Raw genomic sequence first — 60,948 nt, 5'->3', positions numbered from 1 at the left:
AATTGATCTTTGACAGAGCCGACAGAAACACACACTGGGGAAAGGACACCCTCTTCAATGAATGGTACTGGGAGGGTTGGATAGCCACATGCAGAAGAATGAACCCGGACCTTTATCTCTCAGCATATAGAAAAATCACCTCGAGATAGATTCAAGACTTAAATGTGAATGTCAAGATACGAAACTACAAAAATATTGGAAGGAAACCTAGACACAACTCTTCTGGACCTCACTCTAGGAATTTATGACGGGCTCAAAAGCCCAACGTGGAGAAGGATGAGCTGGAGGATGGTGCATTGGACCTGTGTCCAGCAGAACTCCTGACAGCACATGAGGGAGCCTTAGAAGCCAGGTTCCTCCTTGCTGTGCCCACGCGGGAAGTGGAGTTGCTAGGGTCAGAGGCCGGCCCAGACTTGCACGTGAAGCGTGCCTTGTTTGCAGTGGCACTGGATCCCCGACTTGCAATTGCAGACATCAGCTTAAATGGTCCCCCAGGGATGTGATGGAAAGTAAAGACAGAAGTGCCACCCAACAGAGTTGCTCCCCGTGCCAGGTCCCGTGGTCAACATGGAAGTGCTCTGCCTGGGGGGCCCCCTGGGTGTTCAGGCCCCCTCATGCCCTATTTCTTTTGGGCCTTTCTCTTAAAAGGTTTTCTTCTGATGGAATGCAGACGTGGATCCCACTCTCTACTCCGAATTTCCATGGGTGCAGCTGGAGGGCTGGAACTGGCTGCAGAAGTGCCAGGCCTTGGGCTTCTCATGCTTCCGTCCATGCTTGCAGCTGGGAAGGGGGCAGGAATCGGCCAGATGACCTGGGCTGAGTACCAGAAGTACCAGAAGTAGAAAAAGGTGGTAGGAGGGGGATCTGAGGAGGAGAACGGGAGGGGGCCTGGTAGTCTGTGCTCCGTCCCAAACACGGGAGCTGTAGAGGGGGCCTCTGCAGCAGAAGCTAGGGTGGCCACTGGGCCCAGGCAGTCTTGGGACTTGTGTCTCTCCTGCTGTGCATCCATACTGGGTGCTTTAGAGACAGCAGGCAGACCAGAAGCCCCTGTTGCAAGTAAGGACAAAGTGTGGGAAGGCCGTGAGGGTCTGCAGTCCGAGATGGCCTTGGCCTCAACCCGCAGTTCACTGTTGATGCGCTGGAATGCCACCTCCTTCTCCAGGTCCAGGTCTTCAGCAGTGACCCGGAACCCCAGCTCTAAGGGAGGTGGCAGCATCAAAAGCTCCCCTCGCCTGCGTGGCAGCAGGGGAAACTTGCGTCTACGGGGCCTAGAGGCCTGGGATCTGGGGGAGCCATTCCTGGGGACGAGTGTCTGCCCTGGTGCTATATCTGCCTTCTTTTCACACTGGGTGTGACCCGAAGAGACAGCCTGAGGTCCGTCCTCACTCACTGTCTTTGAGGATGGCCCCCTCCTCCACTTTAGCCCCAGGAGGCCTCCCGTAGAGCTGTAGGAGCTGAAGATGGCATTTCGTTAGGGGCACGAGCTCATCCAGGAGGTCTGGGATCTCTGGTTTTATGTGACTTATGACCTCTAGGCACCTGCTGCAGCTGTGGCTGAGGCCCAGAAATGTGAAGGGCCTCCATCCACTCCATTCAGTAGTGACCCCGACGTGGGGTTCAATGTGGAGGGGGGAGGGGCTGCTGCGGCAGCTGCAGCAGCAGAAGTGCCAGGCCTTGTTCTGATACCCGCATCCATGCTTGCAGCTGGGAAGGGGGCAGGAATCAGCGAGGTGACCCGGGCTGAGTCCCGGGAGTGGGAAGAGGTGGCAGGAAGGGGATCTGAGGAGGAGAACAGGGGGCCTGGTGGTCTCTCCTTCTTCCCAGACACAGGAGCTGTAGAGGGGACCTCTGCAGCAGAAGCTAGGGGGGGGCCACTGGGCCCAGGCAGTCTTGGGACCTGTGTCTCTCCTGCTGTGCATCCATACTGTGTGCTTTAGAGACAGCAGGCAGACCAGAAGCCCCTGTTGCAAGTGAGGACAAAGTGTGGGAAGGCCGTGAGGGTCTACAGTCCGAGATGGCCTTGGTCTCAACCTGCAGTGCACTGTTGATGCGCTGGAATGCCGCCTCCCTCTCCAGGTCCAGGTCTTCGGCAGTGACCCGGAACCCCAGCTCTAAGGGAGGTGGCAGCATCAGAGGATCCCCTCACCTGTGTGGCGACAGGGGAAGCTTGTGTTTACAGGGCCTAGAGGCCTGGGATCTGGGGGAGCCATTCCTGAGGGCCAGTGTCTGCCCTGGTGCTATATCTGCCGTCTTTTCACACTGGGTGTGACCAGAAGAGACAGCCTGAGGTCCGTCCTCACTCACTGTCTTTGAGGAACTGAGGGTCAGCTGGCAGTGTGATGAGGCTGGCCCCCTTCTCTGCTTTAGCCCTGGGAGGCCTCCCGTAGAGCTGTAGGAGCTCGAGATGGCATTTCGTTTCGGGCACGAGCTCATCCAGGAGGTCTGGGATCTCTGGTTATATCTGACTTCTGACCTCTGGGCATGGAGGTCTCTCTGCAGAGGCCCAGGCCTGGGCACAAAGGGAGAGAGGCCTCCATTGTCCCGCAGGGGCTGAAATGCAGACCGTGCATCCCCGGTGACCTCGGGGACCCTTCTCTGATCATCAGGATTCTCTTGGACTCTAGGGTCCTTGTCCTGCTCAGCCATCCCTGTCCCGCTCTCCTTGAGGGCCCTCAACACTATCTTCCCTGGCCACAAGTCTGGGGACAGCCGGGTCTTGTGGGCCCCAAAGGGGTGACTATCTGCTCCTGGGCCCCACAAAGAGTCCTTGTGCTCAGTGCAGTGGCTGAGCTGGAGGACACCCTGGAATTCGGCGCACACAGCACTGGCTTGCTGTGGTACCTGTGCAATCAAATTGAAGGCAGGATCACCAGGAAGGAACACAGGTCTTGCAGGATCACAGAAAACCTTCTTAGAGTTGTCTTGACACCACTGATGCCAAGTATCCGGGTGCTTGTAGGATGGCCTGCCACTCAGTCCAGGGGCAGGAGCAACGGGGAGATCCCACAAGCAAAGTGAACTGGGGGATGGGCTGAACAGACTCCAGGCAACTGAGCCCTACTAGCAGGTCCTCAGCCTGGGCCCCGACAGGAATGAGGGGCACAGAGTGCCCAGGTAACCGCTCCTGGGAGCAGGGGGGGACCGTCAGATGCTTGAACTGTGGAGAGCTGGACTCTGAGCATCCTCGTCGAGCTGCCAACTCGGCCAAAGGCTAAGCCAGCAGTTTCTTCTGTTGCCGGGCAACGTGCCTTATGCATGTGCGCATAATGGCGTCAGTGACGAGTGACCTTAACGGATTAATAAGCGCAGCAAGGTATCCGCACAAGGCACTTCCTGCCAATGGCGGGAGGCGGATGTGGGGGGGGCATGCAATAAGTACTGGAAGGGGAGACGTGGGCACAAAGGTCACGGGAAGAACAGGTGCCCACAGTGGCTGCAGATCTGCCCGTGGATCACTGAAGATTCCTGCTCTCCTGCAGAGGTGGAGATTGCAGTGAGCTGAGATCGCACCATTGCACTCCTGCCGGGGCAACAAGAGCAAAACTCCGCCTCAAAATAAAAAAAAAAGAAAAAGAAAAAAAAGGCCGGGCGTGGTGGCTTATGCCTATAATCCTAGCACTTTGGGAGGTCGGGGTGGACGGATCAGGAGATCAGGAGTTGGAGACCAGCCTGACCAACATAGTGTAATCCCGTCTCTAGTAAAAATACAAATTTAGTCAGACATGGCATCACCCAGGCCTCAGCTGTGTGCTGTGAGGATGGGCTAGAGAGAGACTGGGATGTTTATCCCACCACCCCCTGCTCCCTCTCTGCTGGGAAGTGTTTGGGCAGAGGCTGCTTTTCTCCACAGCAGCAGTTCATGCCAACTCCCTTCCACTAAACCTGTGAGCATGCTGTCAGGAGACGAATGGATACATAAACTTTAATTCAGGCACTAAGAGGTTAAACCCCCTTGCCCAAGAGCTAGAAAGCTGCAGATTTGGGATCCGACGCCCCCATGCTGCTGCTCCTGCACAATTGCATGTTTCCTGGGATGGAATTAATGGGAGAACAAATGAAACAAGTGGAAATCCCAGGGAACCAAAGAAATGTCTAGACCGAAAGCATGCATGCAGTGCACACCATCAATGCAAGTCATCCCAGGGCACATTCTACTCCATTCCCCAGACTGCTCCTTCCCCTGGGTTCCCTCCTCTGTCCATGACCACTGAGCTGGCTCTGCCTCCACCTTCTCTCTCCCAGTCCCCTGCCTCTGATTAAGAGTCAGGCCCCGCCAATTTTACCTCCATTTTACTGTGGCGCCCACCCTGGTCCCCGTTTCTCCATCTCTTTATCCTGAGAAGCATTATACCTTAGTGGTTACTATCTCAGCCTCGAGCACAGGATTCACAGCCTGGCCACTTAGCATCTGGGTGACCTTGGGCAAGTCACTTAACCTGCTGTGCCTCAATGGTTCTCACGTCTAAAATGGGGATAGTGCCCACTCCACATGGTTGTGAAGATGGACAGTGCCAGGCAGACAATAAGCATGTCATATACACCTGTTATATACATGTTAGCTATTGCTTTTGTGGTTCAACCGCCCCGTGGCCCGCATCAAGACGGTGCCTCCCATTGGGGCTCCCTATCTGCAGCTGGACACCCCTGGCTCAGCCTCTGTTCTTCTCTGGAGTGAGGTTCCTGGTACACTACTCTGAGAAAGGTACTCCTGGTCCCTCAATCTGTATTGGATAAAGCCCAAACTCCATTTACGACCTGGCATTCAAGGTCTTTCCCTGTCAGGCCTGTCCTTGCCTTTCTACATCCATCTCCTGCTGCAGCTTCATCTACCTATGCTCAAACCAGATATGATAAACAATTGTTGAAAACGTTCTTACCAAAGGAATCTTATGCAGAATCCTAATGTATAGAGCAGCTAGAAGTGTAATTGCTCTGGTCAGGGCACCCCGTCAGCCTGTCCTGCTGCACAGCACTCCCAGAGCCACCCTCCAGGGCTACAGGCCCAGTGCAGTTTGCAGAAGTATTGCTTCATCCCCATGTGTTGCTACCTCCCTTCCAACTTCCTAGCCTTTGCACAGGTAGCACCCTTTGCCGAGCACACATTCTCTCAACCCCTTCTCCTCAAACCCAACCACACCCTTCAGGTGCAACTCCAATGCCACCCTTCTGAAGCCTCCCCGATCCCTTGCAACTCATTCCTCTGTTTCTGCAGCCCCATGGCCTCTCATTCTTGGAGAATTAACCATGTCCTTGGTAATGTGGATATTTTTGTCCCTGCATTATGTCCCCCATAGTCAGGAGCCTCTGCAGGGCAGGATGCATATTTGAATCATTGCTGACTTTCCCATAGTATGTGACAGTGACCCTCAAGCATAATCCTGGCCCCACCTCTCACTTCTCTTTGCTTACATTGGTCCCTGGTCAGGACTTCTCCTGCCATGTTTTAGGCAGGATAATAGAAGTGGTCAAGAGACCTAGCTCTGTTTTGTGACCCCTGGGAAGTTGCTTGGCTTCTCTGGGCCTCTATTTTCCAGCTGTGAAATGAAAATAACAACAGAGAACCTTCCTTGAAGGATTATTTTGAGGATGAGTTGAAATAATGCATGCCTGGTTCATTGATAACCCAATACATGTTAGGCATGATTGGAGGAGGGAAGCCACTGTGATGGAGTGATGATTCTCAGGTGAGCATTTGAGAAGCCTTGGGGTGAGGCTCAGGTAGACACTACCAACTGCTCACACAAACAGTGTCCTGTCTTCCAGGGCACGCAGCGGGGCTACATTGCCCCAGCTCGCTTGCAACTGGATGTGGCCATGTGACTGAGTTAGAGAATCCACATCAGAGCTCAAGATGTAAAGAGCCAGATCCCTGGCTGACCATGGGGAAGAATGTCTGCTGATCAGGGATGCTCAATTAAACTTTACTCAAGTGAGAAAGAGATTTTTATTGTGTTAAGCCACCAAAATTTGGGGATTTATCTGCTACAGCAGCAAAAATTACCTAAGGAACTAGGGCCAGTTTTGTTCAATGTCCCGGAAGGCTCACTCCTTCTTAGGTTGCTGGGCACTGTCTATGGCTACTGCACTGCTGCCCCTTGGGGATCTGGGATGTCGATCATTTGGAGAGACTCACGTGAAGAAGCCAAATATTCCCAGCCAGTACCGGACGATCACAACCAGCACGTCCTCATAGGCAGCCAGGGAGGACCCATCGAAGATGGAGGCTGAGGCAGTCTTGAAGGCACCCCCTGGGAACCACACCAAAACCTGAGGAGGAGACAGGAATGTCCCATCAGCCCACCAGGCACCACCTCCCCTCCCCATGCCGTTTGGGGCACACGTTCTTCAGGTGAAATGAAATATAAATGTCCCACTTGCTAAGCAGGGTGTGAGGTTTCATCTTTTGAAGGCCCAGGGTGAAGCCTGTAGGCTCTGGCACCTGAGTGCCTGGCTTTGATTCCCAGCTCTGCCACTAACTAGCTGTGTGACCTTGGGCAGTTTACTTAACCTAAGGCTCATTTTTCTCATCTGTAAAATGTGAAGAGGGAAAGTATCTCACTTGCGAAGTTTTATGAGGTTTAAACAAAATTCTGCATCTAAAGCTCACAGAACAGTGAGCATTAGCATATTTCAAATTTCAAAGTGCTCAGAACTTGTTCACTAAATACCAGTGAACCTGTGACCCACGGGAAGATGGAAACCGTTGTAAGCCATGTATAAGAGCAAAAACAGCTCAAGGTGTTTCAGAGGAAAGCTCTCTACCTTCAGAGGGAGGGGAGGGGAGGGGAGAAAACGGGAATGGATGGGGTGAGGGGAGGGGAGGTGGAGAAAAAGAGGAGGAGGAGAAGAAAGAGGAGGAGGAAGGGAGAAGGGGAAGGATGAAAGATGAAGAAAGAAGGGTCAGGAGTGGTGGCTCATGCCTGTAATCCCAGCACTTTGGGAGTCTGAGGTGGGTGAATTGCCTGAGCTCAGGAGTTCGAGACCACCCTGGGCAATATGGTGAAACCCTGTCTCTACTAAAAAAAAAATTAGCCGGGCATGGTGGCAGGCACCTGTTATCCCAGCTACTCGGGAAGCTGAGGCATAAGAATCACTTGAGCCCGGGTGGCGAAGGTTGCAGTGAGCTGAGGTTGCACCACTGCACTCCAGCCTGGGTGACAGGCTGAGACTCTGCCTCAAAAAAAAAAAAAAAAAAAAAAGAAATGAGGGAAGAGTAAAAACTTTATTGGTTAGAAAAACTGGGACCAGGGAACATAAAACGTTATTCAAATGGCATTATCTCTCTTTATACATTTAATAAGAAATCCTTTCCATTCTCTTTCTTACGGTCATGTTAGAGATTACAGTCTTTGGGGCAGGTAAAGAGAGGAAAGCAACTGAGGAAAGGGGAGGAGGACAAAGCACTGGCTTTGGTGCCAGAATCTAGCACCTACTGCATGTACAACACAGAGGAAGTCATTTACGCCATTCCTGTGCCTCATCTTCTCCATCTGTGGAATGGGTCCAAATGCATGATTATGTTTTACAAATGTCTGTAATTAGCCAGTTCTTGTTTTTCTTTCAATGCAGCTACAAGGCCACCGGCTATGCAAGGCCACAAGTTATGCTGTGCTATAGATTATGCGACCTATCACATGATTAATTTATTGTAAGTTCTTTTATTTATTGTAAGTCCACTCATAAAAACCCCCAATCTGTCTTTGTTTAATGCTCAGCTTCTTGGATATGAATCCACTGAGCCGGTCCGTACCTAAAACAAACAATCCTCCTGTTTCTCTCATATTGGTCTCTCCGTTCCTCAGTTTACCGCAACAGTCCTGCTCAATGAGGTGAGGGAGCCACATGGTGGTGTCAGTTGGAAGGCAGGCCAGACAGGGCAAGGAACCAGGATCAGAGAAACCGGCTTATGTGAGGGGGAGTAGGTCCCCAGGTCCTGCTCCTACCTGGGCTCCTGGCAGCTCCCAGCCACTGTCCAGAGCTGCAGAGTCAGTAGCCTGAGGGTGGAGGGAGCAGGCCTGCTCTGCCTGGGATAGTCCTCTTCATCCCGCTGCAGCTGAAGGCTTCACACCAATAAACACGTGAGGCGGCAAAGATTACGGTAGTGCCAAGCAGCCACTCACACTTTAGTGAGAATTGGTGGATGAAGTAGCCCTGGGCTAGATCCTGGGAACATGGCAGGTCAAGTTGGATGGTGGAGGGGGTTCACCCAAGGCCTGGAGGGTCTGCGGCAATAGAAGAACCAGAGACTGGCTCATGGGGCAGACAATAACCCCACCCACTAGCCCAGATATCCAGGACACCTGCAGGCACAGGGCAGACTCCTGAGCCAACCCCACGGCCATCCACTATCCCAGTGAGGCAGGAAGAGAGAGAGTCTCTGCCCACCTGGCCCAGTACTAAGAGAGACCCCCGCCTTTACATGTGCGTGAAGGGTCCTCACCCCGTGTGTGTTGTGGGGGGGTTCTCACACTCCAAGTATGGGTAACAACCCCTAATACGTGGCACCAGGACACAGTGGGCCTTGGGGGCCAGTCTCGGCCCAGTCGATGTGGCCACCCCCAGCACCAAGGTGCCCTCACTGTGCAGGGCCTCAGCAATTTTGATGAGTTTTCATTTAACATTCTCTTTATCACAATTACTTTGAAAACTATTCAGTGCAGTTATTAATAATTAATTATTTTCTGCTCTTATATTAATTATCTGGGCATTGGGAATGTCACCAAGATTTAAAATTTTTAATTGTTAATAATATTTCCTGGACATGGGAGAGGTTTCCTGCATCTCCACACATGCCCTCCCTGCTCTGGGTGAGGCTGGCTAGCGCCCCCCTGTTGTGGGGAGCCCCCACTCTCGCTGGCACCACCTGCAGACTGCCCCCATCAGTTCATCCTGGGCCCTGAGCAGAGCTCTGGGCAGGCCTGGGTGACTGAACCCTCCCTCCAGATGCTCCCACCGGGCCCTGGGGTGCCGATGCTTGCGAGCCCTGTGGCCGATGCAGGTCCTCAATGGCCCCCAGGATGGGGCCGCCCTGGCACCGAGACCTGCCGAGATTGCAGTGGGAGGCTGTGAAGCATCTGCCACGTGAGAGGTGGCACCAGTGGCCTGCTGTGCTAGGTCAGCCCCAGCTGCAGATCCCAGGCTGCTGCACTCCCGCAGGGCCCCCGCCCAGCCGCGCAGCGGTCTCCAGTGTCCTCATCAGCTCTGTGACCAGCAGCCTCAGGGAGCCACAGCAGACAGGAGACCCTCCATTGGGTGCACACCCAGGGGCCCGGAGAGGACAGGATGGGCCACACGGATGGCTGGCTGGGGCTGTGGAGCCCAGGGGTGATGCCGCAGGCGCTGGGAGGTGGCATTATGTGACCACGGCAGCCTAAGACCACTACTGCGGGCGCAAGCTCGCAGCTCGCTTCCCACTATTCTCAGCGAGAGGACACAGGCTACCCTTTGAGGCCAGCCCACAGCTCTCTTACCAGGCAGCACTTTACCGCCCCTCACTATGTCCTGTCGCTCTGCCCCTGTGGCCTGCTGTGCAGCAGGCACCATGTCACCCGTTCATAGATGAGCAAGCCAAGGCTCGGGGCAGGAGACCAGTGCAGCAGGCTCACCACCTCATGGGAGCACGCTCTACACACGGCATGCCCTCAGGCCCCTTTGGCTGAGTGCCCAGCCCCATCCCCAAGCTGCCCCGCTGGCTATCCAAGCACTGGATGGAGTCTGGAGGGGAGAATGGTTAGGTGCCTCCTCTGGGTGGCCCCTCACTTTAGGGAGGCTCGGAGACTGTGCTCCAGCCTAGGTGGAGGTGGTTGTGGCTGCCCCTGCCCCTCCGCCCACCCCTGCCTGCTTCCTCTGCTCCAGCTCAGTCAAGGAGAAGCGAAGGGTGCTGCTGAGACAGAAGGCGGCCGGGGAGAATGCCCATGGCATGAAGTCCTGGAGACCCGCCCTAGCCTCCCCCTCCCCACTCCACAATGCGCACCCCATAAAGAGCCTTGTCAGGCATCCCCTCCAATGCAATCAGACCAGCGTGGAGCCTCCTGTACCTGAGGAACTAGTCCCAAGCAATGGCAGCCCTCAAACCCACTGTGGGCTTGTCAGCATGGTGCTATGACAGTGCTGATGACAGTAGTGAGGATGGGCTCAGTCACAGTGACCATAGTGATGGTGGTAGTGATGGTGATGGTGGTGGCGATAGAGGTAGTGATGGAGGTGGTGATGGTGGAGGTGATGGAGGCTGTGGTGGTGATGGTGGTAGTCGTGGTGGTGATGCTGGTGATCATGGTGATGGTGGTGGTGATCATGGTGGTGGTGATGGTGGTGGTGGTGATGCTGGTGATCATGGTGGTGGTGGTGGTGATCATGGTGATGGTGGTGATGGTGGTGGTGATGCTGGTGATCATGGTGATGGTGGTGGTGATCATGGTGGTGGTGGTGGTGATGGTGGTGGTGGTGATGCTGGTGATCATGGTGGTGGTGGTGGTGATCATGGTGGTGGTGATCATGGTGGTGGTGATGGTGGTGATCATGGTGATGGTGGTGGTGATCATGGTGGTGGTGATGGTGGTGGTGGTGATGCTGGTGATCATGGTGGTGGTGGTGGTGATCATGGTGGTGGTGGTGGTGATGGTGGTGGTGGTGATGCTGGTGATCATGGTGGTGGTGGTGGTGATCATGGTGATGGTGGTGGTGATGGTGGTGGTGGTGATGCTGGTGATCATGGTGGTGGTGGTGATCATGGTGGTGGTGATGGTGGTGATCATGGTGGTGGTGGTGGTGATGGTGGTGGTGGTGATGCTGGTGATCATGGTGGTGGTGGTGGTGATCATGGTGATGGTGGTGGTGGTGGTGGTGGTGATGCTGGTGATCATGGTGGTGATGGTGATCATGGTGGTGGTGATGCTGGTGATCATGGTGGTGGTGGTGTGATGGTGATGGTGGTGGTGATGCTGGTGATCATGGTGATGGTGGTGATGGTGGTGGTGATGCTGGTGATCATGGTGATGGTGATGGTGGTGGTGATCATGGTGATGGTGGTAGTGCTGGTGGTGATGTGGTGCTGGTGGAGCTGGCCATGATGGTGGTTATGGCCATGCTCATGGTGACAGTGGTGATGATGTAAATGGATTCTCCTCCTAGAGTTTCCTGGAGAAACAACTTATCTGCTTCCCCAGGGCTGCCTGGTCCCTCCCTGCCTGGGGGTGGTCCCCGGAGGCAGGAAAAGCAGAGCGTGGACTGAGCCTGACAGGCCAGTCAGTATCTTGAACTCACAGAGAACATTTAATCTTAGTTAAAAGTAAATAAATTCATTTACTGGGAGGGGAAGAAGGGCCCAGTATTTACCGCGAGCATGTGGAGTGATTACTCCAGGAGGTTCCCTCGGGATGCCAGGCTCCATCCCCATTCCTGTCAGGCTCACCGTGGCAGGTGGGAGGGAACGACATGGGCCCACCCTGCCCTCGGGCCCCCGGAGGGGCATCTCCCTCCTACCCCCCAGGGCAGGGGCTGCAGGGTTGGCAATGTCCCCTTCCCTCCCCCAGCCCCCAACTCTTGGCAGGGCCCTGGCCCACGGACCCCTGGATTCCTGAATGTGGGCACACCTCAGCCCCTGGCAGGACACCTCCAGGCCCTCACTGGCTCTGTTGCTCACCTGCTGTGTGACCTCAGGAACCCTGCCCCTCTTTTAGCCCCTGTCCTCACCTGGGAAATGGGTGATAAAGGCACGTGCCCCCGGCGGGGGATGGAGGTTGGTACTGGTAGTCAGTGTCCCCGTGACAACGACCTACTGGCTGTGCAGAAGGTGGGCCTAATCTTCCGAACTCAAGGAGTCCTCCATGAGCACGGCCCTCAGCCACCGAGATCCCCAAACTCCCATAGTCCCCGAATCTCCACGGCCCAGTGCTGAAACAAGAGCCCTGGGGCTCGAGGCCCCTCAGACAGGGCGTGGTGAGGGCCCATCGGAGGAAGGGCTTCCTCCTGCCCATCCTGGCTGGGCACTGTGCTGGGCTGCAGGAGCCTGAGTTGGGGTAAAAGGAATTTCAGGGGCGACAGAGTCAGATCCAAGGTCAACTGCCCATCTCAGCCCAGGACTCCAGCCTCTTGCAACAAGATGGGCCAGGCCCCTCGCCGGAGTCTGCTCAGCAAGGGGCCTGTGGGTCCCTGGGCAAACACTAGCTGGGTCCTACCCTCAGCCTGAGGCCTCCTTCCAGCCTCCTCCCTGGTGCAGCCCAGCTAGAGCGCGTTCATTCCCTGGGGCCTCCCGCCTCCCCCTTCCCTTGCCCTGCACTGGGTGAGGGCGCATCTCCTAGAAGCAGCCACTCAGGGTCTGCTGAGATTAGGGGGCTTGGAGGTGACCCCAGGGACACCCTGCCCCTGTGCCCCAGACAGGTGTCCCCCTCACTATGGGTGATGAATGTCGAGGAACTGCCATTATAATTAGCGTGGAATGTGCCGCCTCTCCCAGGGAAGAAAATCCCATCTTGGAAATACAGCTCGGATGCAAGTTCAGTTTCACCCACGGGGCCATAAAACCCTTTTCCCAATCACCTGGTGCTGTTGGGGACCGGCACCATTCATCCTGGAGATGTTATTTAGAGCCAAGACATCACTTGGGGAAAAAAATCAGGTCCGCACTCCACGAGGAACCCCTCTCTATGCCCTGCAGAGCCCTCAGGAGATGGACGAGACTGCTCGGGCACCAGGCAGGGAGGGGCAGGGATGCTGCTACCCTCACAGCCACCCTCACGTCCCAGGAGCCATGCCTCACTACATCAGCCCCTGCCAGACCCTCCCTACCAGAGATGGCCCCATCGGCAGATGGGAAGACTGAGGCCAGAGAGGACTGGAGGAGCTGGAGGGCTGGGACAGCTGGTGGGCTGGACTGCTCAGCTCCACTTGCCCTGCCTGCCCCCAGCAGACACTGCCCTCCTCTTCATCCCCAAAGCCCCCACCTGGCCCAGATCCTCTCCTGAGATCAGTATCATCCAACAGCCTTTTAGAAAAAATCGTTTCCTTGATTACTGAGGGTAACAATGAAAACACGTAATTGAATCTCCAAGAAATTACCATTTTTATAACTTGCGCCCAGTTCCTGAGATAAATTAAACGTCTCCCCAGTATGGTGAGCCGCTCACTGCGCATCAGCGAGGGGCTGATACTGCCCTTTATCATTGATGCGGGACTTATTAAGAAGAATGCCTCACACTGCCTCCCGGGAGGCTCCTGGCACCTCCAGCTCACGGCCCTGAGCGGGCAGAGTTGGCCAACTGGAGGCGCCGGGTGGGTGATCAGGTGGGCCCCCTCCTGACCACTCCTGGCCCTGTTGCTGGCTAGCTGGGTGGTGGTGTGGGTGATTGGTGGGAGGGCCAGTCAGAATCTCAGCCTAGACTCCCAAGAAAATCAGGCTTGTGCGCAGCCGGGCAGCGACAGCTTTCTGAGCAGTGCAACCCTGGAGCCAGAGTGGGGAAAAGGCAGGGAAGTCAGGCAGGAGGAAGGAAGCGGAGATGGTAGAGAGGGAGGATTTACCCACCTGCCCCCCACCTGCTGGCCAAAGCTGACCCCACCCGATTGAGCCAGTGCCCAGAGGACCCAAGACATCACAAGGTCAGGCAGCAGAGCAGCTCTGGGGGAGGCGAGGCCCCGCTGAGGCAAGGTACCGCCTGGCACAGGGTCTGGGAGCAGGTGGGGGCAGCAGGCTGGCCACACCCACCCAAGGAGCTGCTGGGTTGGTCAGCAGAGGGGTGGGGAGGTGGGGCCAGCTGCCAGGATGGGCTGTCCATCTGTGAGCGGCTGATAGTGGGTTTCCTGCTGGCAGTTGCTAGCGGCTGGGTTCTCGTGGCTCTCTGGCTGGCTGGGGGCTCTTTGGGTTGTGGGGAAGCAGAAGCCTCCAGCCTCTGGACTGAGTTTCCTGAAAATGTCTGCAGGCTGCACTCAGCAGAGCCAACTTCAAGCAAAGGACCCGAGTGACACTATTCACGTGCAAACCACTGCCCCTCCCAGCGTGGCCGGTTGCCTGAGGGCCCAGAGCCACCCCCTGGGGAACATCCGCCTGGTCAGAACCCTGGCAGTGGTGGCTGCACAGCGAGGAAGGGTGCTGTCAGGGGACAGAGGACCTGCTCCCTGGGAATGGGAGAACTGAGGCCCAAAGAGTGGCCTCCCACTTGATCTAGGAGAACTCAGGGTCAAGGGCAACAGGCTGAGGTCACCCAGGACCCTCAAAGGCTGGCTCTGAAGGTGAGACCTTCTTCTGAGGAGACAGGTGGCCTCAAGCAGCACCCCTTGGCAGCCGGCCCAGAGGGCTGGAGTGGGGTGGGCTGGGAGGAACACAGTTCGGGACGGGGTGGGTGCCTACACCCACAACTGTGCTCCTGCCTTCTCTCCCTCCCTGGCCTGGTTGCCAACTTCCCAGGGTCCCCTCCTGCCCCCAAGAGGCCCTGCCGCCCAAGGGCCTGCCTGGATGCTCCAGTGGGGCTTGAAACCCCCACAGTCAGGCAGCAGACCGTGACTTCTCAGCTGTGTGTCCTGGACAGAAGCAAAGGAGGCCCCAGAACCTCTCATCGAAACTCCAACCAACATGGGAATCCAGGGCAGCCAGGGGGCAGCCTGCCTGGGGACAGGGCTGGGCTCAGACCCCAAAGCCCAGGGTCTGCAGCCATCCCAGTCCCATTCCACAGAGCCTGAGGCATCAACCTCAACCTGCTCCCAGCCCCACTCCCACCCCACATCCCAGATCTCCCATCCCACCAGGATACACCCAGCCCACAGCCTGGCTCCAAGGAACAGGCTTGTTGGGCCTGAGGGCCCTCAAAAGGGCTCTGTCTCCAGGCCTGGGGGAGGGCAGAGGCCCCAGCCCAAGTCCAGAACAGAAAAGGGCAGAGTGGACACAGGGCCCCAGAAGGCCAGCACTGAGATCCCTCCCCTGCCCTGTCCCCAGTAAACCTCTGGTGTGTCCCCTTGAGGCCCCCATGAGAAGAATGAGGCAAGCAGGGTGGAAATGGTGTGGTCACTCCAGAGCAGTGGCCATATCCAGCCTCCTGGCCGCCCTCCGCCCCAGACCAAGGCCCAGGTGGCATCTCCCAGGGCAGAGCCAGGACCAGCCTCCCGCCCTCCCCTGCTGTGGGCCGAGACATCAGTTGGAGGTGGGGGCTCCACCTCCCCAGCCTCCATCATTCCCTCTCAGGTGACTCTTCATGTGGTTTGGTTTGCCTCTTGGAGTACCTGCAGGGGGCCCCTGCTGACCCTAAGCTGGACTCCTGCATGCTGGGAACCCGGCCATCCCTCTGGCTCCTGGTTCTTCCTCCAGATGGGCTGTCTCTTAGCTGAGAGCAGTGCCTACACCCGGGCCACTCTCTGTCCACGGCCTCACTGACCCAGGCCACAGCGGCTGCCACACCCTGGCCAGGGGCAATTGTGACCTTGGACAGGAGCTGGGACCCCTCCCCCAGCCCCAGCTGCCCACTGACAAGTGGGACAACCTGGGGCCAGGCTAGTGCTGCCCGAAGGCTACTACGCTTGGGAAGGCCCCAAGACAGGAGCCCTGCCCCTTGGGAGGGGTGGCAAACCGCCCTGGGACAGTGCTGGGGTGGCTGGGATGATTTGTCTCCATGTGAAATGTGGGATAGACACCCTAGACTCAGCAAGGGAACTTCTGGCTACCCGGCAAGCCCCTGCCCTAGACCCCATGGGAACTTCGGATCCAAGTGGGGAGGGGGCTCCCCCCAGCACTGCCCCTGCCCTCCCAGAGCTTCCCCTGCTGGATGCTCCAGCTGCAGCTCCCGAACCACTTGGCCTGCTCTGGGCACTGCGTCTGCAGGGGCGCAGTGCCATCTGGTGGTGAAACTGGGAACTGCACCACAGCTCCAGCGCGTACCTGCCGCACACAAGTCCCAGAGACCAAGGGGCGGCCATGGAGGGATTCCAGGGGGACTGCTGCTCCTCACCTGCTCCCCACCCACCCCCCCGTCTCTCTCTCAACTCAGGAGCCTGATATTGGGGCACAGAGACAGGCCCTGGAGCTCACAGCCCAGCACTGTGTTTCCTGCTCCAATAGGCAGCCTAGTCCCCAGCAGGTGCTGGGCGGGCACGGGGCAGCGAAGGGGACAGGTAAGGAGTCCTGGCTCTTGGCTCCAGCAAGGACCTGGGAGATGACCTTGGCACCAACCATCAGGCGCTCGCCACGCTGTCTCCCCAGGCTCCACTGTCAGACTAGAAGGGACAGGTGGGCAGGGAGTGCCAAGAAGGTGGACTGGCCAAGCCGGTGGGCTCCTCACAGGGAGGAGCCTGGGCCTGGGCAGGGGTAAGCATGTTCAGTTCAGCCCCGGCAACCCTGGAGCCAGGAGCCTGTCACCCCAGCATGGCCACCTCCTGGGGCCTTGGAGCCCTGGACACCCCGGCTGACAGTCATTTACTGGGGCCACATTGTCCATGAGAGGTGGCATTCTTATCTCTCTCTGATTCCTAAATAAAAAATGTGAAAAGCCGTGTCCAGAGACTCACCCAGGAGGGAGACAAATGGCCTGCCATTACCCACACCCTGGGAGCGGCTTAGCCATGCTAGGGATGGGACAGACAAAGGGTGAGCCCTTCCCTCTCTGAGCCTCACCTCTGACATGGGAAGGCCCCAGGGACAGGGAGGTCATGGGCTCAGCATCCCCAGCACTCTGCCCTTCCCCCACACCCTGTTCCCAGGACCCAGCCCTCATCTGTTCTCTGTCCCCTCGGGGGTGCCCCACAGGGTGGGAAGGCAGGGGAGGCTGCCTGGCACTCGGGGCATGTGTCCACTTGCCACCCTGGCCCTGGACAGGGTGGGGCACTCTGCAGGCCACCGCATCCCTCACACAGCCCCCCGCAGACCCGTCCTCTTGGCTGTGAGTCTAGGGGAACCTGGGAGGCCCAAGACCACCTTGGAGCCCCATGGGCCCTGACCGAAGGCCACCATGCACCTCTTCCCCTCCTGAGGCAAAGGAGCACTCACACCTCAGGCCACAGCCCAGGCCCTGGGAGGACATGAAGGGTAGTGCCCATGCCAGGGCCCACGGCCCTTTCTGCCAGGTTTTCTGGAACCCCCAACCCTCCACATAGGGCAGCTCTGAGGGCTGGAGAGGGAGCAGACCCTGACAGGCAGCCTGGGTGGGTGTGGACCAAGAGCCCATGTTAGGGGGCACACAGATAGGGTCCTCTGAGGGCTGTGGCTAGCCCAGTGACCCCGAGTTCCATCCACTCAGGGCCTGTTTCCTGGCTTTTGAGATATGCTTGGGAAGAGCCAAGCACAGGCAAGGTGGCTCACACCTGTAATCCTAACATTTTGAGAGGCTGAGGTGGGCAGATCACTTGAGCCAGGAGTTCAAGACCAGCCTGGGCAACATAGCAAGACCCAGTCTCTACAAAAATAAAATAATAAAGAATTAGCTGGGCATGGTGGCGCATACCTGTGGTCCCCAATACACATGAGGCTGAGGTGGGAGGATACCTCAAGCCCAGTTGGAGGCTTCAATGAGCTGTGATCGAACCACTGCACTCCAGCCTGGGCAACAGAGTGAGATCCTGTTTTAAAAAATAAAAATAGAAAATAAATAAAACGAGCTTAGGGCATGGAACATCAAGGTGGCAGTGCAGACAGCAGAACAGCCCCATCTGGCCCCTGCCCTGCGCTGCAGCCCGGCTCCAGCAGGAAGGACTCGGGTCTCCATGCTGGGCACCCCAGCCTCTCCTCCTCTTTGCCCTCCCAACCCATTCCTGGCCAGCAGAGGAGGGGCAAGGGCACAGGGCAGACCCTCTGAACCAGGCTCCTCGAGGCCATCTGGACACCATGGCAACATGGGCAGGAAGCGGCTTCCATTGCAAATGACGTCCAGGGAGGCGCCGGCCTGGCAATGGGGCCACGGCCCTCCTAGCACACTGCCCTGGCCACACTTTCTGCCCTCGAGCCTGGGAGTTCCAGCTTCCAGCCAGTGCCCCCACCGCAGCCATGCCCTGTCCTGCACGACATCCCGGAGCCTGGACCTGAGGCGAACCCCCATGCCCACCCCAATCCAGGACACCGCTTGGCAGGGCGCTTGGCCTTTGTTCGCGTATCTGACCCCGTGAGTGGGGGACCCCAGGGCTGGGGATCCAGGGCCCCATCTCTCCAAGAGTCCCCCACCTTCTCCGGCTCAGGGCGATTGGCAAGAATCACAGGGAGGGGTGAGAGGGGCTGGGGGAGGAGGGGCTTCAGGGCTGACTGAGACAGCAGCAGCTTTCCCGGGTACAGGCGGGGAAAGGGGTGGGGGCATCAAGGAGCTTGGGGTTTCCAGGCCAAGGAAGGTGGTGCCCAGGGTCAAGGGTGACGGGAGGACATTGGGCCATTCAGGGGGTCCCGGGCGCCCCCTCGGGGCCACTGAGGAACCTCATCTGGGCCTGGGTACCTACGGTGGGACCTAAGGACCCCGCCCTGCTGTTCACCCAGGAAGCCAGTGTTGTCTTCCTTACTACAGGAGCCACCTGTCTCTGTGAAGACCTCTCCCTCCTCAGCATCCTGGCCCCTGTGGGGCACCCAGCAGGCTGGGGACACACAAAGCAGGTGCAGCCCCCACCCCACTCACTCAGGTATGCAGAGAGCAGGGGGCAGGCCCCCGCCCCACTCAGGGACACAGAGAGCAGGAGGCAGCCCCCGCCCCACTCACTCAGGGACACAGAGAGCAGGGTGCAGCCCCCCACCCCACTCACTCAGGGACGCAGAGAGCAGGGGGCAGGCCCTGCCCCACTCAGGGACACAGAGAGCAGGAGGCAGCCCCCCACCCCACTCACTCAGGGACGCAGAGAGCAGGGGGCAGGCCCCGCCCCACTCATTCAGGGATGCAGAGAGCAGGGGGCAGCGCCCTCCCCTGCTGCTCAAGGCCTCCTCCACTCTACCCCAGGGCCACCTCGCCTCAGGGTTCCTCCAAGAGGCCTTCCTTAGCCCCCATCTCAAGTTGCCCCATGGGGTCTCTGAGCTCAGCACATCCTGAGACCCATGACATTCCGACAAGGAATGAACAGGGCAGAGGCTAGGGGAGGTTCCTGAAGGCTGCTGCCGCCCTCTGGCAGCTACACAGACAGCCTCCAGTAGCCAGGGCCAGGTATCCAGCCGCCTCTGCTGGGGAGGCCCCACGTGGCACTGAGAACAGGAGAGAGGTCATCTGCAGACCAGATCTTTAGAGACACTTCTTGAAGTGGAGAGCAGAGGCTAACATAGCAGGACACCCTGGCAGGAAGAAGGCAAGTGGCTGGCAAGCAGTGGCCTCGTCACTGGTATGAGGAGATGTGTGCTGCAAACAAGCATGGCAGGACAGCAGTGGGAGCTGGTACTGTCCCCACTCCAGACCACAGCCCTGCAGCCCGAGACGAGTGGGAGCCAGTACTGCCCTCACTCCAGACCGCAGCCCTGCAGCCCAAGACGAGTGGGAGCCGGTACTGCCCCCACTCCAGACCGCAGCCCTGCAGCTGAAGCCAAATGGGAGCCGGGACTGTCCCCACTCCAGACTGCAGCCCTGCAGCCCGAGACGAGTGGGAGCCGGGACTGTCCCCACTCCAGACTGCAGCCCTGCAGCCCGAGATGCCGCCTGGAGGCAGGAGGCCTACCTTCCAAGACCTGGGTGTCCGGCTTTCTCAAGTTAACAAGGAGAGAGGAGTGCCGGGCAGCTCTGCCTGCCTCCCCTATAAACAGGGATCAAAAAGAAAGAAAAGGCTTGGCGCGGTGGCTCACGCCTGTAATCCCAGCACTTTGGGAGGCAGAGGCGGGCAGATCACGACGTCAGGAGATCGAGACCATACTGGCTAATACGGTGAAACCCCATCTCTACTAAAAATACAAAAAAATTAGCCGGGCATGGTGGCGGGCGCCTGTAGTCCCAGCTACTCGGGAGGCTGAGGCAGGAGAATGGCGTGAATCCGGGAGGCGGAGCTTGCAGTGAGCCAAGATCGCGCCACTGCACTCCAGCCTGGGCGACAGAGCGAGACACCATCTCAAAAAAAAAAAAAAAAAAAAAGGAAAGAAAAGCCAGAGATTTGAGCACTGAGTCTCATGGGAAGTTCCAAGACTAAATAAACAAAAAAGAACTATGAGAGAAAATGCAGAAAGCAAAAGATTCGCCTTCCTCCAAACCCACTTTATCCCTAAGAGCAGAACAGAATTCTCTGGAACAAGAAGAGGGGAGCTCGGGGAATGATAGAGATGTCTTGGAAATGAAAAACAGGACTGCTAAAATCCAAAACCAATTTTTTATTTTTATTTATTTATTTATTTTAAAACAGAGTCTGGCTCTGTCGTCAGGCTGGAGTACAGTGGTGTGATTTCGGCTCACTGCAACCTCCACCACCCGGGTTCAAGCCAGTCTCCTGCCTCAGCCTCCTGAGTAGCTGGGATTACAGGTGCACACCACCACATTCAGCTAATTTTCGTATTTTTAGTAGAGACGGGGTTTCACCATGTTGGCCAGGATGGTCTGGAACTCCTGACCTGAAGTGATCTGCCCACCTCAGCCTCCCAAAGTGCTGGGATTACAAGCGTGAGCCACCACGCCTGGCTGCTGTTTTTAATCTTTGTAGCTATCTTATTTAGGAATAAAATGGGAGGCAGATTTGCCTGACATAGTTCCCAGCTTGACTTTTCCCTTGGCTTAGTGATTTTTGGGTCCTTAGATTTATTTTCCTTTCATATACCCAAAAGAATTGAAAGCAGGTTCTCAAAGAGATATCTGTACATCCATCTTCATAACAGCATTACTCACAATAGCTAAAATATGGAAACAAGCCAAGTGTTCATCCACACATGAAAGGATACACAAAATGTGGTCTATGTATACAATGGACTATTATTCAGCCTTAGAAAGGCAGGAAATTCTAACACATGCTACCACACGGACGAACCTTAAGGACATTATGCTGAGTGAAAGCCGCAGTATGATTCCACTCACATGAGATACGTTGAGGAGTCTCAGTCATTGACAGAAAGTAGAATGGTGGTTGCCAGGGCCTGGGGTGAGATGGGAATGGGCAATACTGTTCAGCAGGCACAGAGTTTCTGTTTCACAAGATGAAACGGATTCCAGAGCTAGACAGCGGTGATGGCTGCATAACATTAGGCTTGTACTTAATATCACTGACCTGTACACTCAAAAATGGTTACGACGGTAAATTTTATGAGTAATTTACCACAATAGAAAAAATTGGGGGAAAAGCTGAAGGAGAAATACTTTCTCACATATATAACAGTTAGAGAAGTTGTCTCCAGTATAGTTACCTCGCAAGAAATGTTAAAAGAATTTCTTCAGCGAAAAGGAGAATGATATAGGTCAGAAACTCAGATCTACAGAAAGAAAAGAAGAGCAACAGAGAAAGAAGAAACAAACTAAAAACTTTTCTGTTTAGTCTTAATATAGCTAACAGATAATTTATTCAAAATAGTAGTAGCAACAATGTATTTGATGACTGTAGCTTACATTTAAGTGTCATGAATGACACAAGGAATGGGAGACAGGAGTTAGGAAGATTTTATTGTTGTAAGATACCTGCATTACCTGTGAGGTAGTATAGCGTTATTTGAAGGTGGACTTGGATTAGTTGCAAATATATATTGTAAACTCTAGGGCAACCACTAAAAAAAGTAAAAAAAGAAATATAATTAACATGCTAAGAAAGGAGAGAGGCCGGGTGCAGTGGCTCACACCTGTAATCCCAGCACATTGAGAGGCTGAGGCAGGAGGATCAGTTGAGGTCAGGAGTTTGAGACCAGCCTGGCCATCATCATGAAACCCCGTCTCTCCTAAAAAATACAAAAATGAGCCAGGCATGATGGCACATGCCCATAGTCTCAGCTACTCGGGAGGCTGAGACACAAAAACCCAGTAGGTGGAAGTTGCAGTGAGCCAAGATTGCGTCACTGCATTCTCCTGCCTGGTGACTTGTGGTCCCAGCTACTCAGGAGGCTGAGGTAGAAGGAGCGCTTGAGTCTGAGAGGTTGAGGCTGCAATGAGCTATGATCAAGTTACAGCACTACAGCCTGGGTGACAGAGCAAGATTCTGCCTAAAAAAAAAAAAAAAAAAAAAAAAAAAATCCTTAACATCCCTTGGCCAACCGTATTCAAGAGCCCAGTGTGTCTGGGCCCCTTCAGAGTTAAATTTCCATGAAGTCAACATATAGCGCCTTTCACCGTGGTCACTGGAGGTTCCCTCTTCATTTCTCCTACACTCTTCGCTCTCCCACCAGATTGCCCCAGAACTCCTCTCTCTTGCCACTGATGAACTGTTGTGGGAAAAACCTAATGGCCACTTTCCACTGTCCATCTTCCTGGACATCCTGGCAGCAGTCTGGGTGAGGGGCTCACCTGAGATTCTGAGGACCCTCTCCTCTCTGGATCCTGATATCAGAACCTGCTCCTCCCTGTCTGGATGCTCCTCCCCAGCAGCGTTTGCCAGCAGAATCCTCTGCCTGGGTTTACAATCTCCAGTGCATCACAGTTCAGGTATGACCTTATTATTCTATCTCTACACTTAAAAACATAACCTCTGGGTGATGTAATCCATTTCCAAGGCATTAATTATTAGCTCCATGCTTATAAGTCCAAGGTTTTATCTTCATTCCGAATTACATAGACATAGAATTGCTCTGTTGATTTTCTGGCTTGATTGTTTCACAGACATTACATATTAAAAACAATCCAACCCCCAAATCTTGGTCTTCTTCTTCTTCTATTTGGCTGTGACCCAGACTGTCAATAAATTTCACTAGTGTTTTTTTAAAATTCCTTTAGAGACAGGGTCTCCCTCTGTCACCCAGGCTGGAGTACAGTGGCATGATCATAGCTCACTGCAGCTTCAACCTCCTGGGCTCAAGCAGTCCTCCCACCTTGGCCTCCCAAAGTGCTGGGATTACAGGCATGAGCCACTGCCCGGCCTGTGCCTGTCTATGTTAATTTGCGTATTAGCCTAGGACTCTGGGAGAGTTTCCTCATCCTGTATGTCCCTATGTCCTAAACAACCTGTGGCCCAGTCCTGTTCATTCCTCCTCTAATATGGCTCTCCAAACACTCCTCTTTATTTCCACACCCACCCCCAGCCCTTAACCTCTTGGCCCTTGAAAGGCCTCTGAGGAGTTGTTTTTAGGTTTTGGCTTTGAGGAACGAGCCTGCTGAGGTCACTCATGTCCAGAATTTTGTGTGAACATAAGTGTTGTTGGGTGAGGTCCTCCAGGCATCCTTGAGTTGGACGACTCCCTAGAAGGACTCAAAGAACTTCACGAAGCCCAACTCCCTGAAGGACACCACCTGGCCCAGGGCCCCACCATGGACCAGGCCGTCAGCATAAACTGCCCACAGCCCCAGCTATGAAAAGACACTCTTATCAGGCAAGTATTTCAGTGGTTTCTGGGCTTCCTCCCCCGAGCCAGGCAAGGCCAGACATTCTCTTGGAATGAGCAGGTTCTGAGCATCCCAGACCAACTGCATTAATTCTCTGCCACACCATACATGTTCATTTCTCTGAGGCAAATGCCCAGGGACTGAGTTGCCAGGTTGTTCCGTAGTGGCATGTTTTGCTGTTGGTGGTGGTGTCTGCTGTATTGGGAGGCGGAATGGCCACACTCTTTTCCAGAGTGGCTGTACCACATTACATTTACCCAGCGATGTGTGAGTCGCCCAGTTTCTCCCCATCCTCACCAGCTCTTGGTGCTGTTTCTACGTTGTGTTTAAGGCATGCTGATGGGTGTCATGCTGCCGCACCATGATCTTCATGTGTATTAGTCTGCTTGGGCTGCCGTAACAAAATACCACAGGCTGGGCGACTTCAGCACCTTAAACTCTTTTCTCACCATTCTACAGGTTGGAAGTCCCACATCAAGGTGCGGCAGCATCAGTTCCTGGCAAGGGCCCTTCCTGGCTTATAGATGGCCCCTGTCACTCTGTCCTCATGTGGACTTTCCTTGGTGTGTGTAGGTGGAGAGAATGGGAGCCAACTCCCTGGGGTCTCCTCTAACAAGGACACAAATCCTGTCTCATCAGGACCCCAACTTATGACCTCATTCAACCTTAATTATTTCTTAGTCCAAATTCAGCCACTCAGGGGGTTAGGGCTTCTACGCATGAATCTGGGGGATATATACATTCAGTTCATAACAATGCCTTGCCAGGAAACGGCAAACATCTTTTCAGCTGCTTACCTAACATCTGTATATACTCTTGGTGAAATGCCTATTAGTGTCTTTTGTCTATTTTCAAAAAATACTGTTGCATTTTGATAGTTCTTGGCACATTCTGGATACTGGCACTTGGTTGGACCTGAAATTTGCAAATCCAAGCAGACCTCTTCATCTTATTATGCTTTGCTTTATTGTACTTTGCTGTATTGTACGATTTGTTTTTTACAAATTGAAAGTCGTGGCAATCCTGCATCAAGGAAACCTATAGGAGCCATCATCCCACCAGCATGTGCTCACTTTGGGTCTCTGTGTCAAAATTTTGGTAATTCTCACAACATTTCAAACTTTTTCATTATTATGATATGTATTATGATGATCTGTGATCTTTGACATCACTATTGTCATTGTCATTGTTCCGGGGCACCATGAACTGCACTCATATAAGACTGTGAACTAATCGATAAATATTGTGTGTGCTCTGAATGCTCCACCAACCAGCTGTTCCCTCAGGTCTCTCTCTCCCCTTGGGCCTCCCTATTCTCTGACACACAATATTGAAGCCAGGCCAGTCAATAACCCTACAGTGGCCTCTAAGTGTTCAAGTGAAAGGAAGAGTTGTGCATCCCTCACTTCAAATCCAAAACTAGAAATAATTAAGCTTAGCCAGGAAGGTATGTTGAAAGCTGAGATAGGCCAAAATCTAGGCCTTTTGCACTAAACAGCTGGCCAAGTCGTGAATGCAAAGGAAAAGTTCTTGAAGGAAATTAAAAGTCCTACTCCAGTGAACACACAAATGGCAACAAAGTGAAACAGCTTATTTCTGATATGGAAAAAGTTTTGTTTTAGTGGTCTGGTTAGAAGATCAAACCAGCCACAACATTCCCTTAAGACAAAGTCTAATCCAGAACAAAGCATTAACTGTCTTCAATTGTATGAAGGCTGAGAGGTGAGGAAGCTACAGAACTGTTTGAAGCTAGCAGAGGAGGTTGGCTCATGAGATGAAGGAAGGAAGCCAGCTCCATAACATAAAAATGCAAGATGAAGCAGCAAGTGCTGATGTAGAAGCTGCAGTAAATTACCCAAAAGATCTAGGTGAGTTCACTGATGAAGGTGGTGACACTGAACAACAGATTTTCAATGTAGAAAAAACAGCCTTCTATTGGAAGAAGATGCAATCTAGGACTTTCCTAGCTAGAGAAGGAAAGTCAATGCCTGGATTCAAAGCTTCAAAGGACAGGCTGATTCTCTTGCTAGGGGTCAATGCAGCTGGTGACTTTAAATGGAAGCCAATTCTTATCCACCATTCCCAAAATTCTAGGGCCCTTAAGAATTGTGCCAGATCCACTCTGCCTGTGCTCTATAAATAATCAACAAAGCCTGGATGACAGCACATCTGTTTACAGCATGGTTTACTGTAAGCCCACTCTGAGACCCACTGCTCAGAAAACAGGATACCTTTCAAAAGATTACTGCTCACTGACAATGCACCTGGTCACCCAAGAGCTCTGCTGGAGATGTACAAGAGACAAGTGTTATTTTCATGCCTGCTAACACAATATCCATTCTGCAGCCTGTGGAACAAAGACTTTCAAGCCTTGTTATTTAAAAAATACATTTCACAATGCTGTAGCTGCAATACACAGTGATTCCTCTGATGGATCTGGGCAAAGTAAACTGAAAACCTTCTCAAAATCATTCACCATTCTAGATGCCATTAAGAACATCTGTGATCAAATAGGATGAGGTCAAACTAGCCACATTAACAGGAATTTGGAAGAAGTGGATTCCAACCCTCATGGATGACTTGGAGGGGTTCAGGACTTAGTGGAGAAAGTCACTGCAGATGTGGGGGAAATAGCGCGAGAACTAGAATTAGAAGTGGAGCCTGGAGATGGGATTGAATTGCTGTGATTTCATGATGAAACTTGAACAGATGAGGAGTTGCTTCTTAGGGATGAGCAAAGAAAGTGGTTTCCTGAGATAGAATCTACTCCTGCGGAAGATGCTGCGAACATTGTTGAAATGACAACAAAGGATACAGAATAGTGCATAAACTTAGTTAATAAAGCCGCACCAGGATCTGAGAGTACTGACTTCAATTTTCAAAGGAGTCCTACTGTGGGTAAAATGCTATCAAACAGCATTACAAAGCTACAGATCAGTCTTTTGTGAAAGAGTCAATCGATGTAGTAAACTTCATTATTGTCTTATTTTGAGAAATTGCCACAGCAACCCCCCCCCCCCCAACAACCCTTCAGCAACCGCCATCCTCATCAGTCAGCAGCCAATCAGCTTCACGGCACGACTCCACCAGCAAAAAGATCAAAAAGATTATGTAGGGGTCTGTAAAGGCTCAGATAATCCTTAGCATTTTTTAGCAAAGTTTTTTCTGTATCACAAGTCATTAAGCAAACCAATATTCTTGTTTTTTTTTTTTTTTCTTTTTTTGAGACAGGGTCTTGTGCTGTCACTCAAGCTGCAGTGCAGCGGCACAAACATGGTTCACTGCAGCGTCGACGTCTCAGGTTCAAGCGATCCTCCCATCTTATCTTCCCTAGTAGCTGGGACTATGGACATGTACCACCACACCTGGCTAGTTTTATTTTTTTGTGTGGAGACAGGGTTTTGCCACATTGCCAAGGCGGGTCTCGAACTCCTGAGCTCAAGACATCCGCCTGCCCTGACCTCCCTAAGTGCTGGGATTACAGGCGTAAGCCACAACACCCCGCCCAAGAGAGTATTTTTAAACTAAGGAATGTGCATGGTTTTTACACATAATGCTATTGCACACTTAATAGATTACACCGTAGTGTAAACATAACGTGTATGTGCACTGGGAAACAAAAACGTTGTGTAACTGAGTTTACTTCCATATTTGCTTTGATTGTGGGAGTCTGGAACTGAACGCACAATATCTCCCAGGAATGCCTGTCTTTTCTCCTGGTCTGTACTTTTTCATTTCATCCTCTTAAGCTAGTATTTCACGGAGCCTAGGTTTTAAATGTTGATGAATTCTGATGTATCCATATTTGCATGGGTCATGCTTTTGGTGTCAAGTCTCAAATCTCTACCTAGTTCTAGGGCTCCATTTTTTCTCTTAGAATTTCTCCCCTAAAGTTTTATAGTTTTATGTTTAACATGCGAGTGACCCATTTTCAGTTACTGTTTGTATGAGCGAGGTGAAGTGCATTTCATTGAACAGTTCGTCATCAACATTTACCTTATTTTTAAAACCCCACAAATTCATGGTATTTCATTGTTTGGATGCACTGGGACTTATTGAACTAGGACCCTCTGAATGCCTATGGTTTCTTCTTCCTTTTTTGTTATTATAGTAAGTAATGCAACATCCATTTTGTTGTTTTGTGTGTGTGTGTGTGTTTGTGGAGATGGGGTCTCAGTATGTTGCCTAGGCTGGTCTAAAACTCCTGGCCTCAAGCGATCCTTCTGCCTCCTCCTAAAGCACCAGGGTTACAGGCGGGAGCCACCACACTTGCCTGAGAACAATATTCTCATCACAGATACATTTGCACAAATGCGCCCCACACCCGTTTGTTGTCATTCCACTCGGTCATGCAGTATGCAAAGATCAATTCTGTTGGAACTTTGTGTGGTCAGGCTATTTCCTTGACGGCTTCTGGGCTTTGTTCTATGGTTTAGACAGACCTGCATTCTTCGGAGTGGAGGAATTAAATGGAATTAAAAGTGTCACATCCGTGTTTCTGCAACGCCTTTCGTGGTCTGTTTTCCGGATCTACCACCGCTCGGAGCCCTGGAGCCGCTGGCGCAGCCCAAGCAGGTCCTGGCGGGGCATCCCAGTCTCCGCGCCTCTGGGAAAGGTCTCCACCCCTCTGGAGCTTGGGCCCTGCTCGTACAGACCGGGAGTCACGAGGGGAGTCAGTCCCCTTCCTGGCAGCCGTCCCTGGTGGGGAACGGAGGTCACAGGGACTGCATGTAAAAATGTCCCAAGTACCCCTTCTCCTGCTGGGTTGCACCGTGCCTGGCGGTGGCCGCTGGGAACTCCAAGGCTGACGCCCACTATGGGTGCTGGATGCCCTCCGTCGCCCCGGGCCGAGAACACCACCCGAGGTGGATCTCTTGTTCTCGTAGCTGGGACCACAGGCGAAGCCACCGCGCCGGCCTCTGCACCCATTTCTTGTGCAGTCCTCTGACCCCGTGAGGTGGTCAGGGAGGATGGCCTGGGCCTCCTGGTCCCGGTTAGCACAGCAGGGCACTGCCAGGCTGGCTCACTGTCCATGGCAGGAGGGTGCAAGATGCAAGGCAGCAGAGGGGTGGCCCATAGGTGGGAGGGGGAAGGCCCGTGGGCAGGGACTGGTCTGTGTAGCCGGGCTGGCTGCACTCCACCCGCTCCAGCCACAGCCTGGAGCACCTGGGCCCAGGTTCCTCCCCCATGCAGGCAGCCTCGCCAAGGTCTCTGGATGTGCCCTCCCTGCTGAACGCACAAGGTCTCCTCTGCTCTCCCAAGCGAAGCGGGGTCAGGCCAGGATAGGAGGTGGACGGAAGAGCGCTTGGAAATACTGGGCCCTGTAGGCTTCTTACTGCTCTTGACAGCCAGACCTTCTCTCTCCTCTTGCAGTAGGACTCGGCTCAGCGCTCTCCAAATGCAGCCAGCCCCTCCGCCCCAGCCCAGCACTGTCCCTCCCACTCCCCCGGACTGTGTACAAACACACTGGCACACGGCAGCTTCAGCCTCTTCAGCCAGCTGACCCACGGCAGACCTGTCCACAGCACTGACCCACACCTCACTGCTCCCTGACGCTGTCCCAGACCACACCCTCCCCCTACCCAGTCATTCACTCCGTGAGCACAGATGGGCTGCTTTGCCCCAGGTCCTGCTCAAAATGCTTAGGGACCCATCAGAGAACAAAACAAATAGGTTTCTGACTTCATGAAGCTTCCATTTTTGTGGAAGGAGACGGACAATAGAAGCTGTATTTATTAAACACTTAACATAGCACTGACTCCATGGCAGGTGTTACGCTACGCATTTTATAAATTCATTTGATCCTCATGAAAATTCTCAGTTAGGTATAGTTCATATAAATAAGGAAACCAAGGCTAAAGGGGTTAAATAATCCACCCAAAGCCACACGAGTAGCAAGCGGTGAAGCCACAACTCAACCCCAGGCAGCCTGGCTCCAGAGCCCAGGCCCTGCCACCCCTCAGTAAGCACGAGTGAGCAACACAGCATACTAGAGTGCCCTGGAAAAATGGAGAGTAAAGCAGAGTAAAGGGAATCTGGAGCACGGAGGGAAGGAGACATACTGACATTTTAAACTGGGAGGCATGAGGATTCCCGGAGGAGGTGACATCTGAGCAAAGGCACGCAAGGGTTGAGGGAGTTCGCATGCAATATTGCAGGAAAGAGTGTTTCAGGGAGGGGGAGTCTGTCCCACAGTCCTGAGGCAGGGCGTGCCTGGAGCATGGGAGGAAGGTCCAGACAGGGAGGGAACAGCACTTGCTTCTTGTGCAGCAGAATGCCCGTGCGTGCTGCGTGCCTGATTCCCTGCCTCCCTGGTGCCCGTGCTGCTCTTTTAGTATTCATCTTGACTTCCAAAGTGAACAGTGAACTCAGAGAACAGAGCCCGTGACCTCTACTCCCTCTGCTTGTCCCTGGTACTTTCAAGCTGATGTTTGCTGGATCTGTCTGCCTTGCCTTGTGGATTCCACAAAACTACAAGGTCCAGGAGGATGAGCAGGTCCTGCCAGGGAAGCTTCTGACACCTCTGTCACTGGTCCTCCTACACTAGTGGTGAGCAGTAGCCTCTGCCTGGGGCGGGGAAGCAGCAGTTAAGTAAAGGGCACTTGTATTCTGTATTTTCAAAGCCTGCCTGCCTAATTCTATATTCAAATTTTATTCCCAGTAGGCCCCTTTAAACTGGTAGGCAGCCAATTCCACCCTGCTTGACAAATGGCAAAACCACCCACCTCAGCCTCCCAAAGTGCTGGGATTACAGGTGTGAGCCACCGTGCCCAGCCTCAAGAATGACTCTCAAGAGGTGAGTAAAGACCGGGCCGGGTGTGGTGGCTCATGCCTGTAATCCCAGCACTTTGAGAGGCCAAGGTAGGCAGATCACCTGAGGTCAGGAGTTCAAGACCAGCCTGGCCAAGATGGTGAAATTCTCTCTCTACTAAAAATACAAAAATTAGCCAGGCATGGTGGCACATGCCTGTAGTCCCAGCTATTGGGGAGGCTAAGGCAAGAGAATTGCTTGAATCCAGGAGGCAGAGGTTGCAGTGAGCCAAGATGGTGCCACTGCACTCCAACCTGGGCAACAGAGCGAGACTCTGTCTCAAAAAAAAAAAAAGAAAAAGAAAAAGAAAAAAGAAAAAAGAAAAAAAAGGTAAGTAATGACCGAACAGTACAGGGTCCCGATCCCATCTAAGTAGGCTTAAGGCAAAGACTGAGCATTTACTTAAGTCACAGAGAATTTAGCTAAACGCAGTGAGTCACCCACTTCACACAGAGAAAAATGCATCCCTCTACTCCTGTCTCATCACACGCAGAAGGCCCAGATTTCTTTCCCATAGTTCCCCTTGAACTATGCAGGCTACTCATAAGGAATTAAGGAATATGCATCAGACACTTCCCTATTTCTAGTTTCAGTCTTCAAAGTAGCCAAAAGAAAATGCCTTTTTCTCCTACATCAGAAATGGTAGGACACCTCTTTCCTCCCATTTATTTCCAAAGTAGATTACACCAATTTAATTCCATTTTATTTTCCAGAATAAGCATACAAAAAAATCCAACCTGGAAGAATCATTTTCAACTGGGCGTGGTGGCTCACATCTGTAATTCCAATGCTTTGGGAGGCTGAGGCAGGAGAATCATTGAGACTAGGAGTTCGAGTCCAGCCTGGGCAACACAGCGAGACCCCATCTCTACTAAAAATAAAAAAAAATTGGCCAGGCATAGGGGTGCATGCCTGTAGTCCCAGCTACTCAGGAGACTGAGGAAGGAGGATTGCTGGAGCCCAGGAGTTCCAGGCTGCAGTGAACTATGCTCATGCCACTGCACTCCCGCCTGGGTAACAGAGCAAGACCCTGTCTCAAAAAAAAAAAAAAAGAAAAAGAAAAAGAAAAAAAAGAAAAACAAGAAGAATCATTTTCCACAGACTGACAGACCATGGAGGAGAGGAAAGCTGAAAGAGAAGATGTTTGAAACTGTAACTGAGCAGCTGTTCTGTTCAGGAGATGGCCTTCCTCCTGGAGGCAGCAGGGACTGGCAGGAGCTATGTGAAGGAAAGCACAGTCCCCGCCCTCTGCAGCTCAGATGCTCAAGACAAGTGATCCATGAGCCCTAGGCCTGCTCTCCATTTAGGCCACTGCTGGGCCTGCTGCCCCCTGGGCAGCCTAGCATGGGTGCTGGGGAACCACCGCAGGCGTGTGTGTGGGTGCAGAGACGGGCAGGTACCCACTCACCTGTGATGGAACAGCTGCCACGTCACTATTTACCTACGGCAGGTACTCTGTGAGCAAGAGCAATTGGACGGGTGCTAGCTTCAAAGACAGAAACAGCACTGTCACTGGGAACTTTCCTGATCCCTGTACTGTGGTGGGGACAAGAACATCCTTATTCTTGATAAACCCACACTGAATTATTTAGGGTAAAGGCGCACAATGTCTTCAACTTTCAAATTGGTCTGGAAAAAAAATGCATCTACACACTGGGAGAATGATAAAGCAAATGGGGTCAAACGATCAAATCTAATAAATCCAGGTAATAGATGGGGAGTGCCTAGTACTCCTCCTGCAACTTCTCTGTAAACAGCAAATTACATCAAAATAGAGTTGCCCTAAAGGTGACTACCTGTGGCTCCACAAACAGGCGGGCATGCTGCCCCAGTCACAGCGGGGGGCACCTGTTGCCTAGCACACTCAAGGCCAGGGCAGCAGAGAAACTGGCACAGCACTGCCCCCAGGGAGACATGGGGACAGCTAACAATGCTGATGGAAGTCTGCGAGCATCCGACATCTCTGGATTTTTCTCCAGAACCAAGTCATACTGCTGACGCTTGGAAAACAAGGCCAGCTTTACCAACAGCTACCCTACCCAGCATTATCTGGGGTGCTGCCCTTTCCTTATCCCTTCTATCTAATCAGTGACCTCTTCCCAAAAATGTATCTGGCATCAGGTCCCTTCATGTCCACATCCACTGCCAACATCCTGTTCCAGTTCCTTGTCGTGTCACACCTGAATCATCCCCACCTGCCAGGGGTGGGCACACCACCACCCACGTGCCAAATCCAGCCTGCAGGCAAAGAATGGTGTTTACGTTTCTGTTTTTTGTCTTGTTTTGTTTTTTGAGACAGAGTCTCACTCTTGTCACCCAGGCTGGAGTGCAGTGGCACGATCTCGGCTCACGTTGTGCAACCTCTGCCCTCCGAGTTCAAGCGATTCTCCTGCCTCAGCCTCCCAAGTAGCTGGGATTACATGTGCCTGACTAATTTTTTGTATTTTTAGTAGAGACGGGGGTTTCACCATCTTGGCTAGGCTGGTCTTGAACTCCTGACCTCGTGATCCACCCGCCTCAGCCTCCCAAAGTGCTGGGATTACAGGCATGAGCCACTGCGCCCAGCCTGGTATTTACATTTCTAAAGGGCTAGGGAAAAAAATTAAAAGGAGGCTATTTTGTGACATGTAAAAATGACATAAAATTTAAATTTCAGAGGCCACAAATAAAAGCATTACTAGAATCCAGCCACAGCCATCCACTTCTGTGTTCTCTGTGGCTGCCTTCACACAACAGCAGAGGGGGGCAGCCGCGGAGCCCAACCAGCTCATGGAACCTAAAACATTTACCTTCTGGCCTTCTACAGAAAAAAGTTGGCTGACTCCTCCCCGGCTGATCTTGCTTGACTCAGTTCTCCCGCCTCCACAAGATTAACTGACCTAAAACTCGACTTCCGCCGTCGCTCTGTGTTCAAACCCCCGACAGGTTCCCCGATGCCCATAAAGCCCACACTGTACCCTGACATCCATTCGACCATGAGAAGAAATAAGAAAAGCCCTCAAGGCCATGCCTTTGCTCATGCTTTTCTCTGCCTTTCTGGAAGCCCTTCCTGCCTTCCACCGCTAAGCCTGCCCCTACCTTACTTTGTCCTTGCAGTCAGGGCAAGGCTCTGGGAATGCTCCCAGCTCCCTGTGCTCTGCTCCCACAGCTCCCTATACTTACCCTCATCATAGCTCTTACCACACAGCGCTGAAATCATCTATTTGTGCATCTGTCTCGCCAGGTGAAGCAAGATCCCAGAGGGCAAGGAACACATCTTACTCATCTCCCATCACCCATACAGAACCCAGTACAACAGCTCATCAACGCTGAATGCAACCCCAGCCTGGCCAGGCTGGCCTCCTCGCTGCCCCTGAATGCATGCTGCTCACTCTCAACCCTGGGCCCGTGCTCACCCCAGCACCCCCACATCTCAAGACAATCCGACCACGGCCTGGGCACAGTTCAAACTGCATTTCCTCCGTAGGCCCACGGAAGTCAATATGGTCGCAGGTTCAAACCCTCAGCTCCTCTCACCCATGTGCCAAGTGCCCTTGCACAAGATGCTTCTGTCTCTGGGTCCTCATCTGCAAAGAGGGAATGACTCAGTATCCCCTAACTTGCAGGGCTGACAATGCATATAAAGCTTCTGAACCGACACTTGGCATATAATAGATTTTTAAGAAGTAATAGCACACTTGTTTTCCCGAATCACACTGTCTATGCCATCTGGGTATTTTGTCCCTTTTCTTCTCCATAACTGTTGTGTATATTACTCCTGGCTCTCCTGAAGCAGGCAGGTTTGTCATAAGCAGAGACAAGGTTGTTGTACACTTCCATGAAGCCGCCCCTGCCCTAAAACCCAGGACAACACAACACATGGAAGAAGGGACCAACGGATACAACCTTAATAAATAAGTTATTTCAGGAAGTTTAAAGAATTGCTAATAAAAAAAAAATGCAAAGCCCCAGGGGATCAGGAGTGAGCTAGAGAGCAGGCTTTTGCAGATGCTTTCATATTGATGAGAAAGGCAGTTAGAGAGCGGGAGCAAGTGGGATGAGGAGGGGACCAGCAAGAGAGGAAAGAACTCCCCCTTGGAGGTGGTTCTGTTCATTCTCACCCATCCAAACACTGCAAAGAAACCTGTGCTGACTCACTGGACAGTCTGGACCCAGCATGCTCCCCTGAAGACTGTCTCTGGATGAGAGGAAACCCCAAGCCTCAGAATTCCATTCCAAGTTTCATGAGCACCAGTCAGTGACAGTACCAGCTGATATGTGAGGTGCTCACTGGGTGCTTACCACGTGCTGGGAGGATTCTAAATGCTTCTGACCACACGAGGTGAGTAGGACTGTTACGCCCTTCATTGCACAGATAAGGAAACTGAATCTCGGGAGGATAAGGAACACACTCCAGGTCACACACTCTAGTAACCGGTATAGTACAGCACAGTCTGGTTCCAGAGTCCAAGCTCTTAGCCACAACGCAGTTTGAGTGTCTTACTCTGATTTAGCTCCACCATTTACCAGGTGAGAGATCTCAGGCAAGTCATCTAATCTCACTGCACCTCATCTTTCAAGTGGGCCTCATATGGGTAACTTTGTAAGACGGTCATGAGCATTGAAAGCGATCATGCCATGACACATATTATGAAGTGGACTCCTGAGAAATCAGTTCCCTCCCACTTTTCCCATATCCCAATATAAGTGAGGTTTTTAGCCAAACCCCTTGACCTCTTTTACTACTAGGAATGATCTATATGCCCTGCTGGATTTTCCTGCCTACTGCCTGTGCCTAAGCATTTGGACCTCATAAAAGCTTACAAAAATGGCCTGGAGACAAGCAGGAAAGGAAAGCAACTGCACACAGAGCTGAGGGGGGCAGCGCAGCAGAGATGGTCCAGACGGCTCCTGGCGTGCAGACGAATACTGCAGGAGCAGAGGCCGGGCCAGCCAGGCCCTGCCAGGACACGCCACAACTGACAGCCCGTGATGGCACCTAGATCCATGTGCCCCACCAACAGGCCCAGAAGACAGGCCTGGGAGGCTGTAGGCAGAGCCAGGAGCACCTGTGCCTCTGAGCCCGCATGTCTTTAAGTGCTGTAGGGGGACAAAGAGGGACAGGCAGGTGAAAGTGACAGGCAGTCATTCCCACCAATGGTGGGATATCAGACTGCCTAAAATATTGTCTATAGCAAGGTAAATTTTTAAATTCCTACAGAAGGAATTCTGTTGCAAAATTCCTTTACTGTGAAGAATTTAATTTCAAGTCAAGAAGTACAGATACACACTAGTTTATTTTGAAGGTAAATCCACATTTCCATACATCAAGTTTGCTTGAAGGGTAAGAGATACCTTTAAGCCATGAACCCTTCCCCTGGGCTGGTGGTCATGTACAGAGGGAACCTGTCATTAGCAGCATGTAAAAGTGTCCTTCGGGGCGGGGTGCAGTGGCTCACACCTGTAATCCCAGCACTTTGGGAGGCCGAGGTGGGCGGATCACGAGGTCACGAGTTCGAGGCCAGCCTGGCCAACACAGTGAAACCCCGTCTCTACTAAAAATACAAAAAATTAGCCGGGCATGGCGGTGCGTGCCTGTAGTCCCAGGTACTTGGGAGGCTGAGGCAGAAGAACTGCTTGAACCTGGCAGGTGGAAGCTGCAGTGAGCCGAGATCTAGCCACTGCACTCCAGCCTGGGCGACAGAGCGAGATTCCGTCTCAAAAAAAAAGTGTTCTTCGAGTTAGCAAGTCAGCTCAGTTAATATAGCAGGGAGCAGAAGCCAGGTGTTTAACTCATTTCTAGAAGATGTAAGTAATTTCTATTTGAATGGACCTGATCAAACGGATCCAAAGGTCTTAGAAAATAAAAGGTTAAAACCCAAGCAAAAACTGTATCTCACTCATCATATCCGGTAGTAAGAAGTCCTATTAGGCCTTTTCCCACAACACATCAGCTTCCAAATGCAGCACATGACAAAGAAATACTTCAGGAAGGTGGAGGAATGGGGGGCTTGTTACCGTGCTGGCTGATGACATTATTACAAGGCTCCAACCAGCTCCGAGGCTGTGGTAGACACAGCACCGTGGTCCTAGGGTTAGAAAGGAGCCCCAGAAGCAGCATGGACAATCTAATGCCCAAAGCACGGATGAGGTGCCTCCATGCCCAGGACTGCTGCCACCCACCGTTGCTAGAGCACCTAGGAAAGGGCATGGCCCACAAAATGCTCCTCTAGGAAGGGCTGCCCAGTTCATTTGGGGCAGCTGTATCTCTCGATGAGTAGCTGGGCAAGGACAAGCACATTGAGAGCACCAGATCCAAAGTGGTGACGGGCCCAAGGGCAGCCTGCAGGCAAGGGAAATGGTCCCAGCCTTTCCCGCAGCCAAAGTGCAGGGCTGGTCCTCAGGAAGGAGTTGCAAAATGATCCTGTTTGCAAAACACAAACATTCCACAAACAGCAGGCACAGGGGGTAGGTAAATTCTAGAAATTCTCAGTCTTAGGTGCAAGAAATAAACAAAACCAAATCAAGAAGAATATTTTACTAGTTAGCATAAATTTGCTTAGCACTCTATGTCCAGGGCTTCCTGGCCAGTTAAATCCAGGTTACTGCACTTGCATGGCTGACAATGCATCTAACCTCTTAGAAATATCAACCTCTTGCAGACACAGGCTGTCTTACCACATGGCACTTACATACAACAGGTGCTCAATAAATGTGCTGAAAAAAGTCAGTGTGTAAAGGATTCCTAAAGTAGGAATCCCCCCTGCTCCCTGGCTCCCTGAGGGTGGTTGAGGCCCAGGGGCTTGTGTCCCCACCCTCCGCTAGGGCCTAGCACGGTGCTCACTACACCCGGAGGGCGGATTCAAGCTGCCACCTGTGAATTTTTTCCCCGCCTCATACTCTCTTTTTCTGCCCCATTCTTCTTCTTTTGCTCCCTGAACATGTATCTCATGGGATTTGGAGTCATCAGCTATGCAAATTATTGGGTTTATGGCCCTTTACCTCACTGGAACAACTTCCCTGCTGTAAAATGGGGTGAAAGGACCCTACCCGAAGACTAGAAATGATGTGTGCGCAGTCTGGCCACAGCAACGGGAAGTGATCGCTGTTATGACTTGCTTATATAATTGTCCACAGGCCCCACTGTCTAAAGGAACTTAGAATACCAAAAGCAGAAAGTTTATTTGTTTTTCTTACCCCTGGCAAGGGTGGTTTTGAGAAAGCCTATCTGTTTTGGAAAGAAACTGACCCAAGCCCATGTCACTAGTTAAAATATTTCCTTTTTCCTTTTTCTCAGGGAAATGAATGACTCTGACTAGTCATGGCCAAACTGGGAAAAAGGTTCTGTTCCATAAGTTCATGTGCCAATTATACACAGCGATTAGGATTCCCAGATGGCTCATTCTCTTTTTTTTTAAATTTTACTTTAAGTTCCAGGATACATGTGCAGAACGTGCAGGTTTGTTACATAGGTATATGTGTGCCATGGTGGTTTGCTGCACCTGTCAACCTGTCATCTAGGTTTGAAGCCCCACATGCATTAGGTATTTGTCCTAATGCTGTCCCTCCCCTTGCCTTCCTCCAACCCTGGCCCAGCTCATTCTTAAAAGAATCATCATAAAGGAGTTCAGCTGGGGCAATAATGGATCTGCTTGGGTTCCACAACTTGGGAATCAGAAGGAAGGGAAGGGCTTCCTCACCTTTTCCAGGAGCAGGGCTGCCCTCAGCACTCTCTGGATTCCCAAGGCACAGCCCCCAGGTTCCTGAACACACAGTGTCTTAAGTGCCCCTCTGGGAAGCCCCCCTGTGCCCATGCTCTCTTCCCAGTGCTTTAGAATTACCTCCTGACTCTGCCCCCTGAGAAACAGGCCAGGAATATTTCAAGGAATACACCAATTAACCTCAATGCACCTCTCCTGGCATTTCAGAGAGATAACTCAAGAGTGAAGAGAGGGAAACATGGAGAAGGGGTCTGAAGACAGGAAGGTGTGACCCCCCAGGACGGAGGTAACCCTGTGGAATCTGCCCAAGTCAGTTGCCCTCAATTGGTCTGCAAGAGCACAAGTCCAAAACCCAATGCCTTCATCTAAATCCTGACGCCACCACTTTTTTTAGTCCTCTGTGCCCCATTTCCTAGTGTGAAAAGCAGGAATCGTAACAGCACCCAGTCTGTCTGCTGTGGTGAGGACTGAGTGCGTTAAGACATGTGGGCACTCAGGACAAAACGTGGCATGGCCAACGGTCTCTAAGCGTCTCTGCTGCTGCCATCACTGCTGTGCTCATCAGCGCCAGGTGCTGCTCTCCCACCTGTCCCTGTCCCATCACAGTCCGACAATTCTCAGCCACAAGGAGCTTTGGCAGTGGAGGCAGCGAGGAATATGGCTAGAACCTTTGTAAGCTGACTTTCTGTGGGCTGGGGACAGTCCATGCTAAAGGGTAGCTGCCATACCCCCGGGAGCTGCAGGTGCCAGGAGTGAGCACTCTGCATCTTCCCCCCAACCAAGCTGCTCCTCCTCTCTTCCCAAGCTTCCAACACTGGCACTGGCCTCCCAGGACCCATGCCACCTCCAGACTTCAATTGGCAACAGAAAAGAGACAGGGGGCTGGGTGCAGTGGGGTGCCTGTAATCCCAGCACTTTGGGAGGCTAAGGCTGGAGGATCGCTTGAGCCCAGCAGTTCAAGACCAGACTGGGCAACACAGAGAGAGTTTGTCTCTACACAAAATTTAAAAATTAGTCGGGTGTGGTGGTGTGGGCCTGTAGTCCCAGCTACTCAGGAGGCTGAGGTTGGGGAGATGGCCTGGGCCCGGAAGGTCAAGGCTGCAGTGAGCCGAGATCACGCCACTCTAGCCGGGGGGCCACAGAGCAAGACACTGTCTCCAAAATAAATAAATAAATAAGAAGCATGGGCAGGAGAGAGGAGAAGGCTGGGACTAAGCTTTCATTTCACCTTTAAATAGGAAAAGTCAATAAAAGCTACTAGTTAACCACGGGGCTGTGCTGTCCCTCCCTCTCCTGCCAGAGTTCACCAGACCGAATCCCCTGCCAGAGTTCACCAGACCGAATCCCCTGCCAGAGTTCACCAGACCGAATCCCCTGCCAGAGTTCACCAGACCGAATCCCCTGCCAGAGTTCACCAGACCGAATCCCCTGCCAGAGTTCACCAGACCGAATCCCCTGCCAGAGTTCACCAGACCGAATCCCCTGCCAGAGTTCACCAGACCGAATCCCCTGCCAGAGTTCACCAGACCGAATCCCCTGCCAGAGTTCACCAGACCGAATCCCCTGCCAGAGTTCACCAGACCGAGTCTCCTGCCAGAGTTCACCAGACCGAGTCTCCTGCCAGAGTTCACCAGACCGAGTCTCCTGCCAGAGTTCACCAGACCGAGTCTCCTGCCAGAGTTCACCAGACCGAGTCTCCTGCCAGAGTTCACCAGACCGAGTCTCCTGCCAGAGTTCACCAGACCGAGTCTCCTGCCAGAGTTCACCAGACCGAGTCTCCTGCCAGAGTTCACCAGACCGAGTCTCCTGCCAGAGTTCACCAGACCGAGTCTCCTGCCAGAGTTCACCAGACCGAGTCTCCTGCCAGAGTTCACCAGACCGAGTCTCCTGCCAGAGTTCACCAGACCGAGTCTCCTGCCAGAGTTCACCAGACCGAGTCTCCTGCCAGAGTTAACCAGACTGAATCCTTCAGCAGATATACAATTCAACAGACACCTGCAGATGTGCCTAATGCAGGAAGACTCCTCACTAGATTCCCTCACACATAACACACGTGCACTCTGAGCTGGGCGCTACAGAGACAGGGCCTAACAGAACACGAAAAAGATACTGTTGTCCTTGCCAAGGTACTCACTACTTAGCAGAAGCTCTTGCCCTTCCGCTTCCACCTTTCATCAAGTTATAAGCCAACAGTCTCACTTCTTCTCTCTTCTTTAATCTGATTTCTGTCTTCCCTTTCTGTTTTCTTTTAAGAGACAGAATCTCACTCTGTCACCCAGGCTGGAATGCAGCGGCATGATTATAGCTCACTGCAGCCTTGAGCTCCTGGCCTCAAGGGATCCCCCCACCTCAGCCTTCTGAGCAGCTGGGACCATAGGTGTACACCACCACGCCCGGCTAATTTTTAAAATTTTTGTAGAGACAGGGTCTCACTATGTTGCCCAGGCTGGTCTCACCTGGCCTCAAGCAATACTCCTGCCTTAGCCTCTCAAAGTGCTGGGATTACAGACATGAGCCACGACACCCAGCCTTTTCTTTTACTTTTTTTTTTTTTTGAGACAGTAGGGTCTTGCTCTGTCACCAAGGCTGGAATGCAGTGGTGTGATCTCCGCTCACTGCAGCCTTGGCCTCCCAGGCTCAAATGATCCACCTGCCTCATCCTCCTGAGTAGCTGGGACTACGGGTGTGCAACACCCACACCCGGCTAATTTTTGTATTTTTCTGTAGAGACAGGATTTCACCATGTTGGCCAGGCTGGTCTGGAACTCCTGACCTCAGGTGATCTGCCCACCTCGGCCTCTCAAAGTGCTGGGATTACAGGCGTGAGCCACCACACCTGGCCTCTTTTTTAAAACTGTGGCAACCATCTCTCCTCTGTTGAACTCACCAATGAGAAAAAGTCAGTGGGGCCAGGCATGGTGGCTCACGCCTGTAATCTCAGCAGTTTGAGAGACTGAGGCGGGCAAACTGTTTGAGCCCAGGAGCTCAAGACCAGCCTGGGCAATGTGGCAAAACCCCATCTCTACAAATAATGTGAAAAATTAGCCAGGCTTGGTGGTGCACGCCTGTAGTCTCAGCTGCTCAGGCGGTCAAGGTTGCAGTGAACTATGATCACGCCACTGCACTCCAGCCTAGGTGGCAGAGTGAGATGCTGTCTCGATTTAAAAAAAAAAAAGTAATCAACTGCAACTTGGGGTGACAGTTTCCTGGTCATTCCTCCCAGTTTCTTGGTGTCTTTATAGCTAGAGATGGCTAAAGGCCACCCGCAAGAAAACAAGTCATGTACAATTGAGGCCCAGGGGGGCAGGATGCTGTTCTCTCCACCGGAGCAACCCAACCACTTGGATATCTGACACCACCCATCACCCCCCAACTCCAGGGGATCAGAGCTCAATTCTGAAGAGTGGAACCAAAGACGACAGAGTGCGTGGCTGGAGAGAGGGGGAAGTCCACAGAGTTTAGGTAAATTTCTCAACCACATTTCCACCATGCCCGCAATGTACTGCATTAAAGTATGCTGGAAGCTAAAGACCAAAAAGGAATCAGATTTTCAACTCTGCCACCTAAAGGAGAAACTGAGAGCCTTATTTACCACACAGATTTTAGCCCAAGTGCCATGCCTCCAGTTTCACAATTTCACCAGCAGCTTAAGCAAAACGGCCTGGACACTAAAGATGGCTTCTGGGTCAGAGTATCACTAATTTCCTCTGTCCACAAACCACTTTGATTCTCTTTGATTCTCTCTGTCCCTAATCTCCCCATCTAGTCTTTTTTTTTTTTTTTTTTTTTTTTGTTTGAGACAGAGTCTTGCTCTGTCACCCAGGCTGGAGTACAGTGTGCGATCTTGGCTCACTGCAACCTCGGCCTCCTGAGCTCAGGCAATCCTCCCATCTCAGCCTCCAGAGTAGCTGGGACCACAGGTGCACACCACCATGCCCGGCTAATTTTTGTACTTTTTGTAGAGATGGGGTTTAGCTATGTTGCCCAGGCTGCTCTCAAACTACTGGGCTCAAGTAATCTGCCCACCTCAACCTCCCCAAGTGTTGGGATTACAGGCGTGAGCCACTGCGCCCAGTCCATCTGGTCTTATTAAATACTTCATTCTCTGCAAATGCAGATGTTTTCTCAGCTCTGATTATTTTTTCTGCAGTAATGACCCTCCACCTGGCTAGACGAATACCTCTAGCAGAGGAAAAGGCCAGGGTGTGCAAACTGTACTGCAACAGAACATAAAGCCCGTCCAGCCCCACCTCCCATTAGACCTGGGGTGTGGCAGCAGCAGTCGTCGGGGCTCTCAGGCCTGCCCATTAGTCATCCCTAAGACCCGTTAGCACATTGGTTAGCAGGAGCACACACTCTGGAATCAGAAAGCCCAGGATTGAGCCCAGCCCTGCTTTCAGTCAAGGCTTTGTCACTCACTATCACTCCCTCGACCTAGGACCTCACAAAACCTTGTCATCTGTACAACTGGGGATAAGAAGTTCTACCTTGAATGTTGTTGTGAGGAATAAATGAGGTAATGTCTATGCAGCACCTCGCACAGATTCCTGCAGATAAACACTCAATAAATGTTAACTATCATCCACTATCTAGTCATCAGAAAAGCACAATGATATTGTATCTTTAAGTCCTTCCACTTCCAAAAAAAAGAAAGAAAGAAAAAGATGTGTGGATTTTTTTCCCCTAAAGGTATCAGTGAAGTGAAATTTAAGAAGGAAAACCTGGGCCGGGCGCAGTGGCTCATGCCTATAATCTCAGCACTTTGGAAGGCCAAGGTGGGGAGATCACATGAGGTCAGGAGTTCAAGACCAGCCTGACCAACATGGTGAAACCCTGTCTCTACCAAAAATACAAAAACAGCCAGGCGTGGTGGCGGGCGCCTATAGTTCCAGCTACTTGGGAGGCTGAGGCAGGAGAATCACTTGAACCCAGGAGGCAGAGGTTGCAGTGAGCCAAGATTGCGCCACTGCACTCCAGCCAAGATTGTGCCACTGCACAACAGAGCGAGACTCCATCTCAAAAAAAAAAAAAAAAAAAAGAAAAACCCAATTTAAATCTCAGTTCAGGGATGAACTCACTTGCAACTTAAAGTAAATCATGTCACCTCCATTTCTTTGCCTATAAAGTGGGAATAATAGACCCTACTAAACTTTGACGACCTCAGAGACGAGTAAGAATCAATGAGATAACAGGTCATGAAAAAGCTTTCACTTCCTCAAATAAAAAGCAACAAGTAGTAAATCCAGAGCATAATTATTATTAAAATGCCGGGCCCCATAATACTATGGAACATAAATAAGCCAATGATGGCTTATTGAACATTAGGTTTGATGGCCCTTTCGTCTATTCACATGGAACCTGCTACAAGCCGGAGGAGGCAAATGGCTGCTCCTAGCAGATCCCAGTTCAGAGGCACGGCCCAGCAAAGCTAGCACTCTGCCAACGGTCAGGCTTCAACCATCCTGGGCCACTTCTCAGAGGCCAGTGCCGGGAGAAATCAGGTAATTCAGCTGGTTCCACCTGGACATGTGAAACCAATGACAACCAAAATCCTCACCTGCAGGACTACTCGACAGACGCAGGAAAGGGTCCACTTTGACCCTCTGCTCTTCTGTACTGAATGGTGTACCACTCTTCCAGGGCATGTGCCATCCTTCCTTTAAACTGCAACACATGATCCAGGAGGAAGAGCTCAATTTTTCCTTATTTTTATTTCTAGGTCCAAGACGTGAGTTTCATTTTTAATCTACCACGGAAATGTCTGGATAGCCGGAAGTTTGAGTGGGAGGAGGAATGGGGGGGGACCTCATCTCCCTAATTTAAACACGGAGCATGCAACCAAAACTGCATCCAATTTCATCATCCCCAGGTCTCTCAAACCCAAGGAAGAGAGGAAAGATTTACTTTTATGTTTATTGAACATCTGCTATGTGCCAAGGACTGTGCTAAGTTCTTCACACACATTATTTCCAAAGCCCATTTCCTCTTCCACGCCTAGTAACACCATGGAATAACCACCACAACAGGAGCATCTCACGGTAGGGGGTAGGGGGGAAGAATCACAATATGTAGTCAAGTTTAAGACATTTCAAATGTTAGCATTGTAAACACAAATAAACAGCCTTGACTGAGGAACCACGTCTAAGTTCTGAAACATCCTTTACAGGAGGAACACACAAACCATGTCTTTCCTATAATTAAGAAATTAACTCACGCTATTTAATACACTATAAAAAAGAAAACTTTTAAAATCTGGAACACAAGAAAAACTCACTATAGGACTCGAACAATCTGGGGCTGGATTGCTGACCCGAGAAGTACATCTGGCAATCAAATATGGAATGAACGGCATCCTCTGAGAGGCCCCAGCGATGTGCTCACGGGAGAAGGTAACCACAGCGAACTGGCCTGTGTGCGGCCAGGTAACCATTAGGCGGGGCTTTCCCGCAGGCGGCAGCGACTGTAGGAAGATGTCTTTCTCAGCTTAAAACCTAGTTCATCCTCATCCCTGGGGTACAACGACTGTCTATGGAGCAAAGTGTCAGATGGGACCAAATACACATTGGTGGCCTGATATTCAAATGTTACCCTCTCCATGCACATCCCACTAAAACGAAGCTTAGGGAAAAAACAGAAAACAAAAAAAAAAAACAAAAGCTGTCCACCTGTCCACAGTTGACCTTCATTCCTCTGCATCAACCCATTTCACATAAATCACAATTAACATCTGCACTAAACACCATTAAAAGAACACAAACGTGGTTTGAACTCTTGGACATACTTTCTCTGCATTCAGAGTCAGGAAAATCAGCCAAGCTACGGGGCTGGTCCCTGCCCCTTAACGGGATGCGGCACAGAGGCCTTGCCTGAGGGGCCTGCCAGACCCCTTCTTCCCCGCACACCACTGAGCAAGTGGGGTGGCGGCTCACCAGTGCCCCATGCCAGGCGGAGGCTCCCGGTAGCGGCTGGCTTTCTGCTAAGCCAGGCAAGCCCGGCTCCGTGTAGGGCTCCTCAAGGTGGTTTCTAACCTGGGAATTTCCAATGTGCCCCGGAGACCTCCAAGAGCGCGGTCCCCTCGGAAGGCAGCTAGGGAAGGGGACCAGAGGCGAAGGCGGCTGCCATCGCCCGGCCGCGCCCACCGCCCCCACAAATGTAAAGGTGCGCCAGGGTCCTCTCGGCCACCTACTTGCCAGGGTCGCAGGAGCCCACCCTTGGCGCACGCCAGCGCCAGGCTGGGACAGCGGGACGGGGTGGCCCCGAGGGCCGGGCCGCGGAGGCAGGATCCGGCGGAGCCTCGGCCGCGAGCCTGTGGACCCGGGTAAAAACAGAGACCTCCCCCGCCCCAAAAAGCACCCCCGCCCAGCGCCGGGCTAAGCCTCCTCCCTCCGCCTCCCGCCTGAAGCGGGCAGCCTCCCCGCGCTTCCCCGCGCCCGCCGTCCCGGAACTCCGGACCCGCCGGCGCACCTGGCCGCGCATCCTCCCGCCGGAGGTGACCACAGGGGGACGCGAGGCGGGGGCTTACTCGCGACCCGCCCGCCGGGCGCAGGGCTATAAGCGCCGCTGGAAGGAGGCGACCGCGCCGCGGCGGTTCCGGGTCTCGGGGCTCCCTGGGCGAGAACCTCGGCGCGCGTCCGCTCGCGGGGCCACCCGCTCCAGAGTCGCCCGCCGGGGCCAGCCCGGGGCCCGAGACCCAGAGCTCGGGCGCGAACAGGATGCGGCTCCTCGGGGGCGGTTGGCGCGGGTCGGAGTCCCGAAGCCCCGTCCTTACCTCTGCTTCATGCTGCGGTGTCCCTCAGCGCCGGCGTCCCCTTGACCCGCCAGTGCCGCCTGTCCCGCAACTCCGGCGTCCGTCGAGGTAAGCAGCACGCAGAGCAGCGGCGCAGCCGGAGGAGGGACGGGCACAAGGAAGGGCGGGCGTTGCGGCCCTCGGGCCGGACCACAGGACCCCAGCCTCGGGGGCGAGAGAGCTCAGTGCACCTCGGGAACTGGCACGGCGGCTCCCGTCCTCAGGGACCCCATTGCTACCTGCACGCTCAGCCTTGCCAGAATCTCATGGGATATGTGCAAAAGGCAAAGAAATAAGCCGTCGCCACGCCCTTCGTCCTCTCCGTCTCCCCGCAGGGTCCATATGGTACATTCCCCAAAGCCCAACGGGAGACAGGAAAGAGGTGATTGGATGGAAATCTTGGAAGGAGCGAGAAGCCGCATGAAGTGGCCAATGGAGAAACGCGGTGGGCATGTCAAACCCTGCCAGCAGAGAGAAGGGAGGATGTATTTAAAGGGGACTTGTTGGCCCGGCGTGGTGGCTCAAGCCTGTAATCCCAACACTTTGAGGAGCGGAGGCGGGCGGATCACTTGAGGTCAAGAGTTCAAGAGCAGCCTGGCCAACATGGTGAAACTCTGTCTCTACTGAAAAGACAAAAATTAGCCGGGCATGGTTGCGTGGGCCTGTAGTCCCAGCTACTCAGGAGGCTGAGGCAGGAGAATCACTTGAACCCGGGAGGCGGAGGTTACAGTGAGCAGAGATGGTGCCACTGCACTCCAGCCTGGACTACAGAGCGAGACTCCGTCTCAAGAAATAAAAAATAATAATAAAGCAGACTTGTTTGCTGCTCTTAGCTGCCGCAAAATAAAACTAGGATTTTCATTCTGACACTATCCAGATGGGAAGCAAAGAGATTAGGGGGAATTTCAAATTTTTGGAGGAGGGAGCTAAAAGAAAATATAGAGCGGAGGCCGGACGCGGTGGCTCACGCTTGTAATCCCAGAACTTTGGGAGGCCGAGGCGGGCGGATCACAAGGTCAGGAGTTCGAGACCAGCCTGACCAACATGGTGAAACCCAGTCTCTACTAAAAATACAAAAATTAGCCAGGCATGGTGGCGCGCGCCTGTAATCTCAGCTACTCAGGAGGCTAAGGCAGGAGAATCGCTTGAATCCGGGAGGCGGAGGTTGCAGTGAGCCAAGATCACACCATTGCACTTCAGCCTGTATAACAGAGTGAGACTCCCTCTCAAAAAAAAGAAAGACAAAGAAAATATAGAGTGAATTGAACCAAATATATCTGTATGACCTTGAGCAGGTAAGTCCAACCCTCGGCCTCAGTTTCGTCATCTGGTCCAATGAGGATACTGGACTGCACTTGGTGTCTAACAGCCTTCACACACTTGGTGTGTGATCCTATCATCCCTTGCACGGGAATAGCAATACCTGCAACTATTCTTCAATTTTGGGCATGATCCTCCATCTTAAAGAACTTTAGTTGAAAGTAGATAGACTTTCTGACACCTACTTTCAGCAATAGTATCAACCCCACCTTTGGTAAAGGCGAATCCAGTCTTCTTTCTGGGTCCCTCATCTCTTAGGGAAGGATATTCTTCTTATGTGTGGAGCCCCTCACCTCCAAGTAGCTAATAATTTCTACTTCTCCAAGAGGCACCACTTTCTCTTCCTTCTCCCTTCCGCCTCATAATCAGACAAAGCTTCGATTAATAATTCATTCACCCCATGAGCTGTCCACAATTCCTGCCTTCAGCAACAAACCTCACTGCTCACCCCTCCCTATAGCTGCTAAAGTGCTCGTCCCTAACTCAGGCTGTGACAACCATTCAACCACACGTGGCCAATTGTGCTTTCATCCACACTACAAGCCAAATTTCAGACTTTCTAACCATTCCTTGGGGCCTGCTCTGTTTCAGAGTTTTACACCAGCCTGCTAGGCTTACATTTTGGCTACCAAGCTTCAGCTCCACCTTCTTTATTTCAAAATTTTTCAACCTCCCAACAGGTGATCACCCCACCCCCACACAACCAGCTTCCAAATCATGTAGGGTGTCTGGGATACCTGTTCTAATAGCTCCAGACCACTTATCTTCCAACTATAATCCAAAGAGCTCCAGAAAGTGCATCCCCCCATGAAGCCTTCCAGATCGATTGCCAGAAGCTGCTAGCTTACAGAGCTCCCATTTCTACTCTGTGCCCTGCCACAACCCAACTGTCCATGCTCTCTGCCCCAATATACAATTCTTTTTTTTTTTTTTTTTTGAAATGGAGTTTCGCTCTTATTGCCCAAGCTGGAGTGAAATGGCACAATCTTGGCTCACTGCAACCTCCGCCTCCCAGGTTCAAGTGATTCTCCTGCCCCAGCCTCAGCCTCCCGAGTAGCTGGGATTACAGGCATGCACCACCACACATGGCTAATTTTGCATTTTTAGTAGAGACAGGGTTTCTCCATGTTGATCAGGCTGGTCTCAAACTCCGACCTCAGGTGATCTGCCTACCTCAGCCTCCCAAAGTGCTGGGATTATAGGCGTGAGCCACTGCACCCGGCCAATATACGTTTCTTATTGACATATTTCCCCGTCTCCCTGCTGGCCACAGCAGCAGCAGCCACAGCTTACATTTGTTAAGTGCTCACTATGTGCTAGGTACTGTTGGGAAGTGCTTTGCCCGCATTATTTAATTTCACCCTCATATCAATTCTGTGATGTTCCATTATTATTCCCATTCCGTTTTGCCCTCCTGAGGAAAACACAAGAGCTTAGTGACTGATCTGCCCGAGTGCACAGAGGTCTGACATCTAGTGCCCCCAGCGTAACTCCACAATGCAATACTGTCTTGAGTTTCTTAAGAATCTATTGCATGCCAGATGAAAGATAATCTCATATATTTACTTATTTATTTTTATTTTTATTTCTTTTTTTTTTTTTTTTTTTTTGAGGCAGAGTCACACTCTGTCACCCAGGCTGGAGTACAGTGGCGCAATCTCGGCTCACTGCAACCTCTGCCTTCTGAGTTCAAGTGATTCTCGTGCCTCAGCCTCCCGAGTAGCTGAGATTACAGGCTTGTGCCACCATGCCTGGCTAATTTTTGTATTTTTGGTAGAGATGGGGGTTTCACTATGTTGGCCAGGCTGGTCTCGAACTCCTGACCTCAGGTGATCTGCCTGCCTCGGCCTCCTAAAGTGCTGGGATTACAGGTGTGAGCCACCGTGCCAGGCCTCATACATTTATATTATGTTTACATTTATTTCTGTACCTATAATATCATTTCAGCCTCAAAACAGTCATGTGAGGAGAGTTGGTAGAAGTCTATTCACAGATGAGGAAGGAAACTACAGCTCAGAGAGCATGACCGTTTGGCTAAGGTAGCAAGGCTGGTAAGTAACTGAGCCTGGCTTTCCACACTGCATTCTTTCCACTGCAATTCCTGCCCCCTGCGTGAACACAACCTTTTCACATGTAACAACCAGAGAAGGGGGAAACAAATACAAAATAGCAAAACCTAAGCCACGGGGTTTAGGGAGTGTGGTACAAGGAGTGCTTACAGGGGGCCAGAAAACACGTCAAAGAAGACTTCTATGAAGGGCGAGAATCACTGTGGACTTCTTTATACTGGTTTGTTGTTTATCTTCTGCCCATGAGAGTGTGTCTTGGACACATCTGGCAAATTCAATAGCAAAAGGCCACAAAACTGCCCCATACCGCTGGAATGCTGGTGGCTAGAATTAGCCCCATGTCAACAAAGAAGGGACTTCTATGTGCAATGCTGCTGCCGACCAGTTTGGGAAAGTTCTCAACTTGCTATTTAGCAAACTATCCTGCTCCACCGGCAGTTTTAACACTCCCCTGCAAATACGGGCTGGGCTCATTATTTCTTCTTTTTCTACTGTTGACATCCTCACAGGGTTGGAGAGCCTACCAAAGTTGTGTGGGAGCAGGAAACTTTTAATATTGATTAAGCAGCCTGAACAAACCAATGGTGAGGCCAATACTTCTGAGTTGTTCTTTGCCAGGTCCAGCCATAGTCAATCAAGTTAATTCTCACTTCCATAGCTCTCTCTTTTCTCATCCCCAGAGAGTTCTAAAATGTCTCTGCTTATCTGAGTGCTTTATTTATGCATTCAAACATGTATTGGGCACCCACTACAAACAAAAAACTGGCAGGTTGTGTGGGGTTATCCTGATGGATCACACATGAAGTGTGTACTTAGCGCATGGGATGATTAAATATCAGACCTCCTTCCGTAAGGAAGGAATCTGCCTGAGCACCTCAGAGCGTGCAAGTGGATCCCATCCACGGCGAAATGTAGGTGCTCATGTTGGAAAGTCCGCCCTGCTAGTAGGAGAAGGAGCAGTAGGTTGAGAAATGGTCCTGGGTTGGGGAGATGGGCAGTGTCCTCGGGAGGTGGAGAGTGCCCAGAAATAACTGGACACATAGCAAACAATAGGGAGAATCATCTAATTCAGTCCACAATGGAGCTGGTAGAAGATTTGTGGAGTATGCTGTCTTATTTTCAATTTAAAAAATACTTTCTGGGCCAGGCACAGTGGCTCACGCCTGTAATTCCAGCACTTTAAGAGGCTGAGGCGGGCGGATCACCTGAAGTCGGGAGTTTGAGACCAGCCTGATCAACATGGAGAAACCCCATCTCTACTAAAAATACAAAATTAGCTGGGCGTGATGGCGCTTGCCTGTAATCCCAGCTACTCAGGAGGCTGATGCAGGAAAATCACTTGAACCCGGGAGACGGAGGTTGCAGTGAGCCGAGATCGCGCCATTTCACTCCAGCCTGGGCAACAAGAGCAAAACTCCATCTCAAAAAAAGAAAAAAATTTTCTGATTTCTTTTTTTTTTTTTTTTTTTTTTTGAGATGGAGCCTCACTCAGCCGCCCAGGCTGGAGTGCAGTGGCGTGATCTCGGCTCACCACAACCACCATCTTCCGGGTTCAAGCGATTCTCCCATCTCAGCCTCCCGAGTAGCTGGGATTACAGGCACCCGCCATCATGCCCGGCTAATTTTTGTATTTTGGCAGAGACAGGGTTTCACCATGTTGGCCAGGCTGGTCTTGAACTCTTGACCTCAGGTGAGCCACCTGCCTCAGCCTCCCAAAGTTCTAGGATTACAGGCGTGAGCCACCATGCCTGGCCAATTTTCTGATTTCAAAAGTAACTCATGTTCATTGTAAAAGAATTTTTTAAATAGAGAAAAGTACAAAAAATAAAAATACCCATTATCTTCACCAGCATATTGTTGTTGCCATTTTGATGTGTTTTCTTGTATTTTTCTGTGTACATGTGTCATATATCTTCTTTTTCTGTATTATCTTTTTAACAAAATTTGATCAAACTGCTTTGCAATCTACTTTTCTACTTAATAGGCTAGGAATTTTCCTATGCCATTATATATTACTTAAAAAATGATTTTTTTTTTCTTTTTTAGAATCAGGGTCTTGCTCTGTTGCCCAGGCTAGAGTGCAGTGGCACAATCATAGTTCACTGCAGCCTGGCACTCCTGGGCTCAAGTGATCCTCCCACTTCAGCCTCCTAAAGTGCTAGGATTCCAGGCCTCAGCCACTATGCTCAGTTTTGTTTTTGTTTTTGTTTTTGACTTAAACCAGTTTTGATCAGCTATCTGCCACTAGCTAGCAAAGTAAAAAATGCATGGTTGGGGCCGGGTACGGTGGCTCACACCTGTAATCCCAGCACTTTGAAAGGCCAAGGTGGGCAGATCACCTGAGGTCAGGAGATCAAGACCACCCTGGGCAACAGGGCGAAACCCTGTCTCTACTAAAAATACAAAAATTAGCCAGGTATGGTGGCAGGTGCCTATAATCCTAGCTTCTTGGGAAGCTAAGGCAGAAGAATCACTTGGACCTAATTTATTGATTTTTTTGAACTTGGAATATGGGGTCATGACAAGATCATGCCACTGCACTCAATCCTGGAAGACAGAGCAAGACTCTGTCTCAAAAATAAAAAAAATAAAAAGAGGTTACTTTTTATTTCCTGAAAAGCTTGACTTCCTGACAATGAAAGCCCTAAGGAGCTAGTGGACAGAAGACAGCTGGCAGTCATCAGTGGGGCAAAGGCGGAGATACCACTGCTGACTCTACTGGGCCTCAGGCCTCGGCCCTCATGGGGACCCTCTTTCAAACTTTTGGAGGGGTAAGGGAGGGCCAGGCAGAGCTGAGACCAAGGCAGTGGCGGTCAGCGGGGGGCCTGAAGTTCTATCATCTAGTTGGGCTTCTTCACGGGTGCATCACCCATAAGTGCTGTATTGATTCCCTCAGCTCCCAGGGCTGCCAGATAGGGCTGGGGTGGCCAGAGCCTCCCAGCCAGTCTCCTCCTGCAGGAGCACCTTGTCAGTTTACCTCAGATATTTGCTGCTCAAATACCATCTTCTGTGTGTATCACAACATGACACACCCATGAAGAACGCTGAGCTAGGATTTCTAGATGTACTGTTACACGGTGATTTACTGGTCTGGAACTGCTGCCTCGCAGGTGGTCATGTGAAAACACCACCAGCAAAACCAAGCATTTATGGAGCCACTCCCTTGTGCCAGGTCCTGGGCTGGGACGTCTGACTGCATCAGCTCCACGGTGGACAACTGTGGCTTTAGCCTGCCCAGCATTCAGACCCACTTGCTTGGTAACAGTGCCTACATCTTAGCTTCTATTGTGGAAACTACCTTTCCCCCACTGCATGCAGGCCCGGTGGGCATGGGGATGGAGGCACCTTGCTCTCCATCCATGAGGAAGGCAGCACATGGCCCAGCCTCGTCCAGTCTGACCTGTCTTCCTGGAAGTTGAGTGTCAAGCAGAGAGCCGCAGAACTGAAGACAACCGGAGCTGCTTCATGCAGTCAATAATCCCCTGAAGAAGGAAGGCAGTTACCTCCCTATTCTCGAGATCGCTTCAGCTGGCCTGGTTCTCATCCTTTCCAAGACCTGGCTGTTTGCTTTGCATTCAGTTATATGAGCTAATTCATATCCTCCTAATAAATTTCTTCATCCTTCTCCAAAGTTAGCCCTAGAGTATATTGCTGTTGTTTACAATCAAAAAGCCCTAGAGGTGTACTCTCTAATTCTCTTAATAACCTCACTTTCTGTCATTGCCCCTGTTTTAGTACCAGTAGCTGAGCTTCACATAAGTTAAAAGATGTGCCCAAGGTCGCACAGCTAATGAGTGCCACAGTCAGAATCTGAACGCAAGTCTGTCTGATGTGTGGTCGTGACAAGAGCATGGGTTTTCTTGGGAGAGCAAAATGACTTCAAATCCCCACTTCCCACATAAAAATGCACAATGGGTGTAGCAATGCCGAAGCCACAGAGCTATTGAGGATGGATGGAGGTGATGCATAGGAAAGCACATGGCCTAGGGTATGTAATCCCAACACTTTGGGAGGCCGAGACGGGCAGATCACCTGAGGTCGGGAGTTCAAGACCAGCCTGGCCAACATGGAGAAACCCCGTCTCTACTAAAAATACAAAATTAGCCAGGTGTGGTGGTGCATGCCTGTAATCCCAGCTACTCGGGAGGCTGAGGCAGGAGAATCGCTTTAACCCGGGAGGCAGAGGTTGCAGTGAGCCGAGATCGTGCCATTGCAGTCCAGCCTGGGCGGAAAAAAAAAAAAAAAAAAAGAATTAAGAAAAAATATTTGAACACTTCTTTTTTGTTTGAACTTGGAATAGGAACACTATTGCCAACAAAAGTAATTAGAGAATATAGATGTTAAATCTACTCTCTAAGTGAATTATTGCTTATTTAAAAATTGCATATTAATTAATTACAGGAAATTTGGAAATTAAGAGACATATCAAGAAAAAAAGGTAAAAATGATTTCTAATCCCTCTGACAGTTACCCATTAATGCCGTTTTTGGTATATTTCCTCTCAGTTATTTCCCCCTCCGCCACCAGTATGTGTGAGTAGTTTATATTTATGTTTTATAAAGCTGGGTTCATACAATCTGATTTCTTGGCTGGTGTGGTGGCTCATGCCTGTAATTCCAGCACTTTGGGAGGCTGAGGCAGGAGTATTGCTTGAGCCCAGGAGTTCCAGACCAGCCTGGGCAACATAGTGAGACCCCATCTCTACAAAAAGTAAAAAATTAGGTGGGTATGGTGGCACTTGCCTGTAGTCCCAGCTACTTGGGAGGCTGAGACCAGAGGATCACTTGAGCGGGAAGCAGAGGCTGCAGTGAGCCTAGATTGTGCCACTGCACTCCAGCCTGGGTGACAGAGCAAGACCCTGTCTCAAAAAACCCAAAAAAGATTTCTCTATAATTTCTTTTTTTATTCAATAAAATGTTGTAGTTTTCTCCATCTTGATTAAACAGTCTAAAATGGTTTTCATGTCACTGTAGTATTCCATTTTATAAATTTGTCAAAATTTATTTAACCCGTATTGTTACATTTCCATTTTTTAAAATAGTGCTGCAGCTGTTGACTTGAAAGGATACTTTTTTCAGGTAGTTGACAACCAAAATATCCCCTTGGTGGGTTCTGGCATACCCCACGCCTCAGTATCATGCAATAAACCTTTGTAACTAACCTGCACGGTACCCCCCTGATTCTAAAATCAAAATTGAAAAAAATCATCTAGTGTTTTAAAATAAATTATATATTATTTTTGGGCCAAGCGTGGTGGCTCACACCTGTAATCCCAGTTCTTTCGGAAGTTAAGGTAGGAGGATCACACAGGAGGATCCACTGAGACCAGGAGTTTGAGACCAGCCTGGGCAACATGGTGAGACCCCCATCTCTACAGTAATTAAAAAAAAAAATTGCTGGGCATGGTGGCATGAACTTGCAGTCCCAGCTATTTAGGAGGCTGAGGTGAGAGGATTGCTTGAGCCCAGAAGTTTGACGTTACAGTAAGCTATGATGGTGCCACTGCACTCCAGCCTGGGTGAGAGAGTGAGACTCTGTCTCAAAAAATATATACTATTTTAAATTTATAAATCACAATTGAATTACATTTATGTAGTACAATGTGATGATGTGTGATATATGTATACTGTTAAAAGAAAAGCCTTAGGCTAAATTTGACAGAGTTTAGTTGAACAGAAAAAAGATTCATGAACCAGGTAGCACTGAGGACCAACAGCGGTTCAGAGATCTCTGCTCCACAAGTGGGCAGGGAATATTTATAGCCAGAAAATGTAAGTTTCGTGCAGAAATAGCCTGTTGGTTACAGCTCTGCAGTTGCCTTATTCGAACATGTTTTTGGCAGATTGCGTCCTGTGAAGGGCTGAGAGCTCCGCTGCTGTGATTGGCTGAGACTGGGCTACTTATGCCAAGGGCATATTCTCAGGTTAGGTTGCAGTTTGGGTTTTGTTACCTACGTGAACCCCAAGTAGCTGAGACAGGTCTCAGTTAATTTAGAAAGTTTGTTCGCCAAGGTCGAGGACACGCGCCCATAACACAGCCTCAGGAGGTCCTGACATGTGCCCAAGGTGGTCAGAGCACAGTTTGATTTTATACATTTTAAGGAGACAGGAGACATCAATCAACATATGTAAGATGAACGTTGGTTCGGTCAGGAAAGGCAGGACAGCTCGAAGCAAAGGTGGGGCTTCCAGGTCTTAGATAGATAAGAGACAAATGGTTGCATTCTTTTGAGTTTCTGATGAGCCTCTTCAAAGGAGGCAATCAGATCCGCATTTATCTCAGTGAGCAGAGGGGAGACTTTCAATAGAATGGGAGGCAGGCTTGCCCAAAGCAGTTCCCAGCTTGACTTTTCCCTTTAGCTTCTTGGGGCCCCAAGATTTATTGTCCTTTCATGTCTATTAAGTTAGGTTACAGTGTGCTATATATGGAGGCAGCTTTATTTTATTTTAATTAATTAATTTATTTATTTGTTGTTGATGTTGATTTCTCTTGTTTTAAAATCAACTTTATAGGCTGAGCATATTGTTGACTCATACCTGTAATCCCTGTACTTTGGGAGGCCAAGGCGGGGGATCACTTGAGGTCAGAAGTTCAAGACCAGCATGGCCAACATGGCAAAACCCCATCTCTACTAAAATATACAAAGATTAGCCGGGCGTGGTGGTGCACACCTGAAATTCCAGCTACTGGAAGCTACTTGGGAAGTTGAGGCAGGAGAATCACTTGAACCCAGGAGGCAGAGGTTGCAGTGAGCTGAGATTGCACCACTGCACTCCAGCCTGGGTGACAGAGTGAGACTCCATCTCAAAAATAAATAAATAAATAAATAAAATCAACTTAATGGAGAAAAATTTACATTCAAGAAAATATGCCCATTTTAAGTGTCCAGCTGGATGAATTTTCAGAAATGTGTGCACCCTCATGAGCACCTCCACAGTCATGATACAGAACATCTCCATAAACTGAAATCCCTGTGGCCCTTTGCTGGCAGTTCCCCCACCCAGCCCCAGGCAACCCCTGATCTGCCCTCTGTCACCGTAGACTAGTTTTGCCTTTTCTAGAATCTCATATAGAGGGAGTCATGCAGTATGTACTCTTTTGTAGCTAATGTTTTTGAGATTCCTTGGTGTTGCTGCATTGTTTTCTATCGCGGAATAGTATTCCCTTGTACGAATGTACCCTAATTTGCTCATCTACTCTTCTGGGGCTGGACTTTCCAGTTTGGCACTAATATGAATTGTGGAGGCAGTTTTAGACCAAATTGAATTTAACAATACAATATGGAGTGATTAAGTCAAGCTAATGAACATACCTGTTACCTCACTTACTTGGCATTCTTTTATGGTGATACACCAAATTTCCTCTTATTTTGAGATATTCATTATTATTGACTATAGTCTCCTGCTGTGCAATAGATCTCAAAACTTTTTTTCTCCTGCTTGGCTGAAACTTTGTACCTTTTGAAGAGGAAATCTCCATTCCCTTGTTCTGCCACCTTGCCAGCTCTGGTAACCATCATTCTACCTTCTACTTCTATGAATTCGACTTTTTTTTTTTTTTGAGATGTTGTCTCACTCTGTCGCCCAGGCTGCAGTGCAGTGGCGCAATCTCAACTCACTGCAACCTCCGTCTCCTGGGTTCAAGCGATTCTCCTGCCTCAGCCTTCCAAGTAGCTGGGATTACAGGCGCCCGCCACCATGCCCAGCTAATATTTGTATTTTTAGTAGAGACAGGGTTTCACCATGTTCACCAGGCTGGTCTCAGTCTCCTGACCTCAAGTGATCCATCCGCCTCAGCTTCCCAAAATGCTGGGATTACCAGCATGATCCAGGGCGCCTGGCCCAAATTCAACTTTTAAAAGATTCCACGGGCATGTGAGATTATGTGGTATTTGTCTTTCACTTAGCAGTGTGTCCTCTAGATTTATTCATGTCATTCCCAATGACAGAGTTTTGTTCTTTTTTCTTTTTTTTTTCACTCTTGTTGCCCAGACTGGAGTGTAATGGCGTGATCTCAGCTCACCACAACCTCTGCCTCCCTAGTTCAAGTGATTCTCCTGCTTCAGCCTCCCAAGTAGCTGGGATTACAGGCATGCGCCACCACGCCCAGCTAATTTTGTATATATATATATTTTTAATAGAGATGGGTTTTCACCATGTTGGTCAGGCTGGTCTCGAACTCCTGACCTCAGGTGAAACACAGATTTTTAATTTTTTATCAAAATACGGCCCGGTGCAGTGGCTCATGCCTATAATCCCAGCACTTTGGGAGGCTGAGGCAGGCAGATCATGAGGTCAGGAGATCGAGACCATCCTGACTAACACGGTAAAACCCCGTGTTATTTGTAAAAGTACAAAAACAAAATTAGCCAGGTGTGGTGGGGGGCACCTGTAGTTCCAGCTACTTGGGAGGCTGAGGCGGGAGAATGGCGTGAACCTGGGAGACCGAGCTTGCAGTGAGCCAAGATCGTGACACTGCACTCCAGCCTGGGCAACACAACACAGCACAACTCCGTCTCAAAAAAAAAAAAAAAAAAAAAAAATTAAAGATTCGTACTTTGCCTCAGTTTTTATTTTTAGAAATCAGTCATAAAAGAAAACACTCACTTAACTAAGGTACCAAAAAGATGAATATACAGGTATGCCCAGGAGAGTGTAGGTAACGGTAACAAATAACTGAATCCAACATAAAAATTCCACAGTGAAAAAGTGACCAAATTATGGTCAAATACCCTGTTGAATAATGATGCAACTATAAATAAGAATGAGAGAGACCTACTATATGTACTGATAAGCAATGATCACCACATTCTATTTTATATGGAAAAGCCAGTCAGGGAACAACACACAAAGCAGGATTACGTTATGTAAAAACATGGGCATGTCTATCTGCGTGTAAGTAGATGTGGATGACGGAGTGGGCTGGGCGCTGGCAGTGATACATTTCATTCCATAGACCTAAGAGTATTTGAATTTTTATAACAATAGCATATGTGTTTCTTACGTGATTTACTAGAAACAATTCAATTTCTCGAGTTGTAAAAAGGTGTATTTTAAATCTATGTAAAGGTACATGGAGATCATCGTCATCAAAATAACAAAATAAAACAGCAATATAAAGAAACAAATAGATATTATTATAGTACAATATTAAATACTACACTATTAAGAAGATATTAAAATTATATATATCTACATCTATATGCATGTAAGGATGTCAATAAATGATATTGTCTAAAATTAAATTGTGGTAATTTTTGCAGACCTCTGTGAATCTATTAGAAACCACTGAATTGTGTGTATACTGTGTGGGGGTGAAATTTATGGTATTTCAATTATATCTCAAAGTTCTGTTAAAAAATGAAATGGGGGTGAAATTTATGGTATTTGAATTATATCTCAAAGTTCTGTTAAAAAATGAATGGCTTGATATTCTGGTGCTAAGGGACGGTTTTATTTAAAACATAAACTAATAGTTTCCAGTAGAGTCCCTTAAAAATATTACAGCAGGGATTTCCAGATCACACCCACTTCCCACCTTTTTAGAATTTTTGACTATTTTCCAAAGTCTTGAATTCAATGAGGTGCAGGTGGAAGAAAGCGTTTACTAAGTCAGCGGGTTACAGGAGAGCTGGTGTGGGCTGAGGCAGAGTGGGGAGAGAGGCTCCTTTCAAATGGAAGCCTCTGGAACCTGCAGACAGCAAGTGTAAGGCGGGGCAATCTTCTGGAGAGCTACCAGAGAAAGGCTTTAGACCCAACACTCCCGTTCACAAACACAGACAGGAGCATCTCAGTGTTTCCTTAAATCCACTCTTTCGACATTGACACAAGAAAATAATTAAAAGGAAGTAATTCTGGTTTAGTTTATTTCATTAAATTGTCAACAAACAACCTTTGAAACAAAAACTATAATAGTGGAACTCAGTAAAATTACTAGGTTTAATAATCTGTATCTGTGACTCAGATACAGATCGGGCAAACCAGCTGTGGATGAAGTCCCCAGCTGTGGATGATGCCCCCAGACGTGGATGAAGCCCCCAGACATGGATGATGCCCCCAGCCGTAGATGATGCCTCAGCTGTGGGTGCAACCCCCTTCTGTGGATGAAGCTGCCAGCTGTGAATGAAGTCCCCAGTTGTGGGTGAAGTCCCCAGCCGTGCATGAAGTCCCCGGTCATGGATGATCTTAAACACCAAATAAAAAAATTATTAAGTATAAAAAGAAAAATTATCTGCCAATCGTATTGAAGAGCACTGGCATAAACTCCCCAGAGGAGGAGAAGGCAATGACCACGCCTCCAATAGGAAGAATCAATACAAACAAAACAGTGAACCCCAAAACAGCATATCCTGACGCGCTCAACCTCACAGCCAATATGTAAAAATATCCAGAACACACAGGGCCATGGGAGTGGCTGTTGGAGAAATTTTCATGAAGGAAGAAGGATTACGACTAAGTTTTAAAATGCTAGTTTTGTTTGTTTTGTCTTGGAGAGGAGGTAAAAGTGGGAGTAAAGATAGGGAGTTTGGTGTAAGGTGGAAAAAGCAAAGGAAACCCGCATGGACGGGCTGAAGGGTGTGATGGGAGAACAGTAAGAAGTACGTTTGGGGAAGCAATTGGAAATAGCAGCTAAGCTTAGTCACAATCTATCAAAAGGGATTTGTTGAAGAATTAATGTGTGACTAGGAACAGGGAGGTTATGGGCTTGTCAGCTCGACAGTGGGCACTCAGTTCCACAAATGAATGATGCCCGTGTGGACAGACAGAATGAAGGACAGGCAGATGAATGCGTGGGCTTTACGTGAAACAGGTCCTCTTGGTTGTTGACAAGACACTGTTTTCAAGTTCCATTTTGCCATACTTCGAATAGCTTTTCATTAGCTAAATTTAGCCACATGTAAAATCACTAAGGCAGACACCCAGAGTTCCCACATGAAAATCAAATGTAAACCAGCTGTAACCTACTCCAACGTGATCATTGGAAGTCAGACGCTGAGCTCTTTTTTGATGTTTAAAGCCTGCATAATATTCACTATATATTATTCGTGTATTACTATTTCCTTCGTGATGGAAATTTGGTTTGCCCCTACTTTCTATTCTATCAAAACGCTGCTACATAGAAAATCCCCATGCACATATTTCTCCTAACTGTGGAAATATTTTACATAAAAGACTCTAGACATGGGATGAAATTACCAGGTTATTCAAATTTTAAAATAGATAGGTACTCCCAAATTGCCCTCGAACAAATTATATGAATTCATAAGCTTCCAACTGTTATGGAGTTGCCCATTTTGAGAAATCTGTGCTAAAAGGACCCAGACAATGCTGATGACAATGATCAGGATAATAAGTATGCTGGGAAAACAACAAAATGATTTAGATCTTAGACAAGTCATTCTAGGTGTCTCCACTGTTTCAGTTCTTGCATTCATTCTTGTGGTATCTTTTCCCTTTTACCAAATAAAAAAGCTCCCTGACATCACATTGTGGCAGTCCCCATGGTTTGCCGCGGTTACTGCGGGACTGAACGAAGGAAGACAAATGAAGAAATGAAAACCAAGGAAAAAAGAAACTGTTTAAAGAACGGTCCAGGGAAGAAGAGGGCTCCCAGCTTCTAGTGAGCAAGGGCAGCCGCCCTGAGCTTCTACGGCCCTTCGTATTTATTGAGTAGAAAGAGCAGGGAGCAGGAGGTAATGATTGGTTAGCTTCTCAGTTGGTCACAGGTTCACATTATTGCTAACAGGCTTCAGATGTGCCTAATCTCAAGAAACGCAGCGCCTGGGGCATGACTGCCCTCAGCATTCCCTCTGGGTGGCAGACGCAGTTTGTCAGTTTGCCAACATTCTGCATTCATGAGAACAGTTTGCTGTTTACTCATATAACCTCCAGTGCTGCAC

At 50.7% G+C, this 60,948-nt stretch overlaps 2 long non-coding RNA genes and 1 pseudogene across 2 annotated transcripts; 2 read left to right on the top strand and 1 right to left on the bottom strand.

Annotated features, from left to right (window-relative positions):
- The first annotated feature begins 1,100 nt into the window (after window positions 1-1,100).
- Window positions 1,101-3,721, top strand: LOC100449630 (uncharacterized; annotated as a pseudogene).
- Window positions 3,722-8,031: 4,310 nt separating this feature from the next.
- LOC134761152 (uncharacterized) lies at window positions 8,032-45,735 on the bottom strand. The gene is made up of 3 exons (XR_010139429.1): window positions 45,643-45,735; window positions 15,208-17,532; window positions 8,032-8,222 (listed from the first exon to the last, which is right to left on the bottom strand). It is a non-coding gene; the product is annotated as an uncharacterized LOC134761152 (long non-coding RNA).
- LOC129052516 (uncharacterized) lies at window positions 45,591-53,067 on the top strand. The gene is made up of 4 exons (XR_008517570.2): window positions 45,591-45,729; window positions 45,996-46,105; window positions 48,928-49,031; window positions 51,670-53,067. It is a non-coding gene; the product is annotated as an uncharacterized LOC129052516 (long non-coding RNA).
- The last annotated feature ends 7,881 nt before the right edge of the window (window positions 53,068-60,948 follow it).

This window comes from Pongo abelii, chromosome 23 (genome assembly GCF_028885655.2).
Source record: "Pongo abelii isolate AG06213 chromosome 23, NHGRI_mPonAbe1-v2.0_pri, whole genome shotgun sequence".
Classification (NCBI taxonomy): domain Eukaryota; kingdom Metazoa; phylum Chordata; class Mammalia; order Primates; family Hominidae; genus Pongo; species Pongo abelii.
The sequence above is the reverse complement of the archived record's forward strand: the minus strand, read 5'-3'. Positions and strand labels throughout refer to the sequence as shown.